The following is a 72,089-nucleotide window of genomic DNA, read 5'->3' on the forward strand; positions in this document are numbered from 1 at the left end:
TTGGTTCAATTTCATACTTTGTAGAATTCTTAGAATCAATCAATTGCAAATTCATCAAAATCACTAACCTCTATTTTGATCATCCCGGGGAAGACACCGGAGCTGGACATGACGGATGGCCGGAGAAGCTTACGCGCCAGTGTATGCTTGGCAGAAACAGTGACGACACTCCGGTGAATACTGGTCGGATACGGTAACTCGTGTAAAGCACGTGAATCGTCGGTAAAAACAGACCGACGGTGTTAAGGCAATGTGTTCTATTTTAGAAATGAGAGTAACATACCATGACATTTATCTCTTACAATATATTGATCTTTGTTGATTGAAAGTTTATAATTCATAAAGTTTCTTTATATATAAGTTGTTAGTACTATGGATCTCACAAACATAAATAGGCAGCAACTGACTACTTGATAACAAGTTAATACGTATGTAATAACTGTTGTTGAAGATGCATAATATATGAGTTTAGTCAACGCAGCATCGGTACATGACAAACCTCTCCATTAATCGGCCACATTCAACGCAAGCTACTCTATTGGGCCCGGTGGTTCCCGGCAATATCAAGCGGTTGCAATGATGTGGGGACGAGATTGACATAAGATAATCATTTAAAGCCGGTAGAAAGCCTTTCTCTTGTGCATTATCCTTCCAATCTTTGTAGTTTGTCAAACCAGTTAAAACAGTTTCGCCGTTAGCCCTGTGCATCCAATCGTTTGAGCCACGACAGATCACTGCCCAACCCTCATCATTGCCATCGTATGTAAGCATTGTATTGATCTCTTGTAAGATAGGGTCTACGTCGCTTGACTTGGTGTGTTTCGACTTTGAGTACAACATCTTCTCGAGTCGTACCCAGAAGTACCATATTTGTTCCGGGTAGTAGAGATTGTCGCTAAGGTTATCCCGCTCAATTATATCGATGATCCTTTGCAGCCTCTCCCTTCTATTGCTTTTCCCGACATACATCATCTCAAGTGGGATCTCTGCTGCACGGGCTACATCTTTTGCAATGAGTGTGAATTTACGTATCCACTCAATGTCGACTCCCCCATACAAACAAATGTACTTTCCATCTGCAATCTACACATACACGAGAGCTAACAAATGTAAATGTTTTAGATCCTCTGATATTGGCCATGTATATAGGTTGGTTGTTTTTTTAGGGGAAATAAAAGTGAGACTTTTAAGTTATATATATGTCGGAGAAACTTTTTCTCCAATTACAAAATAGTCTAACATGAGAGGATCTCGCGACTCATAACATCCACAAAACAAAACTCAGAAGCTATGGTAAATATTTGGGTTAGACGAGTGTACCCAATCGGAAATCCTTCTGTCAACATCACCAACAAGCAGCCCCATTCTCCAAGTTTCCTCTTTCCAGAGGGCTTCTTCCTTCTGACTAGTGAATGGGAACGCTTGAATTCCCCAAATCCATATCATATGTAGCGCGTTGGTGTTAACGATCCTCCCTTGAGGATCCATCACCACAAGTATTGGTTTGTGGTTGAAGTGCCAGTCCTCCTTTATGTACTTGATTACTGCTGGTTGAAGTAATAAAGGGTCACATACCGAATACCATGGCATCATGCTTCTTGACTCCTTAAACTGACGTTGGTGCACTTCGTCAAATGGTGTTTCTGTATCATCAGGCACCACCGGGAGCCAGACGACCTCATACTTGTTCTCAGTTTGCATTGTCATGCCAGACACATAATAATCAATGCTGCAATACTCTTCTATCGATAGGTCAAGGTCGGAAATGAGTAACAACACAATCTTCTTCTTTAGAGCTTCTATGCTAACCTAGTTATACACAAATATATATTTTCGAATGTTAGTCAATAACCATTATACAAACTATGTTTTGATGAAATGGTGCATATGAACACCTACTCGATTGTTTGTAAAACCCTGGTACAGTGGTAACTGATCATCCTTAGAGTAGATCAAATGCTTGAGAGGCGTCACATTATCACGGTGTGGAGTGTCCATGATGCGAACAATCGTTTGATATGCTTCATTCTGCCTCTTCTCCTCTAGTTAGCAATTTGAAAAATGCCATGAATTATTTATCTGAGTTGATATACATCTCTACATTGAACATGTGACTACATCTAATATTTTTTCTCTTACCAATGTGTTGATAGCAAAGTACTAACTGATTTTTGAGGTGATCCTGGAAGTTACTGATCTTATGGGCCAAACTTGATAGCTCCCACCCGTCTGTGGTCTTCACGATATGCCTATTACAATAGATGTTCAATCAGTTGTATATGGAAGAAATATGTTACGAGAATGCAAAAAGAAACAAGATGAATTGCTACCGTACTCTTGTCCCTTTCCGATGAGGTTAATGAGTATAGACGCACAAGCCACAATGCTTCGGATGATCCAATAAACTGCAGCTGGAATATGAGTTGTGGCTATCACTAGTTCTGGAGTCTCGGGGCTAATATACTGCTTCGGTAGAATCTTAAATTCAACAATGCAATGAGCGATCAGGTCAAGCATACTCTTGATCAGGTTGGTGATAGCTTGAAACTGCAGTTTAAGAGCGTCACCGCTCTCCTGCATATCAGGCAACTGCTTGAGGTGGATCACTGATTGGGCGAGTGCGTTGGAAATGTAAAGCTGAGCCACCAACAAAAACTCGGCATAGTTCAATGCAAAAGCTGATAGAGCAATAACAGCTTTTGCATCCCACGTGTAGTTGGAAAGCATGTTCAAAATCCCCATGGTGGTTGTGTGTGCGTCTCCACCTCCAATACACTTGCTGGAAATCTGCGATTTATAAATCAGACATATTGAAATTTGATAATACTATTATCATAAACAAATATCTTGTATTAAAAGTTATTAATAGGATATGTATGTTAATTATATTCTTTGTGACAGTATAAAGTTAAACATAGATATTACATGTTAAAATTTTTATATAATAGAGAAAATTTATTAACATGCTAAATTTATATACTCCGTATAAAACTTCAACAAAGATAGATAAATTATGTTGAAAAATGGTGATTTGCCATTTTTATAATTTTTATCTTTTTGATTATTTTAGGCATCGTATATATATAGTTAATATTTTTATCTAAATATTATAATATACTAACGATGTAAAACTAAATACTTATAATTAATATTAATTTATTGCGTTATTTGATAAAAATCCAATATAAACTCAAAATCGCTATGAGATTTTGCAAAATATCTACGAGATTCTGAAAATCGCTACGCGATTTGCAAAATAGCAATATGTTGGCTTTGACTTTTTATTTTTTTATAATTAATTATTTATTTATTTTTTTGCAAAATCGCAATGTGTTTTGTTGTGAATTTCCGGTTTTCCATGTGACCATGTTATAAAAGTGTTGCTCATCTAAACCAAGATGATTCAACTGTATACGCTATGGACTGCTACACTTCAGAAGTATATCGACAGACATATACCAAGATTGTCTATCCCATAGAACCCATACCACATCCTTCTAAATGGGAGATACCAAATGACTTACAAACAGTTCTACTACCAGTTATGGACAAAAGTCTACCTGGTCGACCCAAAAACCGCGACCGTATATCGTCTATGGGTGAAGAGGTGAAGACAACAACATGTAGTCGTTGTAAAGAACGTGGTCATACAAGGCTGAATTGTGGTGAACCCATGCCATCACAAACATCTTTTCCTCCATTAAGAGAGTATGGATTTTCATCAAGATCAAAATAAAAAGGGAAATCAAAATCGACTTCATACTCATCTCCTTTCGGGACTGTCAACTTAGGGGATTATTAGCATGTTTCTAGTATGTTTTCTTATGTATTTGAAGCTTGGTATTCATGTACTATTTAATAAATTAATATGCTTAAAAAAATAATTTAAATCACAATAACCGCAAGATCGCAATTGCGATTTTGCAAAAAAAAAAAGTCAAAGTCAACATATTGCGATTTTGCAAAATCTCGTAGCGGTTTTGAAGATCTCGTTGCGATTTTGCTGATCTCGTTGCGATTTTGCTGATCTCGTTGTGATTTTAAGGTTCTTTATGCGATTTTATCCGGTTATTGCGATTTATATTGCTATTTTGTGATAATTCGAAAAAACTTGGCTATTTTGGTACAATCGCAACGAAATTTGGCTATTGTCGCGATTAGCTCTTATAAAGAACATAATACAAAATTTAAGAATTATTTTCCATAACTATATCATTAAAATATTTACTTTCTATAATTATAAAATGTAATAATTACTTTTCATAATTAATAACCATCTAAATAAGAATTAAATTTTAAAAAGTTAAAAAAGGTATATGACATCATGTTTTGATCTAATGGTGGTTATTAAAACTTAAACTTCGTCTAAAAATCTAAACTACTTTATGTTGGATTAAGGTTTTTCATTTATATATATTTAGAGATGTTGTATAGCCAATTAATGGTCTCAAATATACTTGTCATGTGATCTAAGTAAACTTTTACCTCACAGCAAACCTTATTGATTGTGATCGCCATAACTTCAAGAATCTCATTGACGTCGTTAGAGATGAAACGACGTTCAATTGTTGAACCTGGTTCTGCTTGATTATCCTATATATATATACACCTCAAATCAAGATTTAGTATTAAAATTTTGATCAATAAATTAAATTAAATATCTAAGCGAATAACGTACTTGATTGGCCGTATGCACGATGTTCTCAATGATTTCAAGAAACGGTTTGACATCAAAATAGGTGTCATCGGGCGCATGGGTGGCGAGTATGTATTTCAACATGGCATTGTCATCAGATGACGAGAACATATGCGATTCATCTCTTGCATGACGACTACTTGAGGCATCCATAGAAGGAAGTAATGAGATTTTCACTTGTGATATAGATGAAGAATATGATGTTTTACATCTGATATAAACTAGTACATTTTTGAAATGAATTGAGAATGAATCTTGTACCTTGCTTGTAGATTTTGTTTATATATTTTCTCCTTTTTCCTATTCCAAAGAGTTTGATATGCTATATTCTGTGAGAACTATTGCTTAATTACAATTACGCGCTACGAATAACTAATTATTAATTCAAGGTCATAACCTTTGTTGCCACAACGTTAGGTATAAACTAAAGGGAAATATTTTGAAAAAAAATCAACATATTTACATACTTTGATGAATCTTTCTATATAGCTAGGCATTTTGCTTAGGTGACATTTTTTTTTGGTAATTTTAATGTTTTTTTAGACATACTGACATTTAAATCTATATCATTTGTCTATACCCAAAGCTAACTACGACTGCTAACGCCACAGAGAGTGCCGCCCAGCACTCCCCGAAACGATTCCGCCTCGCCACACGTGAGGAAGGTACAGCCCAACTAGGGGATGCGGATGTTACTACATCACGCAGAGACGTGTTGACCGGTACGACCAGCCGCCCTAGCATAGCCTTTCCCGCAGGGACGGACATTTTGTTTTTTTTTTCTTTTCTTAATATCAATTTTAAATAATAAATAAAAAAGCCAAATAAAAGATTAGAACTCATGACTTTTAACTTTTAATATTATGCATAAACCACTTGATCTAATTTAATATTTATTTATTTTTCACAAACCACGGTAGATATTAGGTGAATATTAATACTAATTAAAAGACATTGATAATATAATTGTTGATCTTTGTAACCTATCTCTCTCTATTTTCATTTGTATTTAATTATCATTGTAAGTGGAATATAATTTGCTTTAATCCTTATATAATATAAAAGTTGAGTTATGAAACAACTCTAAAACTTAGATAATCTCTCTTCATATTTGTTGTTATAGCTCTAATTGCATAGTTTATAAATATATATAGCATGAGTATTAAATTATTCATTTGTTATGTGGTTTATTAGTGATATGTGCTTTATTAGAATAGTAATAATTGATTATATGGATGATGATTAGGAAGTTGAAAGGGTGGAATGTGAAAGAGATATTGGAAGAGAAGTAATTGATTATATTGATGATGGTTAGGAAGTTAAAAGAGTGGAATGTGAAAGAGACTAAGCGATGTATATGTATATGCAAATAAACATGGGGTTTGTGATAAATAGATAGATGTTTAATAAGAGTTAATTGAGTTTGGGGGTTATAAAATTCGTTTGATTCTCGATGAGGGTCTATATATATGAGGAATCCATCCTTCACTTCCCACTTTGCATTCTTCCCTCCTAAAAACATTTAGTTTTCTTAAGTCTCTCTAAAGCCAAGAAAGTACATGTTCAAATTGGGAAGAGTAATGATATTGTTGCAAAATAACCTAAGAAAAGAGATGTTATTTTTTTGAATCAACTTCACAAAGAGTCTTCTGGCCTGATTGGTATCATGATTTGTAGGCGTTGGGATATTATCAACGTGAAGAACAAGTACATGAGTACCGACTTCATCATCTTTGATGAAAAGGTTTGTAGGCAGGATTGTTTTCTATATAGATGTTTGTAAAAGATATATTTTTCCAGTTTTTAATGTAATTATATTTTTCATTCCTCCTGGTTTCACTAAGATTGGTACTAGACATACTATTATTCCTGATGATCTCATTGTTAAACAAAGTGAGAAATGGTTGTTGACTTTGGTTGGTAGTTTTGTTGGCAAAAGACCTGCTTTTCCTTTTGTTCGCTTTCATGCATTTAGATTGTGGTAAAAGTATGGTCTTGTTGATGTGGTTTTGAATAATCAGGGTAGATTCTATTTTAAGTTTGATAAAGCTCAGGGTTTGGAATTTGTTATTAATACTAGACCTTGGTTGTTTAATGATATTCCTGTTTTGTTTTGTTGAAAAAGTGGGAAGTTGGTATTGAGAATGATAAGATTAGGCCTACATCTAGGGATGAGCACGGGTAAAAACCCGGCCCGAACCGAGTAGACCTGAAACCTGAAATTGCAGAAAACATGGACCGGAGACCCGACCCGTTACCTCTTCCTTCGGTTCGGTTCGGGTTCGGGTTTGACCGGGTCGAGCTCGGGTTTTAAGGGCTAAACCGAGAATGGAGTTTTTTGCTGGGCTAGGTTGCTGTAAATAGAGTATGTTGTGTCTCCAATGGCAACGTATGAGAGATTGTGGCTCTTCTAATTTGTCTCGCGTTCTTCCTTTCTCGTTTTATGTTTGACCCCTGCATAGTATGTGTGTATATATATATATATATTTATAATAAAAAAGTATGTGGTAAAGAGGGATGTTTGGGGAATAATGAATGTGTGTATGGAAACCTTCAAAACTAAAATGTGTACAGCAAGCGTGTGTGGGAAACTTAAATTCACTTTCCAACACAAATATAATAATAATAATAATATAGTACATCCTAACGTACTAGATATAGATAAAAGCCAAATATGACTATGACTTGACAATACATATCCAACGTAAATATCTATTTTTTTCCCCATCTTTTCTTTTACACATTGAGTTGAAGCAATCAAGCAATGTCTTATACCATCCATCCCCTTTTTCTCTCTCTTTCCGATTCACGTATATCATCATCATCAACATCATCCTTTTGAAAATGCAAGTAAATATATGTATGTATATATACACTCCATGTCCAACAATGAAAACACAAATTGTACAAAATGAAAATGGGTTTACGTTTTTCAAAGATATATATATAACTTACAAGTACATATGTATATATATTACAGGTTGAAACTCCATATTTTCTTTCTTTCCGTGCTCATTTTTCTTATATCATTACATATTACAGCAATACAGCCTACACTTTCGGGTTCTGTCGGGTTTGCCAGGTTTTGCCGGTTTTGGACCGACCCGACCCGAGAACCAAAAATCCAATAAAAGATGAACCGAAGCTTGGCCCATTACCTCTTCGGGCGGGTCGGGTTCGGGCGGGCTTATATCGGGTCACGGGTCTTCGGGTCGTTTGCTCATCCCTACCTACGTCTGTTCATATGTGGGTCAATGTTTATGATTTGGAGTCTACCATGTGGGATTATGAGATCTTGAGTCACATTACTAGTGTTATTGGGGTCTCAGTGGCTTTGGATAGATTTACTGTGGAAATGATTGAGAAAAAGTCGGGAAGGGCTATGTTTGCTAGAGTTTTGATTAAAGTGAAAGCAAATCATGATATTCCAGCTTTTGTTGAGGCACTTGTATTGGGAAAAATGCAAAAATTTAGATTACAGTATCTCTGGAAGCCGGATAGATGTTCTTATTGTGCTATTTTTGAGCAAGTTTCTTGATTGTGTTGACAGGCCTAAGTCTGCTGAGGAAATGGAAGCTGTGTCACCTAAAAACTGCTCCAACTTATGAAGCATGTCCTCCTGGCACTAAAACACATGATACACAGGTTCCACAGGATGAGCAGGGCTTCTAGCAGCCCAAGAAGAGAAGAAGAAGGGCCAAAAAGGCCCAAGTTGCAGCAGGCATCTAGATTCCTAAGCCCAAGGTTCGGTATGTTTCTCAGAGACCAAAGAGGCCTGCGACCCCAATGACTACTCCAGACACTTCAGCATCTACAGCTTCATCCCAGCCTATCAGGGTCACATTAGATATACATTAAGGTACACGTGTTGCACCTCAGCATGATATTCCCTCTACTTCAGCACCAGTTGTCAGTACAGGTAACTAGTATGAGGCATTATGTGCCTTAAATACTGATGATGCAACCATTCCATCAGTCCCCACTATGTCCCAATAGGACCCAGTTCCAGACATAGCAACATCTTCAGATCCAGCAGACATAGAGGAGGTTGAGTCAGATACAGGAGAGACTGCCCAGTTCATGAAGGATTTATCAGCTCCAGTCAGATTTCCTACTGCTCCAGCTTCAGTCACTCAGAGACCACTCCAGATTTACACTCCTACTTCTGTAGTTCATTTAGTTGAGCCTATTGTTCCCGCTGATGATGATTTTGAGGATGAGTCTAATAGCGATGAATTTGAATCCATTGAAGGTGACACTGATCCGTTCATGTAGATATTTGGTTCGTAAAGATTGACTACTAGCTTTGTTTTTCATTCTTATTGTTTATATTGCTAGTTTGATTGTTTTTGGGTGTTCTGGGCCTGTCCAGTCACTCACTTGATTAATTTTCTGCATCATGGGTCCCCTTTATTATTTGCAGAGGGCCCGTGAGGGCATTTACTATGTAAATGCTTAAGTCAATTGGCATTCAGCCATGTTGCCTGTTCTTATTTTGTGATTATGCAAGTTAACCAGGGGTGACGGCCTTTTACAAAAAAAAAGGCTTTCACGAGAAGCTTTAAACTTTTTTACAATCTTTTAACATGCATTAATACAATCATATTTTAACCATTTTGGTTCAATAGTAATTTTATCTTTTATTTATGTAGGAAGATATGAAAGGAATGCACAAACAAGTTTTTATAATGATTAAAAAGTTTTGACAAAAAAAGAGCTTAAAAAGTTAAATATAACGAATTCAATTGGCAAAGGAAATAGTTGTTGGGACTTAGCGAAATGCAACATATGACTTATCAATTTATAGTACAAAGCTACCATGAATTATTACATAAAATAAATAGAAAATGGTACATAAAATCTGTGATCATAAATTTTTTTTATTAGAAATGGTTCATAAATTCAGATTCATAGAAAATGATTTATTAAAAATGATTCACAAAAAATGAATTATAGAAAATGGTTTATAGCTCTAATCATTATAGCCTAAACTCTTTCAATTATCCATATTGGATCCTTATCATATGGTTCATAGATTATGCTTTATAAAAAATAGTTCATAGAATATGGGTTTATAGAAAATAATTTATAGAGGATAGTTTATAATGGTTCATGGATACGTCTTGGTTGATATATTCGATACATATAAAAGATATGGCAAGTAGTACATATGTTAGGTATTGCTATACTCACAGACTAATATGTACATTTAATAAACTTTAGGGAGCAAAATAGATTATTTATGCTTCACAATTCTACATTACGGATCATTTCCTATATATCTATATATACACTAGCTTTAAACCCGTGTAGAAACACGGTCAATTGATAAACATTGATATAAAATTTTGTTGACGCTACATATTTATCTAACGACGGAAAAAAAAATTCATTAATTACATGTATTGGTTATAACTTAAGAAATGATAAGGTACCTTATAACTTAAAATGTAAAAAAAATAATCAGATTGTAAAAGCTTAACAACTATAACCTTATCCTAAATCGTAAAGATATATAATAACTATGTTTTGTAACAATTATTCTTTTTATCTACATCGATCAACACATCTATATTTTTTTAAAAAATTATTTGTTATCTTTCTAATCAATCATCATTGAAAGTTTTTAGTGTTTTTTTGTTTGTTAGTTTTTTATTTTTATTTTGCTTATGAAGTTCTTTATTGCTATTTTCTTTGTCACATACTTACAAAGAATTATTCAAAATTTAGAGACATAGAAAAATACGATGTATACATGTTACTTAAAATTTATATGTTGTTGGATAAATTTAGTTTACAAAAGTTTTGGGAATCCTATTTATACTTATGTATATATATATATATATAGGGAAAATGATTTATACTTTAACTTTTTCCTTTGAGAAAGAAAAAAAAAACCTAATTAAAAAAGGTAGACATTTGACTGAAGGTACCAAACACTTTTACAATCACAAATTTATTTTCTTTGTTCTTCACGCCTTTCCCCCTACGCATCCAATCTTCAAAAAACTTATACAATATACAGTAACTTTTACAGCGATGACATTTAAGGTAAGTCATTATACATTTCGTTGTTTGTAAAATTCGAATCGGTATAATAAGTTTCAGTACAGTACAAGCTTTTAGTTTGTGTAATGTTATTGAATTTTTCCAAATGTGTAACCCTAGTTTTCCAAATTCTTGTTTCAGTACAGTACAAGCTTTTAGTTTGTCTAATAAAGATTTAATAATGTATAAATTCCAGGATTTAGATTTCCAAATTCTTGTTACTGCTGGTGATAATAAAGAGTTGCTAGAAGGATTGGTAAGAAATATGAGCTTTTTTTTCTGCAATTATTAATAAACACTCTTGTTGGAATAACTAAATGACATGACTACTCCATTGACCTTATGTTTAGATGTTACCTAAAAATTTCACGACCTTCTTACCACCAGACTGCACGTCATTAAAATTGGTTGATTATGATAAGAAGAAATACTATGTTTGTACTTATAAATTCGGAGGTTGGTGCTATAAGATTTATGGCGGTCAGTGGAGTACATTTGTGAAATCAAGATTTCATACTCACATTGCTAAGTTTTCTTTCACCTGGATAAAGAAGCGTACGTTTCTAGTAGCCACATTTACCCCTGATGGTCATGAGTTTTGCAAGTCCAGGGATTCCGCTTTTATCAATAGTAGTTTAATGGTGGCAACTGAAGCTACATTTGTGAAACAGGTTGGTTTTTTTTAGTTTATCACAAACTCTGACTTTAGATTTGTAAGCGACATGTTTTAAGATACATGTTACTAACATGATATTATTATATGACTAAAGTGTTGGATATCATGTTATATAGGCATTTTATAAATTGTTGTTGTCGGATTTAAACGAAAACAAAGATAGAGAAAGCCAATCCTCAACAACTGTATCAGGGAAAAGATGTGAAAAAACAGTTGATATCTTTCACGATTATATGGGAGATGGTGTTGGAAGACTGGCAGCTGGTTTTGAGGGTATTGGGTGGACCAATTTTTGCAGTAAAAACAACCTCCAAGTTGGCTACATTATGAGGTTGACAAAGTTGAAGAATCTGAGTTTCAAAGTTGACATTTTCAATAGCGATGGAATTGGTCTAGATGCAGTTGTGTTAAGTAAGTTTTTATATAGTTTTTAAATCTGTTTTTTGTTAGATATAATTAGTTAGGAACATCATAGCAACGTCATTCTCTACTGGCTGCAAATAATGAAGAAGAAAATGAACATGAAATGAACTTGTTGTCAAATGATGTAGACCGTGTGGACATAAAAAGTCATATATGCAGATATAAAAGTTATCATAAAAGTCATTTAGATCTGGGCAATTGCTTCTTTCAAAGAATACAATATCATGGTGTTGTGAAACCAAATTCTGGTAAACCCTAATGGAGTTTATCTATGCATATCAAGGTGTATATTGTTGCATCGTATATACTATGAGGATTAAAGAAATAATATCTGTTGCAGGTTGTGCCTAAGTCCTTTGTCTGTCTCTGCAAATTGTTCACTTATGAGAGGGCTATTATTCGGTATGGTGAAATGTTGTTCAGTGCATACCTGAACCTTTGTATTGAGAGGCGGATAGACGGTGATGAAAGCTACCTATTTGTGTCGATGGATTGGAGTGCTTTCATTGAACAAACTGGATTTAGTCCATGTGCTATGATCCGGTTTCAACTAATTGCTAATCACTGTGTACTTGGAGAAGTTATCGAGTTGGAAGTTTGTTGAACATGTATGTTCACATTAGTGTTATTAGACTTTATTCATTTATGTATGCTATTAAGCACTTTGTAATCGATTTTATGTTTTGTATTACGGTAAAAACTTCTGGTACTTGGTGTTTAATTTTATCGTTGTAAAAGTCGTCTGGTTCTATTTTATATGTTAAGCCCAATGTGGTGTTTCAACTTCTCGTGGGGTAATGTTGTGGATTTATATTCAGTAATTGAACCTAATTGTGTTTGTACCTTATATTGTAATCCATTTATGTTTAGTTGTAGTTTGGTTGGCTTATTTTTTGTACATCTTTTCTGATATATGTTTTATTCTTAAAAACATGTATAGTTGACCCAAATAAGTTACTATCCACAAAATAAGAAGTAATTGTCGATGCTTATTTAAACATAATAATGGTTTTCCAAGGTATTAGTAGTAAAACTTAACAAAAGTTAATTACAGAAAAAACATTTTGATTTGGGCTTTATGCGTTAGGAAGAATAGTTCGAGTGAATGTGCTTAAATGTAGACTAAATTGGGCTTAAAATTAACTTCAAGTAAAAACCTGTTTAAAAGTAACCTACCATATACTATACGTTTAGAATAGTTACAATTGGTAAGTTTTCTTTTTTCTTCTTTGCAGTATATATGTTTTGATTAGGATATTTCTGACCAATAAATCTATATGTATTAAAATAATATAGCATCTAGGGTTTCTGATATACATATAATTTTATATATGTTAGATTTAGGGGTTTTTTAGGTTAGGACCATGTGCTTTTATAAAGGTAATCAATTTTGATGTACTTGATCGGATTTTTTATTTAATAAGGGGACCATGGATTTTTCTTTAATTTGGACTCACACCATGTGTTTCAACCAATTTAGCCTTTTAGTGAGTTAATGAATATAGCTTGAAGTTTGTTGTCAGAATCCTTTTGTAATCATATATACTATGTCTTTGTTGTTGGGACCATCTTATCTTTGTGGTTGGGACCATGTTGGTAAAATTTATTAGTTTTTTCTGAATAGCACCATGTTGGTATTAATTGATTGTTTGTTTATTTGTTGGGAGCATATATATTTTATATTTCTATTTATTTAATAACGGATATATAAAAACAGATACCATTTCAATTTTTCATGGAGCTTTCTCTAAAACCAGAGTTAGCAAAAGGAATGGTAAGTTTAATTATTAGTATACTTTAATCAGTGTGCAACGAATTAGGTGATGACTGTTGTATACACTATAGGTCTTGCCAAGGAACGTTGGTAATGCAATACCAAGAACTGCCACCCATGTTGTTCTTGTGCATTACCAAACCAGGAAATACAGTCTTCAACTACAACGCCTTGGGAATGGTCTGATCAAAGTTGATGGAAAGGACTGGAAATATTTTCTTGCTTGTGCTGCTGTCCACCCACCTTGGCCTAAGATATGTCTAAAACAAATCCAACCAGAAAACTTGTTTGAAGTACAATTCTATGATGTCGACGGTCTGGAGTATACGCTGGGAGCAGATGGGGAAAGATACCTTAATAGTTGTTTGGTGGATGTGACAGTAGGCTACCCATTCTATGGCAATTTTGACCTTGTAGTCTAAAGCAATATGGACCTCTACCACTTTGAACACTTTTGTCAACCTTACCACCCATCGATGTGAAAGAGAACATCGTGTTATAAGCACAGATGTTATTCATAAAATTGGTGCTCCTTGTATGGGAACCTTTAAAAAGATTCCGTAACAAAGGTGGAGGTTCCATTGCGTCAGGAAGTTGAACTTGTCCATTCTTACAACAAAGGGAAAATGATCGCTTCTTACCATTTTTATTCCCTCTAAGCATTTCAGCTTCCCATAACATGGCATGACAATTGGCACAAACATGTATTTGATCGCCATGATCAATATATTCTTTGAAACATTAAAAAAGGATATGTAATTAAATTATTAAGTACATGTATCTAAGTTCTTCCGTTGAAGGATCATTAAACATCTCTAAATTGAATGCAGGTATGTCATTCGTGTTCAAATTGGAGGATTTGCGTCTAGAATTAGACTTTCTAGTAGGCTTATTGAACACTAAACCAGGCCTTGTAAATAGAAAACTATTTTCTTGATTACCAATAGTTACCTTTTGCTTTCCTTTGCGCAAATAATTCAGAGTTTCTATGCTATTTGAAACACCAAGTCTAGGTGCATCTCTTAATCCAATTGGAGGAGTATCAGGAATGGAATTTGATAGTGTCTGATTGGATGAGTCTTGGATAAAACAAATATAAAAGTTAAAACTATTTGAAGAAAACAATATTTTGCATAAATACATTCCATATTTAAATTAATCACATTAATTTACCATTAACTACATATGACAATGTAGGTGTGGGTTGCGGATCATGAGTACCAGTACCCACCATTCTGGATGCACTTTTTGTGGTTGTGGAACCTTTTTACAGCGTAAAAGAAGTCGATAAATGTTTACAATTAATTGTAATAAGTAATTAACATTAGCAAAAGTCAAATTAAAAATTACCATTAAAAAGAGCGCTCGCTGGCTTGGAACATAATGGAGAAGTAAAGTCCGGAATACTTGTACTTCTACTGCGATCAGTTGTGCATATAGATTCTGAAACATGACCAGCAATACTTAATATTAATTGTCGATAAATGGTTAACGTTAGCAAAAGTGATAAACAATTACCTTTGAGAACACAGGATGATGGTATGAAAGATGAAGGAGGAGTACAGTCTGGAATATTGGTGCTTCTAGAGCCATGTCTTGTCGCTATAGGTGTTCGAATAACTGATGATGAAGGAGTACACAGAATTGTAGGACTTTTTTGAAAAGTGGTATATCTAATTGATAAAAAGATTATTAGTGTTTATGGTACAGTTTGTAATGTTTGAAAGTGGAGATCTTGAAGGGTTGTTTTGTGATCGCAAGCTACGATTTGAACTAAGCTTATGACATTGTAAAATAGTTTTCCTCTTCTTACGGTTAGATGCACACGTTGATGGTGATAACGTACGCTCACCATCACTATCTTCTTCCATGAATTGGTGTTTATGTTTATCCATCAAATATTTTGGTGTAAAAGGTCAAGGGTGGAGGTGTGTTAAGTGATGATGATATGGTGTGTGTTTACAAACTTTCACCAAATTTTGAATAACTTAGAAGTAATATTTAGAAAAGTTCATTGAACATAATGTTGGTTCAATTTTTTAAGTCCCTATACAAATCATATCAAAATATTTGAAAACACTTTCTAAATTTTGGAGCTAAATTTTAAATTTTCACCAAATTTTTAATAATTTAGAAGTAGTTTTAAAAATTTTCATTCAACATAATGTTTGGTCAATTTTTAAAGTCCCTATACAAATCATTTCAAAATATTTGAAAACACTTTCTAAATTTTGGAGCTAAATTTTAAATATTCACCACCTTTTTACTAATTTAGAAGTATTTTTACAAATTTTCATTGAACATAATGTTTGGTCATTTGAAATGACTATTTAAAGTTGGGAAATAATTTCAAATTTTACACCAATTTTTGAATAATTTAGAAGTAACTTTTGCAAATTTTCATTGAACATAATGTTGTTTCACTTTTTTAAGTCCCTTTACAAATCTTAAACTTAGCCAAGAAATTTTAAAATATTTGTAATATAATCACTTTTTGGTTTAATTTGGTCTGAACTTTATAAACTTTAAGTAATTTTCAATTTAGTACCCAACATAATGGTTGTGATTTCAATTTCTCCTACCTAATATAAAGTTCAATTAAATATTGAAACTCAAAAATATAATTTGCAACTTGTAGTTGAGCAACTAATTAATCCACATCTGCAGTTACACTAAAATACATCATAACAAAAGATAGTACAATTAGAAGTTTAACTTCTACATGTCCATTGCATTTAGAAGGTTAACTTCTAAAGTTAGTTACAAAGCAGCATAGGTAAAGCATACATACTATTAATGTCCATACATAACAACTAAACACAATCTAAGATTTATCTAAGCTTGTACGACACAGTTTGGGAAACACCAAAAGAAACCAAAAGATTGACCAAAAGATTCAGCAAAAGTTGTTGAAGCTTGCTGCTTGTACTCAAAAGAAATTTAAATTTCAACCTTCTTACTCCTTTTAGAAGTGGAGACTTGATCAGCTACTTTTCCTTCGTGAAACTGTGGCACAGGCCTTTTCTCACCGGGACTTTTGGGGGATACATTTTCTGGGTGGGTATCCAAACATTCGGCGGAAGAGGATACACCATCCTTCACATACATCACAAAGAGTCTGTAAGTGCAATATACATTACATTCAGATTTCATGCAAAGCGATAATAACAGAATAAACAATACATTGTTTAAACCAAATTTTCACTATCAATTAACCTTAGATTTCACCATCAAATGAGATGAATCGACCACAACTTCAGCCGACTCCACAACACCCTGTGAGCTATCTCCAAACCTAGACTGGCAAGAGTCTCCGTGTAACAACCGCCTTATAAACATTCTAATTAAGTTTCTTAAATCGTACTTTCGCCACCTGAACGGCCAGACAGTTCAATTTGATTAAGTTCTTGATGTACTTTAGACGTAAAATATGTGCTTATTTGAAGGTCAATTTGATCTTAAATCTTGATTTATGTGACAGATTATGAATTAATTCGATAAAATATGAAGGTTCAGTTCATAAATGTCCATGTCCATAATTGTTCTAGTGCAAAATGTTCACAAATAGTCCCTTGGAAATACCTAGTGCATTCAATTGGGAAATGTATAAATAGAAAATTGTAGTGTGAGAGAATTCACTATTCATTCATCACCTCCAAACACCACTCTCTCACTAGAAACACATAGTCAGGCTCTCTACCACTATTTTCACACACTAAAAATCACCATTTTGATTTTGGGTTGGTTAAGTGAAATCATTTGTACTTTTGGGTTCCTTGTGATGATCAAAACACGTTTCTAGAATCAAATCGCAGGTAATAACAACATCCTTTGAGAATTTGATCAAATTAAATGTGTACTTTTTCATGTTCTTGTTCTTGATGATTTGGTCCGATTTTTTTTTTGTTAAGAAATCGTGTTAATAATCAATGGGTTTGTGTCTAAATATGTTTAACAACATTTTGGTGAACAAATTTGAGTCAAAACATGATTAAATTACAAAACCCATTTTTCGAATATGAGCATAACTTGTGCTTGAAACCACCAAGTGTTCATGTGTTAGTTTGATTCTGAAATCTGAAAATGGGATAAGAGAATAGTGTTATTATGATAATATATACTAATAAAATGTTCTAACTCGTTCCAAGATCGACTTAGACCTCTATAGATTTGATTTCTTGGTTGTTTAGGCTCGTGTTCATGTGCTTGAGCTGCCACTTTTGTTACTCGATGTTGTTTTGTGTGTGGTGTGGTCTGATGTTGATTCACATTCTGGGTAACTGATCATATGATCGGTTTCGCTCAATCTAATGATGAATTGAATCAGTCGCATTGGTGGTAGTGTTTGGAATGCTAAGACGATCTCCCTACTTGTCGATGGGACGATCTGATTGGCCTTCATAACCAGGACGATCTCTTTTGTCAAATGAAATGAAACGATCTAATACTCCTGCTTCCCAAAACGACCTAAACTGATGAAGTCTTGAAACGATCTGAATTGCAACACCTTGAGCCACCATGAATGAGAAACGATCTTGACCTTGTTAAATACTCTAAAACTCTAGGACGATCTGTTGCCCCAAACTCTAAAACAATCTAAATATTATACTATTGGGACGATCTGGTTGCGATAAACCTTAAGACGAATTGTGCATTAGAGCATTAGGACGACTTTGGCTATTGTCCTTAGAACTATCTTGAGCTACCATAAATATGGAACGGTCTGTTAAGTCAGACCCTAGGACGGTCTAAAATTCTATTGGACCCCAAGACGACCTAAATCTTAAACGCGACCTTATTTATAGGTGAAGACACTTGAAGTTGGATTGTGAGTCGACTAGACATGGTATATGACTATACTCCTAACATATTTCGGCATTATGGAACTCTAACTGGTGAAACGATCTTGTACTATGAAGCAGCTGAAACGATCTTGCCATGGAGTCACCTAGGACGATCCTGAGAGTCACCTAGGACGATCTTGAAGTGAAGCTAAAACGATCTTGACGTCTAAAAACCCTAGACGATCTTGTGTTCATCATATAACAACTTGTACTTGTTTATTAACACACCCCACTCGATCCTTAAACATCTAATCGGTTCGTAACAACATCATTACTTGATTAAATACATTAAAGGCTGTTCATTAACATTTAAGCTAGATCATGGTTCGATCTAAGACGACGTACAAAGCGCAAACCCTAATTACGTACAAATAAGACATGTTCTATCTTGGTTATCAAAGTATGAGTTCTATGATCAATTAAATTGAGTTCTAAAGATTAAAGGTTCATCATTAAAGACATGTTCAACTCATTAACACGATAAGTACTTATGTGTGAGTCCAGTTCATGTATTTAAAGTTCATTTAAAACTCTTTTGAGTCAAAACGTTTTAAGCTCTTCAAGGACCAAATCATCGGATCATCAAGGACATTTCTGTGATTAAATAATCACCAAGACTAATATATGTACATATTATGTGATCAACAACGTGTACTTAGGTTCCTGTCAAGGTGTGCTTGGATATTGATAGATAAAACCTATCTATCTCTGTGCTTGTTCTCTGTGCTCAATAACTGTGCGTGTACCAGATCACTGTGAGTTCACTTATCCCCTTTTCGTACATTTTGTTCAAAGTTCTTTATCGGGGACTGAAAAGCATGAAAACTATTTTTTTGGTATATATATATATGCATATATGTTCTTGAACTATTCTATGTACTATATTATGATCGTATGAAATACTTATGAAATGATTCTGAATTATCTTCTAAAGTGTATTTAGATCTTGAATGGGCAGGATCTTGAATGCATTTATATGGTTACAAATGTCTCTATTATGTACTTACTGATTTATGTATGAGCTCTATCTTTACTGCTATCAATTCGTATCCCACAGTTCAGGGATTGAACCGTAGGTAATTATGGACAGCGCTGTTAGGGTAGGCCCACCCTCATTCTCTACAGTTCTGGAGGATTCATATTATCTGTACTTGTTCTGATCTAGATCATATATTTAGCTTACTTGTTTACGTGAGCTTACTGGTATATTATTGTTCATCTTTGGCCAATCGGGTTAGCAGTAATTATATACATACATATAAAGTACATTAATTGTTCTTAAACTGATCTTGCTATTACGAAGTACTTTTGCTAAACGTACTGATCTTATGACTTGTTCTTATTATACATATTATTATTATTATGTATACCTATTAAGTACTTTATGTGAATCTCACCCACTACTTTCGTAGTTGACCCCTTTTGAACTTACATGCTTTTCAGGCTAGGCTATTAGATCCTTTAGCATAGGAGTCTTCCTTCTCTAAGCTCATCCCTTTGGCGATCGTTCGTACGTCCAAGATTAGTAGCTGTGAAGACTTCCTTTTGCTCAATTCAGTTCAAGACTTGGTTCTGTAAAGACAATTGTTCTGTCTTTCTTGATATTGACTATTCTGGGGTATATCCCATGTTCTGTAATAACTTATGATACTTCTTATCTTTTAATGTTATTGGCTGTGTTTGAACTTGTACTGTGCATGCTTGTGCTTATCTGTGCATCCCGTATATTCCGCTTTAGCGGGGTGTTACACTCCAAGCTTAGACTGGGAGGACTCTCCAAGCTTAGCAATCATCATTGCACCTTCACCACGGCTTCCCTATGAGACGATTATGAAAATTCTTAGATGTTTGCAAAGAAAGAAAATACTTTAAAGGTATGAAAATTTTCTTGAAAAAGTTAAGTACCTCATCATCTTCATCCTTTTTTTGTAGTTCCTCAATTATTTCAGGGTCTCGACAAACTTTGGCCACCGTGTACACCAAGTAATCCTTTTCAAAGTTGTACTTTGCAACAGAGATCTTGAAAGCATAGAGCTTGTTTAGCAAGACATTGAGCTCATGAGGGAAAGTGTCAACCTCACCTGATCGTATTAGTCTCTCTCGAATATCATTTGCAGACAAACCAATCAGTTTAGCAACATCTTTGTCGAACATCACCAAAGAAACAGAACCGGTGTGATCTTGGACTCTAAATTGAAGCTTGTACCTTAATATAATAGACAAAGTATTGTTTGGTAATTGAATAATTAGAGTCACATAATATTTGAGTGAAAATTAAATAAGGTTTGAGTGAATAAAAAAAATATACTTTGGGACAAAAGATGTGGCAATGTCGTTGCAAGCAAGACACCAAAGACTGTCTATTGGAGCTTCAAGAAAATGGTTTGGGATTTCAGTAGCTTGTTCCAGAAATTCATCCTTAGTCAATACCTTCTTACTATGTTGACGACAGGCAACGTAAAACCAACCAAAATCCTCTTCAATCATTCTTATTGTAGCAAGTACAACATAATTTGCCTCCTATGTCAATTATATTAAATTATTCTTAGGGATTATTTTTTAATAATCAATCAGGGTTATTTATTCACAAATAGACTAACGTATACCTCATGACATTCCCCAATCTCATCCACATTTTTCTTGACAGTGTTTACAACAAACTCTTTATGGAAAGGATAAACAGTCTGGGACTTAAGGATGGTTTGGGAGGCAGCACCAACACCATCTCTCAGTATGAGGCTGAAAAAAAAACACATGAATAATATAAATACATGAACTAATTATTATAATACAAAAGGTGGTTTCATACATTTCATTTACTTCCTGTAAAAAAATAAGCTACAGAGTAATGATCGTACCCCCTCCTCAAGTCATTTGCTTCTTGGATGTCTTCATTAAGGAATAGTCTAGTTCCATACATGTCATTCTGGACAATGAGCTCTCCTAAACAAAACGACATTATACAACAATATTGAGGTGCCTATATATGCTGCAGTTATATGTATGTGTAAGTGAAAAAGTAGGAGAACTTACTGTTAAATCTCTTCAATTTAGCATGTTGAAGGATAGCAATAACCATCTCGGTTGACTTATTGTTGCAAATGAACTTGTTCAATTGTTCAGCATACTTTCCCCATAGAGTACACTTGATAATTTGGCCACTAAAAGTGATTTGAAGTAATCTAATATGAATGACATAATTTCTAACAGTGGGATTGCTAGATATGTTTACATTAATTGTCTACACTTTGGAGTTTATGTTATATAAACCACCCATATGGTGTTGTACATGCAATATTAATCATCGATTAATCAAGATTTAAGGTCCACCTTTTTAAAAACCAACATATTAGGAGAAGAAAACTAACCTCAAGTCTTGCAACTCAAAGTTCATCCTTTTGCTTTCCTTTTCCTTATTCTTGAAGATGTCAAGGTCACCACACGAAGCAATCCTTCCCATTACATCTACAAAACAGAACATAAACACCGATTATGCAGCAAACGTATCAGCTCATAAATGTTTTAAAAAACTGATGTATAATTTCAATATAAACGACAAACTACTAACCAATAGTAAATCTGTCACGTGCCCTATTGTCATTGATTTCATCAAAAGGAACAAAATCAAAGCCATAGGGATGGCCTTGGAAAGAAGTGACTGTTTGGATGGAGGAACACTTGAATAAGTTTATCTTGTGATTCAGAGGTAGTACACGATACTTATCTCTTTGCTCAGCGACACCGAACCTTCGGATGACAATGGTGGAGTCTTCTTTAAGATACTGCCCAAAATCTGACAACAACATGTTCTTACATTGAGCTTGTATTTTGTTACCCTGAAAAAATAAATCATATATAAATTTTACTTTAGCCGTTAAGCAAAAAAGGGATTAAAAACGATACATGTTATAAAGAAACAAAATAACAACATATCCCTTTACCCTCTCATCGAGAAGCACCATGTCCACCTTGAAGGTTTGTTCCCATTTACGTATGATTCAGGCCTTCATGTTCCAGAAGTCGCTTGCCACACTAAGATCTTTCACAAAACTGAAACCATCATTTGCCATTATTAAAGAGAAAATTAAGATTGTCAAGAAATTAGGAAAAGAAGATGTGTTGTTAAACTTCTTGGTTATGGGCCAATTTATAGGGAAACAACAATGGAGTATCAGATAATCTTTTTTTCACAAGCTTTGTATTGGAAACCACCAGAAATTACAGTGCATTGTTTGACCTTATGATTTGATAGACCATCTTTTGAAGGTTAGTACAATTAAAAGTTTAAATTATGTATTGGTTTAAGGAAAAGAAGGTAAATTTTGAATTATTGGGAATACTAATTCGGGTTGCACAACTTTTGTGCACGGGAAAAGTGTATAAACCTCCTGCAAATTAGTATAAAGGTCCTGCAAATTTTGAAGGTTAGTACAATTAATAGATTAAATTATGTATTGGTTTAAGAAAATAAGCTAAATTTTGAATTATTGGGAATACTAATTTAGCTTGACCAACTTTTCTGCATGGGAAACGTGTATAATCCTCCTGCAATTAGTCATTCGATTATCAAGTCCTGCAAATTCAGCATGCAAAAAAGAAACTAAATGTTAACAACATAGTTAGATACAAACTAAGTCCTTAACTAAGATGCATAAGTAAAGCTGATGTCACAAAAGATTAACTTTAAGCTAAAAATCAATAACGTGGCATATCTAAAATCTTGGCAACACAATTTTCTTAGGTCATCATTGAATCTCCTTTAATAGTATTGTAAGATATATATATACACATATATATATATATATATATATATATATAACAATCTAATGAAAAGGTACCTTAAGGAGAAAATATTCGTTTTTTTAGCTTGTTTTTTTCAACTTTTTTTCTTTCTTTCACTTTTTTCATTCTTGTTTTTGAAATTTTTAATTTTTAATTTTTCAAAGGGCGTAGCCTTTAGGCTATAGGCGAAACCTCTTACTCTATGGCGGAGCCTTGATAGCTAAGGAAGCCCGTTAGGTAGATCACCCTACCACCTATTATCTTCTATGACCTATCACTCTCTATGACCTATCATTCCCACCAGCTACCTCTTATTAATATCCTTAAGGGCAAAGCCGCACTGTACCTTTACATGTATAACTCACTAGCTCAGATCGAAGTTTTTTATTTTTGTTTTCATTTTTAAATTTTTATGGATTTAATAAATTAAAAAAAATGAAAAAAGTGAAAAAAAAACAAACTAAAAAAATAAATAAAAAACATTCTTGTTGGATCTCTACCCTATATATATATATATATATATTTAAGATTTCAACAAATTGAATTATTTTATAATTTGGGTTCATAAAATATATTTCATAGAAAATGGTTCTTAAAATTTGGATACACGGAAAATTGTTTATGGTATTTGGGTTAAAAGTAAATGGTTCAACTTATAAAATTAATTGTTCATAAAATTTAGGTTAAAAGTAAATGGTTAATAAAAGAGTTAATGACATAAATCGTCCTTGTGGTTTACCTAAATAGTCACCTTTCGTCCTTTAAAATTAAAAATCTCAAGGACAATCCTTTATAGGAGGATAAGGTTCACGTTTGGTCATTTGACTTGTTGACCGTCATCTCAGCTCCGTTAACACCCCACATGCCTCCCACATGATGGGTATTTCAGTCTTTTCATTCCTAAAGGACCAAAGTTGATATTTACTTCTTTGCTTCTTTCTTCTTCATCCTTCTTCATATTAACTTACATCCATTTATACTTCTCCTTCTAAATCAATTTTCAGACTTCTAACAAAAGAATCCTATCAAAACCCAGAAGTAATAGTCCCTAAAACATATATATAATCATGAAACCCCAAATTCATGAAAAATGAACTCATTTACAGATTTGAGACATATCACAAAACAAAACCCAAATCCAAAAAAAAAATCTATAATAATAACTTAAATCTTAGATATAAAAATCTGACTGTCATCCATCCATCCATATATATATATATATAGAGGATAGAGATCAAATGAGAAAGTATCTTAAGGAGAGAAGGGTGAGAAGGTTAGTTTTTGATTTTTTTTAACTTGTTTTTTAAACTTTTTTCCTTTTTTTCACTTTTTTTATTCTCTCTTTAATTAACTTATTCCATATAAAAATTTTAAAAATTTTTTAAAAATATTTTTTTTCAAAGGGCGTAGCCCGTAAGCTATAGGCGAAGCCTCTCGGCTTATGGCGGAGCCATAATAGCTAAGGACAAAGCCCGTTAGGTAGATCACCCCATCACCGATCACCCCCTATGACCTATCACCCTCTATGACCAATCACTCCCACCGGCTATTCCTTTTTAATATCCTTAAGGGCGAAGCCCCTACCGTACCCTTACATATATAACTCACTAACTCGGGTTAGAAATTTTTATTTTTATAAATTTTTTTAAATTTTTATATGGATTGAATTAATTAAAAAAAAATAAAAAAAGTGAGAAAAATAAAAATAATCAAAGAAACAAGCTAAAAAAAAAAATAAAAAACGAACATTCGACATATATAACTCCCTTCTCTCCTTAAGAGTCTTCTCTCTGGATCTCTACCCTATATCTCTATGTATATATATGAGATATATCTACATTTATATTTATACATACATACATACATAGATCTCAACAAAAACCTCTGAAACCCGATCGATCTAAATACTCGTATGGAAACCACTGGTATGGCGATGGGATGAGAGACGATCGTAGTGATGGGAGGAGGGTCCGCGACGGATAGTGACCCACGAAACCCGATTGATCTAAACGCAATCCCCATCATCTTCTTCAAGTGATTATCGATCTAAAGAGATGGGCGGATCGGGTGATGGTGCCACCGATAGTGGCTGGATCTCGTTGTGATTATTCCCGTGGCGGCTGGTGGTGGCGGCTATGGTGTAGGTTTATTCCCGTCATGGGTATTTTCCGACCACCGTATCTAACCATGGCAGTTTTCTTGTGTGTGTATGTATATTTATGTCTTTGATTGAAGTTTATATATATATATATATCTCCGAAGTGTGTAATGTATATATCTTTATATATGTATTCAATATGATAGTATACATATATATATATATATATATCTTTTATTGGGTATGGTATGGACTATGGAGATATAGATATAGATGGATTGGTAGAGTTTATACATAAGTACCTGTATATATATTATGAAGAATGGATGGATTGACATATAAATGAAATGAAGATTATGTAGGTTGGTTTTTCATTTTGATTTGGGGATGGAGAGATCTTCTTTTCTTTTTTTCTTTTTTTTTTTTTTTTTAATTTGTAGATATTTTTTTTCCAATTTATTAAGGTTTTAAATTGAAGTTCATAAAGAAAATTGAGATAATTTAAAGTTTTATTTTATTAGAGTATAAAAAAAAAACACCGATGGTCCTTAATCTATGAAAAAGACACGAATACCCCTCACGTGAGAGGCATGTAGGGGTGTTAACGTAACTGAGATGACGGTCAAAAGGTCAAAGGACCAAACGTGAACCTTATCTTCCTATAAAGGACTGTCCTTGAGGTTTTTGATTTTAAAGGACGAAAGGTAATTATTTAGGTAAACTACAAGGACGATTTGTGTCATTAACTCTTAATAAAATCAATCCATGGAATGTTCAAAGTTAACAACATTATCTTTGTTTTGGTTGAACTTATAAATTTAATCTTAACCATTATTATCTGTTAGGTTTTATTTTTGGTCCAATTCCTTCATTTTAACAGTGTTAATTTATGTTTATGAAAATTCAGTTAACTACATAAAAGGCTAAACCATTAACAACAAAAATTACTTCAAAACAAATGAACACTAATTTAAACAAAACATTCCATGGATTGATTAAATACAGTGACTAATCAAATTTAATGATTAATATAACCGTTTTGTTTAAAATCTTTTATCTCAAAATCTTTTCTTAAAATTTCATTCTCTTTCATTAAAGAGCTCATTCGATATACTTTCGATGAATTTTTAAATCCGAGGGCGAAGCTGGTAAATTACCCCATCACTGCCACCGCCATTACATCACCTCCCCGCCATCACCTGATCCGTAACGTGTAGGTACCTTTATCTCGTAACTTATTAAAACTAATAGATATTTTATCCCTTTGACAAAGCCCAGAAATATATATCTACACTATACTATACGTCAAATGACATTGTGTGTATCTAATTATAGGCCAAATGTTTATAATGCTCAAACTATACGTCAAATGTCTAGCTATATATAGTGTGTATCGAACATCGCTTGTTATAGCAGGTCGGTTAGATCATTTATCAATTTAACAAATTATATACACTCAATAAACAGCCTTAAAGGTCGATACGATGGTCGTCATTGTTGAATAATTATCCATTTGATTATTCATTTGTCATATACACCAAATTTATGCAAATACTATTATACACGTCCTTTAAAATAGGTATATCACTTGTTAACATTATGTAAGGAAATTTAATCAGAAATGATTCGCTTAAAAAATTGTCTTAGGCCTTTAAAAGATTTGGCCCGCCGTGGATTCCCAGTGTTTCCTGGCAAGATCAATTGGCTACACCGAAGTGGTGGCCGATATGCCTCAAAATGATCATTTAAAGCTGGTAGAAAACCTTTCTCTTGTGCATCATCCTGCCACTCTTTGTAATTGGTCAAGCTTGTTAAAAGCGTGTCACAGTTAACTCTTCGCATCCAGCCACTTGAGCCACGACATACCACTGCCCAGCCTTGATCATCGCTGTCATAACTAAGCATCACATCGATTTCTCTCAAAATTGGGTCCTCATCAAAGGACTTGCCAAAATGCAACTTAGAGTGTAACATGCTCTCGAGTCGAACCCAAAAGTACCATATATGAGTCACATCTGGTAGCACGTAACTTAGCTTCTCATCCCGGATTATATCATTGTTCTTTTGCACTTTCTCTCTCGGGTTGCTCTTGCCAACATACAACAACTCGAGTGGGATCCCGGCAGCATGAGCCACATCTTTTATGGTTTGTGTGAACTTTCGTATCCATTTAATGTCCTCTCCTCCGTACAAACAAATGTACCTTTCTTTAGATATCTGCAAGAGCCAAAAAACATGTATTATATAAACTACATTATTAATATATAGAAACACTGAAACTAAATTACGTCACATGAGAGTGTAATGTACCCAATTGAAAATCATAGGTTCAATGGAATCGGTTAGCAACTCCATCCTCCAAGTTTCCTCTTGCCATAGGGATTCTTCCCTCTGGCTAGTGAAAGGAAAAGCCTGGAATCCCCAAATCCACATCATATTAAACGCATTAGTGTTCACAATCCTCCCTTGAGGATCCATTACCACTAGCAACGGTTTGGTGTTAAAGTGCCACACCTCCTTGATATATTTGATCCCTGCTGGTTCAATTAATGAGGGATGAGCCACACAATACCATGGCATCATGTTTCGTAATGCCTCAAATTTGATTTGGTCTGCGTCTTTCGACTGTGTTGTCTTAGAATTGGGTACCATAGCGAGCCATACGATCTCAAACTGGCTCTCAGCCCTTGTTGGGTTATGCCTTGCCTCCCTGTACTTCTGGTCAAGAACTGATAGCTCTTCTAGGGGTAGCTGAAGGTCGGAGATGAGTAGCAACACTGTCATCTTCTTTAATATGTCTATTTTAACCTAATACACGTATACAGTTAATTTAATAATTAGAAACTAATCATGATTAGTATGTCAATATTTTTTTTTTAATTTCCTTTGGCCTCTTTCAACTTGATTTGGTGATATACTGATATATGAGAAACTATCATGATTAGGTAGTAAGGCCTCTTCCTTAGAGCCCCTTGTACTCTTATTTACTTTGTTGGGTTAGTAATGAAATGTTGTTTCTTATAAAAAAAATAATATTATAATAAATCATGAAGAAAGCTTATTAAACACTGACCCTTTTTTTCGTAGAGTTCTTGTACAACGGTAGGAGATCATCCTTCAAGCTAATCAGATGCCTGAGAGGCGTCACATTATCAAGATGTGGAGTATCCATGATGCGGAGAATCGTTTGGTATGCTTCAATGTGCTTCTTCTTATCTGATTATCAGTTTCAGAAATTGTGAGTCAGTCATGGATTTATATAATTTCTAATTATGTCACACATGATGATATACAAATTTAACATTGTTGATCTTACTAATATGGTGATTGTAAAGATCAAACTGTTGCCAGAGGCGATCCTTAATATTGCTGATCTTATGGGCCAAACTTGATAACTCCGAAGCTTCATCAGTCATCGAGATACGCCTGGGTTGAATTAACTTTGTTATATGCATAAAATCCAACATAAGAATGCATAAGAAACAAGCTAAGAAACTGATAATACTTATGTCTCATTCCAATGAGGTTAAAGAGTGTGGATGCACATGCCACAATGCTCCGGATGGTCCAATAAACCCCTGTAGGAATTTCATTGGTGGCTATCCCTATATCTGGAGTGTCGGTGCTCAAATACTGATGATCAAGGTGCTCTTTAAATCCAACAATGTGGCGAGTCAGGTCAAGCATAGCCGTGATGAGAGTAGAGATTGCCTCAAAGCATTGACTGAGAGCTTCACCATGCTCCAGTACACTAGGCAGTTGCTTGAGGAGCAAAACTGATTCGGCGAATGGGTTTGCAGTGTAATGCTGAGCCACCAACCAAAACTCGGCATAGTTCACGGAAAAAGCTGCCAGAGTAATGACAGCTTTGGCATCCCACTTATATCTGGAAAGCATGTTAAGAATCCCCGTGGTGGTTCCATGTTGGTCTTCGACACACTTACAAGAAATCTGCAACATGTTTTTAAGATGTTAAAAGTTATAACCATCAATGTTGATCTCAAAAATATACTTGACCTGAGTTAATTACCTCGCATGAAACCTTGTTGATTGTAAGTGCCAGAAGTTCAAGCGTTGCATTGACTTCGTTAGACATACCATCCTCCACAATCACATCCAATTCCACTTGATGACCCTATAAACCAAAAATCAAAAGTCAGTATTCAAACCAATAAATAAATTAAGCACGTACTGACGCGATTAACGTACTTGACTGCTGGCATTGGGATTGGCCCTATGCATAATGTCCTCCATGATTTGAATAAGTGGCGTGATGTTGAAAAAGGTACCATCCGGAGCATGGGTAGAAAGAATATGTGTCATCATGGCACTGTCATCAGCCAAAGAGAATGTAAGCAGGTCAGCACTCGCATGTTGAGTTCTCGCCCGGGCAGCCATGGAAGGAAATAGCTAAATTGTGGCAAAAATAGGCTATGGCTTTTAAGTTGTGAGTTATGAAGAATTAAATCTGGCATAACGTATATAATTAATTGGAATAAAGTGGCAATGAATCTTGTTCTTTGCTTGTAAAATACCATTAATTAACTTGTAGAGAATCCGATATTCTCATGCCCACAGGACCGAAATTTGACATAACATTGAACAGGAATTTGATTCTATTATTTCCAACAATATAGTTGTAACGCCCCTAACTTACATAACGTACAAAATGATATCAAAAGGAACTTAAAGGACAAAAGGGAAATTAATCTTATTCAAAATCAAACCAAAGTCGAACCAAAGTCAAAGTAACAAAATATTCAAAAGTACTTATAATCCAACATAAAGAACTAAAACTTTGAAGAACTCTAAGGCCAAAGGTGCTAAGTCCAAATTATTCTACGCTCTTCGCTCGTTCCTAATGCCCCCTTGATCACCTGCCGTATAAGAAAGAAAAAGGAATACGGCTGGCAAAAAGCTCAGTGAACGGATATGACCAAAGCAGGAATATAGTATGAAAAGCGGAGACATATATATCAAACAAACTTATTACCTTAACAAACTTATTTCAAATCAAAGTTCAAATATGTATGATTCCACCATATATTATACATCAAATATATATATATATATATATATATATATATATATATATATATATATCAAATATAAAACCAAGTTTCATAAAATAGTGCATCTAAGAGTCAAACAAATAAGGGCCGAAAGAAATCATAGGGTAGCTACTCCACTAATAATTCATTATGGTGCGAAACGCCTCGTCTGACACTACGATAAGCGCCCACCGTCCAACAAATATTACCTAGGACGGATCCATACGCCTCCTATCAAAATATAGTATAATGAGCTCGAACCACACCGGGTTATCAAAAGGAGACGTCGTAGAACAAATCAAATACACCACTACGGCCGGTGCCACGTCATCAGTATCATAATAACGCGCCCATGGGACCTCCATGGATAGGTTACCCTTACATGCATATCTTAAAAAACCGTTTTGACCAACTTATATATATAGATATATTGAATAAGTTTTTAAGAGACAAATGAGTTTTTGAACAATTAGAATAAAAATATTGTAAGACATTTAAATATAAACATAAAATCACATCTCTATCACTCCATTATATGCGACGGTATTTATTTTCGTTAATCGAGGGACATATATGAGTGTCCGAATTGGAGAAACACTTGTACGAAACACCGTATCAAATGTAACACCCAAACGCAACTCTTTCGGGACTATTATCAAATAGGGTTTCAAGAGATGGTTTTGACACACTTAATATATAAATCAAAAATATTAAAATTTTCGAATCAATAAATATATTTAAAGGTTAGCAAACAAATGATTTTTCAAATAACCCATATCGAATCCATACAAATTTCACAAAATTCAAATGAAGTTTTGAGAGGAAAGATTTTACCGGGAGGATCCTAATACCACCTAGAATTTCCGTACCTTATTGCGGTCACAATGAATTCAAAAAGCAAGATCCACCAACGAAACGCGATCACCAAATCGAATCTAATCACATACAAGAGTATAAGCACAAAAATATATTCAAATAGAGAGTATGTAATATCCTTTATATTTAGTGAGTTTAATATATTGATTTTTTTTAAATATTATCGTTATACCAGTTTTGAGTTATTGGCGACGAAAGCTACAAAACTTAAGAATTTCATTTCGCTGCTTTACACATTGTTACCTATAAAATCACGTTCCATGCATGCAATTGCCATCACCAAAGTTATTTATTTTTCTTGTTAAATATGTTAAATCTTATTAATAATCAATAGTCTTGATATAGCCATTTCGCATTTGATTCTACCAATCCATTTTCAAAAAGAACAATTACATAAATGGCATGACAAAAAAAAATGTATACTATCTAGTTATTTTTCTATACATTAGTTGTAACAGAAACATGATACTACTTATATCATGACATATTCAAACTTTTCTAACATATCATTGAGATGTACTAAAACATAAATATATATTTTTATAAATAAAAGAAAACCCATATTACATCCAAGAAAGAATTGCTTTTGTGATTGTAATATAGATAAAAACAAAGTGTATATCTTCCGACAAAGAACGTACGGCAGGAGGCTAGAATAATAGTTTGGAGACTTTTAGATAATAAGTATATGGAGTGTTTCAGATTTCCTAGTTTACCTTTTACCTATTTCTCTCCCCCTAAACCGTAATATATGACTCCACTGATTCCATACAAAGAGTCATTCCATTAATTGAAATGTAATTTATTATTTGTTATTACCACACTTGTTACAGGTACATAAATATTGGTTAATTAACATGACAATTGCCTACATCTTTCCTAACCGATCATATATGTATATTAACCTCAAATGTTGTTTATTACTATCCTTAATTATTTTATTAACACAAACAATGACATTATTGAATTTATAAGTGTACGTCATTTTATCTATTATGACCCAAGTGACATAACAAGACCATCCTACAAATGGTTATTACTAATTAATTTATTATTATTTTTATATACATATTAGATAAGAGTCAAAGATAGGATTATATTAATCTCTATTTTACTTTTTATCAAATTTATATTGGTTTGAATTTTTAAGATATTACAACTCCACCTACTTAAAAAAATTTCGGCCTCGAAATTGAAAGGAATAGAAGGATAGAAATGCACCACTTATCGAACAAATGAGGGTGCTCGGCCTGCATGGTTTCCTCAAGTTCCCATGTGGCATCGCTATTAGAATGATTCTTCCAATGAACTTTAACAAAAGGAATAGTCTTTCTACGAAGAATTCGCTCCTTACGGTCAATAATAGCCTCGGGTTTCTCGACATAAGAAAGATCCGGTCGAATGTCAGAGAAAGGATATTGCACCACGTGCAATGGGTGATAACTATAACCCTGAAGTTGAGAAACATGGAAAACATTATGCACATGAGATAACTGCGGTGGTAACGCTAAACGATACGATATTTCACCAACTCGCTCCAAAATCTCAAAAGGTCCAATATATCGAGGACTGAGCTTCCCTTTCAAACCAAACCGTCTAATACCCTTCCATGGCGATACTTTCAGAAACACCTTCTCACCCACATTAAACTCCAACGGACGTCGGTGCTTATCGGTATGCACTTTTTGTCTTGACTGAGCCTCCTTTAATCGATTTTTAGCTATAGCAACCTTTTCATTAGTCACTCTAACCAACTCAGGTCCTTCAATCAACTTCTCCCCCGCTTCATTCCAATAGACAGACGCTCTACACTTTCTACCATAAAGCAACTCAAATGGAGCCATACCAATGCTAGATTGCCAACTATTATTATAAGCAAATTCAACCAAACACAAGTACTCATCCCAATTTCCCTTCATATCAAGGCACAAGCTCTGAGCATATCTTCCAAAGTTTGTATTGTACGCTCAGATTGCCCATCAGTCTGTGGATGAAATGTAGTACTCAACTTTATTCGCGTACCCCATGCTTTATGCAAACCTTTCCAAAATCTAGATGTAAATCGTGGGTCACGATCAGATACGATAGACGTAGGAACCCCATGCAATCTCACTATTTCCTGCTGGAAAAGCTCAGATAGCTTACTTACTGAATAATCCATACGAATAGGCAAGAAATGTGCTGACTTGGTCAATCTATCAACCACAACCCAAATAGCGTCATGTCTTTTAAACGTCTTCGGTAACCCACACACGAAATCCATAGAAATGTCTTCCCGCTTCCACAATGGAATATCCAACGGCTTCAACAAACCACTAGTCCGCTGATGCTCAATCTTTACTTGTTGACAGGTAAGGCACTTCCCAAAATACTTAGCCACATCCTTCTTCATGCCACTCCACCAAAAATGTTGCTTCAAATCTTGATACATTTTGGATGAGCCAGGATGTATAACAAAAGGGGAGCTATGAGCTTCAGACAACAACGCCTCACGAATATCTTCATCATTTGGGACACATAATCGATTCCCACACCAAATAACCCCGTCATCATCCTCTTTAAACTCTTTCAGTTTCCCCTCTTCCAAATTCTGAAACATTGCCCACAAATCACCATCCTCTAGTTGAGCCTTTTTTTATTCTTGAAATTAAGTCAGACTCGAATTTTAGATTTGCCAACATCCCAGATGCTCCTCTTTTACTCAACCCCATATCAAGTCTTTCAAATTCACGAATGTGAGTAACCAGACAAGAGATACTCCCAAATGTCTTTCGACTTAGTGCATCGGCTACTAAATTCGCTTTCCCCGGACGATATTGAATGTTCACATCATAATCTTTCAATAACTCAAGCCACCTTCGCTGCCTCATGTTTAATTCTTTTTGCATGAAAATGTACTTGAGACTCTTGTGATCGGTGAAAATGTCACAAGTCTCACCATAAAGATAATGCCTCCAAATCTTCAACGCAAAAATCACAGCTGCTAACTCTAAGTCATGAGTAGGGTAATTAACCTCATATTGTTTCAACTGTCTTGAGGCATAAGAGATCACCTTACCATGTTGCATCAGAACACATCCCAAACCATGCTTAGAAGCATCACTGTAGATCTGGAAACCCCCAGTTCCGGATGGTAATGCAAGAATAGGAGTTGATACAAGTCTTCTCTTTAATTCATCAAAGCTCTTTTGTCGTTCTTCAGTCCACTCAAACTTTACCGCTTTTCTCATCAATTGGGTCAGAGGCAAAGCAATCACCGAAAAACCTTCGACAAAGCGTCGATAATAAGCAGCTAAGCCAAGAAAACTTCGAATCTCAGTGACAGATGTAGGTCTTGGCCAATTCGTAATAGCCTCAGTTTTCATTGGATCCATCATTATACCCTCAGCTGATACAACATGACCCAGAAACGCAACTCTCTGCAACCAAAATTCACACTTGGAGTATTTCGCATACAACTTCTTACTTCGAAGGGTTTCAAGTACAATACGAAGATGATTCTCATGCTCTTCTTTGCTCTTTGAGAATACCAGAATATCATCAATGAATACGATCACAAATTTATCCAAATACTTATGAAATACTCGGTTCATCAAGTCCATGAATACCGCAGGAGCATTAGTTAGACCAAACAGCATCACCAAAAACTCATAGTGCCCATATCGAGTGCGAAAAGCAGTCTTCGGTATATCTTCTTCTTTAATGCGGAGTTGATGATATCCAGACCGAAGATTAATTTTAGAAAAATACTTCGAACCTTGTAGCTGATCAAACAAGTCATCAATGCGCGGAAGAGGATATCGATTTCGAATAGTAATACGATTCAACTCGCGATAATCAATGCAAAGTCTCATGCTACCATCCTTCTTCTGAACAAACAATACTGGTGCAACCCACGGTGATACACTCGGCCGAATAAATCCAAGATCTACTAATTCTTGTAATTGCTCTTTGAGTTTTTGCAACTGAAGTGGTGCCATACGATAAGGAGCTTTTGATATCGGTTGAGAACGAGGAATTAGATCAATTGAAAATTCAACTTCACGAACTGGAGGCAAACCTTGCAATTCATCAGGAAACACATCGACAAACTCACGAACAACATCGAGACTTTCAATCGGAGGACTTTCAACAGATAGATCTTGAATTGAAGCTAAATAACCCACACAACCATGTGATATGAGCGTTTGCGCCTTAAGTATTGAAATGACTTTAATGGATTTTACAGGAAGGTCGCCATTCAAAACACATTTAGGTCTAAGATAATTCCCAAACAATATCCGTCTAGAAGCACATTCGATGATCGCATTGTGACGAGATAACCAATCCATGCCAAGTATAATATCAAAGTCATGCATGGTCATAGGATAGAGATTTGCAGAGAAGATGTTGTCACCAATTTCCAAACGACATTTTCGAAAGACATGATCGATAACTTTGATGCTACCCATTGGCGTGGAAATAGAAAAAGAAGAAGGTAACAAAGTTGGCGAGACTTTCAAGTTTTTTGAGCTCTTAAGCGACACTATCGAGTGTGTAGAGCCAGAATCAAACAAGACAAAAAAGGCACGAAAGTCTATAAACACATGACCAATAATAGTACCTAACAATACAAAGAATGAATGACCAAATAGTTCAACTAAAACATTTCCAAAATGAGATAGGACTACCTGCTGTGTCAGCAGCCTGTGTATTAGTCAAGGCAAAACACGTCCACTAGTAGCTGTCGGAGGAGCCTTCTACACAAATCCAGGTCTAGGATTCTTGCAATCCTTGGCAATATGACCATTACCTCCACAAGCATAACATGAACCAGTAGCACGAAAACAAACTTTTCCAGGATGAATTTTTCCACAAGTCCCATAAGGTTGAACAGCATTAACACCACCATTTCTGTCATTCCTTTGCTGACCTTGGGGATGATATACTTGCAATTGGCCATGATTATTATTATTGTTATTTGGCCCATTGGCGATCCTCAACTGATTTCCCCCAATGTTACCACGATAACCTTGATTCCCAGAAGGTTGACCTTGCCTATTATTCACTGGAGGCACAGAACGGAGTGGCTGAACATTCTTAAATCTCTTGTTTTTACCTTCCTCATTCCTAGTGGCCAAAAACTCTGCTCGCTCCATCTCCAAATTTCGAGCATAATCGGCTGCCTCACCTACATCATAACACTTTAGATTAATCAGCTTGGAACGGTAACGCACATGAATAGCCCACTTGTACTTATGAGATTGATCCTCAGAAGACCCAGCAGCAACTCCAATTAACCCCACGAGTCTCAAAAATCTTTTCGTGAAGTCACCGACAGACTCGTCATCCCTCTGACGGATATTAGCATACTCCCGAATCATAGCCTCTTTTTCCGCCTCTGAAAAGTACTGACAGAAAAACAACTCCTTAAAAGAAGACCAATCTAACGAATCCTCATAGTCAATACCACCTTTTGCATCTCTCAAAGCAATCCACCAACGTTGAGCATCTCCCTCTAACTTGTACACAGCTAGTGGCACCCAGTGCCTCTCATCACAACCAAGGACCCTATAAATCTTCTCAATATGGGTGATCCAGTTCTTAGCTTCCACAGGAGTGCTAGTGGTGCTGAATGACAAAGGACGTTGTTTTTGGAACCGGCCTAGCCACACATGAATAGCCTCACCCACTATAGCTTTTTCTTCCTCGTACTCTTCCTCGTTTTCATGCGTCTTCATCTTACCAACAAAACCATCCTGATTACGCATAGCATCTACAGTTTGAGCCATAATATCTGGTAACAGGTTTGCGAGAGTTTCGTTGATCTTGCTGACTACATCATCCTCGGTCATGCCCTTCCTTTTCGGTGTCATATATCGAGCGAGACGAAGATACAATGGTTACGATTAGCATGACGAATAAATGAAAATAAACAAATAGATAGATCAATAAAGATTAAATCGAGAGATAGATTATCGAAGCAGAAAGAGAGTCCTAACCTAGAGTCTACCAAAATCTCACAGGCCATAACTTATGAATTAAGTTTCTACAGGAAAGAATCTATGCTCTGATACCATTCTGTAACGCCCCTAACTTACATAACGTACAAAATGATATCAAAAGGAACTTAAAGGACAAAAGGGGCATTAATCTTATTCAAAATCAAACCAAAGTCGAACCAAAGTCAAAGTAACAAAATATTCAAAAGTACTTATAATCCAACATAAAGAACTAAAACTTTGAAGAACTCTAAGGCCAAAGGTGCTAAGTCCAAATCATTCTACGCTCTTCGCTCGTTCCCAACGCCCCATTGATCACCTGTCGTATAAGAAAGAAAAAGGAATACGGCTGAGCGAAAAGCTCAGTGAACGGATATGACCAAAGCAGGAATATAGTATGAAAAGCGGAGACGTATATATCAAACAAACTTATTACCTTAACAAACTTATTTCAAATCAAAATTCAAATATGTATGATTCCACCATATATTATACATCAAATATATATATATATATATATAGGTTTTAGGTAAAATAAAACAAGTATTAAAGTAAAACAAATAAAACAATAGGTTTCTCTTCACTGAATATCACCGTGCATCATGAAAATCATCGTGTATCAATTGATTCGTGAATCTTCGTACATCAGTTTAACTATGATCTAAGGGTCAAGATCTTGTCTTATTTGTTTTACTTTAATACTTGTTTTACAATACCCAACCTATATATACATATATATATATATCAAATATAAAACCAAGTTTCATAAAATAGTGCATCTAAGAGTCAAACAAATAAAGGCCGAATGAAATCATAGGGTAGCTACTACACTAATCATTCATTATGGTGCGAAACACCTCGCCTGACACTACGATAAGCGCCCACCGTCCAACAAATATTACCTAGGACCGATCCATACGCCTCCTATCAAAATATAGTATAATGAGCTCGAACCGCACCGGGTTATCAAAAGGAGACGCCGTGGAACAAATCAAATACACCGCTACGGCCGGTGGCACATCATCGGTGTCACAATAACGCGCCCATGGGACCTCCAAGGATAGGTTACCCTTACATGCATATCTTAAGAAACCGTTTTGACCAACTTATATATAGATATATTGATAAAGTATTTAAGAGACAAATGAGTTTTTGAACAATTAGAATAAAAATATTGTAAGACATTTACATATAAACATAAAATCACATCTCTATCACTCCATTATATGCGACGGTATTTATTTTCGTTAATCGAGGGACATATATGAGTGTCTGAATTGGAGAAACACTTGTACGAATCACCGCATAAAATGTAACACCCAAACGCAACTCTTTCGGGACTATTATCGAATTGGGTTTCAAGAGATGGTTTTGACACACTTAATATATATCAAAAATTTTAAAATTTTCGAATCAACAAATATGTTTAAAGGCTAACAAAAAAATGATTTTTCAAATAACCCATATCGAATCCATACAAATTTCACAAAATTCAAATGAAGTATTGAGAGGAAAGATTTTACCGGAAGGATCCTAATACCACCTAGAATATCCGTACCTTATCGCCGATCACAATGAATTCAAAAAGCAAGATCCACCAACGAAACGCGATCACCAAACCGAATCTAGTCACATACAAGAGTGTAAGCATAAAAATATATTCAAATAGAGAGTATGTAATATCCTTTATATTTAGCGAGTTTAATATATTGATTATTTCTAAATATTATCGTTATACGAATGTTGAGTTACTGATGATGTAAGCTACAATACTTAAGAATTTCATTTCGCTGCTTTACACATTGTTACTGTTAGAACTAAAAATGGTGTTAAAATGTAAATGTTTTAGAAGTGGAAGGGGCATTAGTGAAACTTAGATTTATGATGTAAATAGCCCCCTTTCACACATTATATGTAAACCTTTTCCCACATTTATCCTAATCATTTCATTTCACTCTAATTATTCTCTCTCCATCTCCTTCAACCTCCATACACACACAAACACCTTTTCACACACTAACTCCATTATTTCACAAATCAAGCTCAAATTTAATTTTTACATTTGGTATCAGAGCAAAACAACAATCTGTTGAAGATCCATTGCTCAATTTTGTGCTAAATTCATTAAAAATCTCAATTTTCTCTCAAGACCGTCCTACAAACATTCCGTGGGATTTTGATTCAGTTAATCTCAAGCTAAATTTTGTTTACCGCTCGATCAGGAATTTGATTACGAGTCTATTGATATATCATTTGTGAAAATTCATACAGATTTCAGAGAATTTCGATCAAATTATCAGTTTTTGTGTTCATCACCAAAACCATCTCTGTTTTTTCACCAATTCACCATCAATTATCACTCAATTGTTCTGTTTTTGATCACAGATACATTCCAAATCATCTCAAAAATCATCCTGTCAAGTTTTAGAATCCAATTCATTGTTTTGATCATAATCCAAAATTTTTGGAAAGTTGATGAGATTTTGAATTTTCAGTTTGAGTTGATTTGAGCTATAATTTTGTTGCTAGGGTTGTGCGCAGTTGAAATCTGAGCATTTATGTGTTTGGATCGAGTTCTAACTCTCAAAATTGAGTGAGATACAAGCATATTAGTGATTTGTTCGACTATTTTGTCTTTTTCTGGTGTTCTTGCAGAAATTTCATCGAGACGATCTTCGAAAATCCATTTTTACCCCAAGACGATCTCCAAAAGATCGTTTCCCAAAGTTGACTCTAAGACGATCTCGTTTCATGATCGTCCTAGTATTTTTCTGACATTGTTGTTAAGACGATCTTCCTCAAGATCGTCTTAGCTTTTGCGGTTTTGTGTGAACTGTGTGTGGTGAATTGATCATTTTAAGTTGTTGTGATTGGGAATCACACACTTCCTTGGGTAACTAATCTCTTTGAGATTGGTTTTGCTCTACAATTCTGAATTCATAACATCATTCTGCCCAAAATTCGAAAATTACCTATACTTAGAAAATTTTTCATACCAATTCCTAAGACGATCTTCAACAAGATCGTCCTACCAACAAGTTTTCCAAGACGATCTTCATCAAGACCGTCTTAACTTTCTTCAACCAATTTCTAAGACGATTGTTGATGCACGTTGATGTGACAACAGCAACTTAGATTTGATATGTCGTTTAGATTAAGACATTATGTTAATTTATGTCGTATCTATATATGTAATTGATAGATTATGGACTTTATGTTTTGGTAATGATCGATTACATGTTTTGGTGTTATATATATGTTATGTATGGTGTTTGTTGTGTGTTATACAAGTACAAACATAATATGTGTTAGGATTCCTTGTTGATGAAACACTAAGGAATATAACTAAGTCTTATATCTAACGAAGATAAGGTATATCTTCGTTAGAGGCAAACGAAGATAAACTTCTTTTGGTACAAACGAAGATTAACTTCGTTACATGGGCTGGGCAGCTAAGTTCGTAAGAACAAAGCCCAGCAAGCCCAGTTCGATCTGAAACATATATATACGAATGAATACCCTAAAATGAGTTATCACATTCGACATTACGTACTCCAGACCACTAAGTTCGTTCTATAGCTTATAGAAACGAATATAGCATCATACGGCTGATTATCTACTTGATAATTAAGCGATATACACGTTAACTAATCAAACTAGTTATCTCGTGAGGATTCCGCACTCACGACATAATGATAGACGATCTCGAGAGCGATCTGTAGCTATCGAGGGACTCACAACGATCTTCCCCCAAGACCGTCCCATTTTTTCCCAGGACGATCTCCTTTCAAGACCGTCCTACCTTCCTATTTTCATACTTAGAAATTTCATACCAATTTCTAAGACGATCTTCACAAGATCGTTCCAAATCCAAAAATCCAAAAAAAAAATAAATATATAAAAAATAAAAATAATAAGTTTTGCCCAGGGTCTTAACAAGGGATAATCCATGAAGATTTGAAATTTGATAGCATTAAAAAAAAATTTAGGCCAATTTTCATTCGTTATCGACGCGGTTTTGGCGAAAATTTTTTAGAAATTATCAAATTTTTTCTTTCACTTCAATTTCAATCACAATTACCTTTCATTTCATTCCACTTTTGCTCAACAAAATGTCAATCGAAATTACAAAAGATTTTATTCATTTCTTGTCAGAAGATTTAACAGGCTTAGAACCAAATTGGAAAGAGATTCATCATTATGTTTCTAAAACTTGCTCATGTGGTGCTCAATATGTTTCTACAAATTGTATTGTGGCTGAATATGAAAGAATAGAAGCTAACTTGAAAAAGCTTCTTGATATTTTGGAACAACACCACAATTTCCAATTTGAAGTTTAACATCTCAAAGAAGAAAACAAAGAGCTCAAACATGCAAATGATCTAAAATTGTCCAACATGGAAAGTGTTAAAAAACAACAAGATCTTTTGCAGTCCAAGATTTCAAGTCTATCAAAGGAATTGGAAACTTCCAACAAGAAGCTGAATGATACAATCTTGGAGAGCAAATCAAGAGAACTTATTTTGCAAGAAAAGATTTCAAGTATTCAACTTCAGTTGCAAAATGAGTCCTCCATTTTCTTAACCATGGAGAGAAAGTTTATTGCTAAGATGAACAACGTTGAGAAGGAGAGACAAGATGTTTGCAACAAAATCAAGACTCTTGAAGAAAAATGTTTGCAATCTCAATCAAATGAAACATCTTTACAAAAGAGAATCTCTGAACTTGAGATTGAATTGCAAACACAATCAACATCTTGTGACACTCAAAGTGATGATGGCTCAGTTTATCATGATGCAAGTCCAATATTTCCAACTGAACTAGATGCTCCAAAGAAAGTTTGCACTAAGTCCATCCCAAAGAGCTCAAAGATCAAAGTTTCATCTCCTGCTGAACGTAATGCTTCTCAATTTACTAACTATGCCTTATTCAAGGATAGAAAGTATTCTTCGAAGCCTACTATTGATGGAACACAGACTCTCATTCCATTCTTATCATTTGAAGACAATACCAAGTTCATCTCTCAAGCAAAATCTCAGTTAAAGAAGCAAAAAAGTCAGAAAGTTTACAAACCCAAGTCAACTAAGTAAAAGACATTCAAATATTCACTTTGGAAGTTATTTGATCTTGCACCAAAACCATTTGCAGTGCAAAAAGTGAATGTATTTTCATCTCCAATGCGTCCACGAAAACTCAACTTTTCAACGTCTTCGAGTTTTCACTCTCCGTGGACTTCAGACTCAATTCGCTGGATTGATGATACTTACATTTGGAATGTGAAGACAAAAACTATTGGGCCTCAGCAAAAATGGGTTCCAAAGGTTGTTGTTAAGTGATCTGGTGAATATGGCTTATACACATGTCAGTGTATAACCCGGGCTAAAGATGTGGTTTATTGGACTACTACTTCATAATGGTTGATTGTTAGGTCGAAAATTGACCAAGTATGATTTGTTCAAAATAGTTGAAGTTCAGTGAAGAAAGCTTGCTTAGGATTCTGAAGACATTCAGAATAAAGCTCACTGAAGCTTCACTTCAGAATCAGAATCAACCAACACTGAAGACGTTCAGACTGAAGACTGAAGAAGAAGATCATCTCAGAAGCAGAGCTTAGAAAAGATCTTACCTGGTTGAAGAATCTGAAAAGGCTCAGTGAAAAAGTATTTACAACACTTTTTAACTGATTACGAGGAAAGTCTTTTTGCAGCTTTAACTACCTTTACCCGGTTAATTACTTTGTACCTGGGATTGGGAAAGTTTTAGCAAAAGGTTGGGAATAAAGTATGTCAAGTCACATCAAAGAAACTTACATACTTTACCTTGAACAAGCATGTTATGGATTTGTCCTACAAATCCATAAATGCATCCAATCATATTTGTACGGCATATTGCCATGTCATCAAGACATGTTTGCTTATAAATATAAGACTTCTCACACTTGCTAAAATGCTTGGAACTTTCGCAATTGCAACGTGTGATATTAATCTAAGTATTCTTACGAGTAATTCCTTGTCGCATAGATCATTTGTATTTCTAGGGTAAAGTTGAGTGATCACTCTGACTCAGTATGGTGCCTTTAGATACACTGAGGAGAATAAAGTTGAAAGAGCCGTGGCTGAGCAAGATGCCAAAAATCATTCCTCTACCAGTTCTGCTCTGGTTCATTATACTGAACCTCAAGATACTGCCTTATTATCTTCTGAGAGTGATCACTCTGACTCAGTGAAGAAGATGGTAGCTGAATTGATGAAAGCTGGTATTTCTGATTATGCATCACATGAATGTGATGAGAATGATGATGATGATCTTGTTGTAATGATTGCCAAAACTTTTAACCGTTTTAAATTTAAATCAAAAAGAAATGGCAAACAATTTTCTTCAAACAATTCTCTAGACAAGTCCAATGTAGAATGTTTTAAATGTGGAAAGAAAGGACATTTTATAAAGGAATGCTGTTAGAGCACATAAAGTGCACAATTTGTTGTCCGATGCAATAATTCTAAGAGGCTGAGAAATTCGTACAATTATGCTTACGAAGTTTAAGTTCGTAAGAACTATTAAGTTAGTAAGGCCCAACCCGTTTGTACGAATTTGACAGCCCAGTCCGTTTGTTCAGCCTATAAATATAAGTCTTACGTCGCGAATTTAGGTTGATGATTTAGTTGCAACATAGAGTCATTCACTAGGTTCTGGAGGTAGAGATCTATACCTCGAGATACCGCCCAAACTATCACGATTCGTCTCAATGATTGTAATCCGTAATCATTGTAGATGTTTTTCATACGGATTCACCTTGTAATCATATGATTAATGGTAGTATTTTCGTGTTTACCTCCTGTTCTTATTATCTTTGTGTGTGTTTATCATGATAATCATTAATTAACCCTAAAGACGATCATAGACGGATTCCGCACATCTATGATTGTATAGATCTCGTGTTAATCGATCCGGGAACGTGCTAAAACAAGTTTTCCAACAAACGCAAATCATCTCAACCCTCCTCATCACAAACTGTCCCTAAGCATTCTATGTTTTAGAAGCCAGATGATGGGTACAAAGCTAAATACAAAAAGCTGAAAGCTCACATGGCGATGATGGCTCAGGAAGAATCCAATAAGAATAGCTGCATGGTGGCAGACACTGAAAAATGGGAGGATTCAGACGTGTCATCTGATGATGAAGAAGAAGTAAGGGACATGTGTTTCATGGCTCGTGATGATCAAGGTCATGTTGTCAAGTCTGATGTGGAATTTGGTCGATGGGTGGATATTATCATGAAGAAGGTTAGTGCATTTGGTTTTGAATATAATGAAGAACAAAAATTGGATCTCTTGGTTTTGATTGAGGCTGACATTGCATATGTTGAGACTGTGCGTTCAGAGAGCAAAAAAATATTTAAAATTAACTCTTCTGAACTGCACGCTAGTCTGGCCAGATTAAAAGAACTAAAAGATGTTCAGTTGGCCTTGAAAAGTTATCAATCAATGGTCTCAAAATTAGAATTGGAAAAGGAAGAACTAAGAATCAATTTGGAAAAAGAACAGAAAATAATCAAATCATGGATGAAATCACCTTTTCCAAAAGCTGCCATAAAGAAAACTTTTGAAAATCAAAGAATTGCTTATGGCACTGGTGATCTTCATCTTTCATCCGTAATAACTGATTTGGATGCTCTTCAGACAAGAAAGTGAGACCAGAAACTGTTTTTAAAGATCTTGGAAAATCAAAATTGATAACTGATCAAGCCCAGGAACAACCTGAGGGCAAATCTGAAGCATGTCAGACCAGTGCTTCAGACAAGAAAGCTAAATCCAAGAAGCCTTCACCTCAGTCTTCAAACAAGGTTCCTAAGAACCTTCAGAAGAAGAAAAATGTCATCCCTGCTAAGCCTTCTACCTCAGATTCTGGTAGAGCTCAGGTGTCTAATTCAGAGTCTATTTTGTTAAGGATTGAAAGTCAATTTCAAAATTTGGCTAGGCAAGTGCAGAGTTGTAATGCACGTTTAAAAAATGTTGAAAGCACTCCCCAAAATCCTAATCAAAACCCAAAACCTTTTTCAAAGAAAATCAAGCAAGAAAAGCAAAAATCTGAGAAGAAAAAGGTTGTTGAAATCGTCAAACCAACTGTTTTTGTGTCAACTAAAATTATGACTGACATTCCCTTTGATCCTTCTGTTCCTTACATACCAAAGAAATCTGAGGCTGCTCAGGGAGAGCCCAGTAGACCCATCAAGAGATGGGTTCCCAAAAAGAACTAATCTTTGTGTATGTGCAGGGTGACCGCAAAAAGAATACTTGGTTTCTGGACAGTGCTGCTGGCAGAACCATGACAGGTCACCAGACCCTGCTAAAGGAATATAGGCTGCAAGAGGGGCCCTCAATAACATTTGGTAATGACGATCATGGACATACTGAAGGATATGGTGTTGTGAATAATGGTCAGGTCAAATTCACAAAAGTTGCATATGTGAATGGTTTGAAATATAACCTGATCAGTGTCAGCCAACTTTGTGATGATGGCTTCAAGGTTTTATTTGATATTTCACAAGGCACCATATTCAACAGAGATTGGAAGGTAGTAATGATTGCTCCAAGAAAGGGAAACATTTATGTTGTAGACATGAAGAGTGCTACTTCTGAACAATGTTTCTACACAAAGGCAGATGAGGACACCAACTGGTTATGGCACAAAAGGTTATCCAATCTTAATTTCAAAAATATAAATAAGTTGTCCAGAAAACAACTTGCTGATGGGATACCAGCCATGTCTTTCAATAAAGACAAGCCATGTCCAGGGTGTGAAATGGGTAAGAAGGAGAGAGCATCTTTCAAGACAAAGCAAAATTTCAGCATCACTGAACCACTTCATATGCTTCATATGGATCTTTTTGGTCCTGTGAACGTTCAGACAAGAGCTGGGAAGAAGTACACTCTGGTTGTAGTTGATGAATATTCAAGATATTGTTGGGTGATCTTCCTCAGAAACAAAAGTGAAACTGCTGCTGAAATTATTGCCCTCATCAAACAAATTGAACTCAAGCACAAGCGAAAAGTTCGTCAGCTCAGAAGTGACAATGGCACTGAATTCAGAAATTCCACTCTGGAAACCTTCTGCACTGACACTGGCATATCTCAGAACTTCTCCTCAGCAGACACACCAGAGCAAAATGGTGTTGTAGAAAGAAAGAATCGTACGCTGATAGAAGCTGCCAGAAGTATGTTGAATGAATCAGGTCTTCCAAAATGTTTTTGGGCTGAAGCTGTTGCAACTGCTTGCTACACCCAGAATCGTTCAATTTATGTCAAAAGACATAAGAAGACTACCTATGAAGTGCTCAGAAATAGAAAACCTAATATTGGATATTTCCATGTTTTTGGATGTCCAGTATATATTCTGAATGATTCCAGCAAATTGGGCAAATTTGATGCCAAAGCTGATGAAGGTTACTTCCTAGGTTATTCAACAATTCGCAAGGCCTTTAGAGTTTATAACAAAAGACTTGAAAAGGTTGATGAGTCAATTCATGTTACCTTTGACAAATCAAATTCTGCATCTTTAATAAACCAGTCTCTGAACCATCCTCAGAAGGTCCTATCAGTTTTGGTGAATCTGATCACAATGACAAATCTGATCAGTTACCTGAACATGTTTCTGATCATTCCAGTTCAGAACCAGCTACAAGTCAGCAAAGTAACATTCTATTTTATCCTTCAGTCACATTCAAACTACCCTCTGAATTGACTATTGGATCAGATGTGCATGCTACTCCTCAGATATCAGTATCCCCTGAAATACCTTAGAATGAAGAATTTCATGATGCAAATTGTGATTTGCAAGATGATGAAGATGATGAAACAGAAATAGTTCATTCAGATCCATCTCTTGAAGTAAGCCAGAGGAGTTCTTACACTGATATCATTGTTCATCCTAGTCATTACTCTAAATGGACTCGTTCACATCCAATTGAACAAGTGATTGGCGATCCAAGTAGAGGGGTTCAGACCAGAAGTGCCACAAGCGATCAATGCTTATATGTCAGCTTCCAATCACTGATAGAACCGAAGAAAATTGATGAGGCAATGAAAGATTCAAGTTGGGTTGAAGCCATGCAAGAAGAGCTTAACCAATTTGAAAGGAACAATGTTTGGGAGCTTGTTCCATGTCCCCCCAATCTGAAGAAAGAACCAATTGGGACAAGATGGGTCTTTTGAAACAAAGTTGATGAAGATGGTCATGTAATCAGAAACAAGGCCAGACTTGTTGCAAAGGGTTATGCACAAGAAGAAGGAGTTGATTTCGATGAGACTTTTGCACCAGTGGCCAGACTTGAAGCTATCAGAATTTTCTTAGCATTCGCAGCTCATCATGAGTTCAAAGTCTACCAAATGGATGTCAAAAGTGCTTTTCTGAATGGAGAGCTAGAAGAAGTTGTGTATGTGTATCAACCACCAGGGTTCAAAAGCAAAGAAAAACCTCACTGGGTGTATAGACTGAACAAAGCATTATATGGTCTGAGACAAGCACCTAGAGCCTGGTATGATACTCTAACTCGACATCTTTTAGATAATGGTTTTCATAGAGGTGCAATAGATAACACTTTATTCATCTTGCATGAGAAAAGTGATATCTTGCTTGTACAAGTATATGTTGATGATATTGTGTTTGGTTCTATAAATGAAAATTTGTGTGACAAGTTTTCAAAAATAATGTCTTCTGAGTATGAAATGAGTATGATGGGTGAATTGACATATTTCTTGGGTCTTCAAGTGAAACAAACCAGTGATGGTATTTTTATAAATCAAGAAAAATATGTCAGAGATTTGTTAAAGAAATATCAATTTGATTCTGTTTCATCTAAAGATACTCCTATTTCTGCACCATTAACTTTGGACTCAGATCCTAATGGAAAACCTGTCGATCCCACAAAATATCATGGTATGGTGGGATCATTAATGTACTTAACTGCAAGTAGACCAGACATAATGTTTGCAACATGTCTTTGTGCACGATTTCAATCTGATCCCAGAGAAGCACACCAGAATGCAGTAAAAAGGATTTTTCGATACCTGAAAGGTGTCCCCAGACTAGGTCTTTGGTATCCCAAAGGCTTAAGTCTAGATCTCATGGGCTATTCAGATTCTGATCATGTAGGTTGTAAGATAGATAGGAAAAGTACCACAGGTGGGTGTCATTTGCTTGGTGGCAAATTGGTTAGTTGGACAAGCAAGAAGCAGACTGTAGTATCATTATCCACTGCTGAAGCTGAGTACATTTCTGCAGCAAGTTGTTGTGCTCAGATCTTATGGATGAAGAACCAACTAACTGATTATGGTGTTAAGTATACCAGAACGCCAATATTTTGTGATAACACAAGTGCCATCGCAATATCTCACAATCCTGTTATGCACTCTAAAACCAAGCATATTGATCTCAAGTACCATTTCATTCGTGATCATATTTTAAAAGCTGATATTGAAATTCATTTCATTCCCACTGACAAACAACTAGCTGATGTGTTTACAAAACCTTTAGATGTCAAAACTTTTAAACATCTCATCAGCGAGTTAGGAATGCTAAATCCTGTGTAGCATTTCACGGGGAATAGACAAAAATATTTTTACAAGTAAAGGAAATTTTTCTCTGAGGGGGAATTTTTGCCTCAGAAAATATTTTGTCTGAAATGTTTCAGAATCTGAGGGACTTATGAATTTCAGTAAATGAGAAGGTTCAGATTGCACTTCCTTAACCTTACTCAGAATTTTAAATTATTTAATCTGAAGACCATCAAAACCTTTTATTATACAATGGATATCTAGTTGGCAAGTGGACACATGATTTTTACTGTTCCAGGATACCTTTTTGCTTACGTGTCATATCACTTGCGCCGTAAAGAAAAATGATCATTGCTTTTGCATTAAAAACGGTTGAATATTTTTCGAAAAAGTGGGGTCATGGCTGTTGTTGCATTAAATGCCGACGTGTAATCAAAAATTATTTCGGATTTCAAACCCGATCAAAATCACTTTTAATAAAATATCATTATATTTTATTGGGTTTGAATTTCAAAATCATTTTATTTATTTTCTTTGGAAAATCTTTTCGTATTCCTTTGAAAATATAAAACCTTTTTCCAAAATCATTCTATCATTTATTTCATTTTTCATTTACTCCCAATCATATTTCTCTCTCAACATTCATTCATCTTTCCTTCAAACTATCAAACCCTAAATTCCTTAATACACTTTCATCTCCTTTTTCATTTCATCAAATCATATTCAAATGGCTTCCTCATCCATTAAAGAACCTAAAACCATAATAGCCTTTGAATATTCTCCCCCAAAATCGACAGTGAAACCCAGTTCTCAATGGCCCAAGGATTTTGAATCCAAAACAATACGGTTCAACATGAACAATTATAAGGCGGCATTGAACGTCAAAACCGACGGGTTGATGGGCAGATTAAACACATTCCTTCAACGTTGCCCTATTTCTTATGCCATCACTGTCGATCCAGAGCAGTTGTACCATAGATACCTGTTAGAATTTTGGTACACTGCTGAAGTTGCCAAAGATGATAAGTCAATAACATTCACATTGAAATAAGGGATAGTGAAGTGCGTATTGCCACTTGATGGTTTCCGGGAGGCACTTCGGTTGAATTATTTGCCTCCCAACACTCCCTACGAGAAAAGAAGAAAGGGAGTGAATTTAAGAGAAGTATTGTTGGTTACTTGCCATAACCAAATTTTGGATGATGATGGCAACTTGAAGACATCCAGCCACATTTTTATTGTCGGATTCAAAAACTGTTGGAGATATTTTTAGACACAAATTGTAGAGTGTCTTGGTGGCAATAGTGGCGGATTGGATCAGATTTCATTGATCCAAGTTGAGATGGGTTATTATTTGTGGCATGGTGTAAAGGTGGATTTTGCCAAGATGCTTTTTGCTCAGTTGTTGACAAAGCTGAAGGGGAAGAGGAGCATTCATATTGCCTTCCCAAGGTTTTTGAGTTTGTGTTTTCTGGCAATTCTGGGAGAAGGATATTCTGACATCCTTCAGGAGAGCTCTCAGACTGAATTCTGCAAGGATCTCTCCAAACTGTCTGAGTCTGAGGATGAACCTGAACTCTCCCCTGCAATGCTTCAGGTACTTGGTAATAATGTTAAAACTGACGCAGCACGACCAGCTGGCTCAGAAAGATCACGGGGCGGGTCACAAAAGAATGTGAGACCCACCAGTCGATCTAGTGGCAAAATGTTACACTTGTTTAAACACAAAACAAGTTCTACCGAGCCACCTTCATCTTCCACTGACCAACCTGAGGATCTCCCAAAAGATCCCTTAGGCTCTCCAAAAGGGTTATTAAAACTGCGTCCTTTTAGGCCATCCTTACAACCCAAGGATATTAGTACCCAAGCTCAGCCTTCTGAGACCTCAAAACAGGTTTCAGAAGAAGGTCAAATGGGAAACTTGCAAGCAACCATCTCCAAGACTTCTTTAGGAGGAGATGGTGAAGATATTAGTGTGTCCGCCGAACACACATTAGAAGTTGAGTCTGCACATGCACCCCCTGAAACTTCACAAATCTTACACTCTGTACATGCACAAACTTTTGATGTTTCTCAGGTGATACCCAAAGGAACTGAGGTTTCAACTTCTACGACCCATGAAGGGACTCTTGGATCCAGCACAAGGGTTACTGAGGCAAAACCGGTATCGACTGAAGCAGTTCCAATTCTGACCAGTGCCGATGCAACTGCTGAAGCAGCTGCTGAACTGGGTGCTGGCTTGGATTCTGGGAATCAAGACTAGAGCATATCTGACCAGACAGTTAATATCTGGGATGAAGATGAGCTTCCTGAGGGAAACCTCGAGGACTTTGAGTTCGATGAGGATTTATTGAGGGAGAATCAATCGGATTCTGAGCCAACCCTCAACCTTGTTGACGAACCAATGCCACCACCTCTTTTGGAACAACAACAACAACAAAACATCCCCATCATTCCACAAAACATCATTGATCTTGATCCACCTTACCAAAGACCACCAATTTCACACCAACACCCTTTATTTCCTGAAGGATCAACCCCTGCCTATGTCACCTCAGTCGTTTTTCAACCACCACTTCAACACCTTCACCCTCAAATTCATCAAATCCCACCAAGGAGAAATTATGACCTGCCTGAGGATCAAGAAAAAGAGTTGGACTCTGATACAGAATCTAAGGGTCCTTCTGATGCACTTCTGGAGAAGGCTCTGGCAGGGATTCGAACTTCTCCCTTTGTTGCTTCAGCTTCTACTTCATTTGCTCCACCTCTCAGTATGGAAGCTCAGCTAGAGAGATCACAAACCGAAGTCCACAACCTACTTATTCAGGTTGAGGGCTTATCTAAATCTCTGGCTGCCAACACCACGTCTCTGACCGATCTGAAGGGTGCCCAGGTTGTTATGGGCACTGAAGTGACTAAAGTTGCAGTTAATGAGGGCTTGGTGGTTGGGAAGTTACAAGAATTCGTTTTGGCATGCAATGGATTGAGTAAGCCAATTGGTGACACCTTCAAGCTGACCAAGAGGGATGTGCAGACTTCAGTTGTTGCGAATCTGCAATCCTGGGTACTTATGATTCAAAACTCTTTCTTGGCAGTTGAAAAACAAGTTGGTGAGTTGGGGAAGAAGCCAAGTGTTGATGAGAAGTCCCTTGGTGATTATGTTGGTGAGAAGGTTTCTGAGACACTGAAGTCTATATTCTCTGAAGATCTTATTTCTCAGATTTCAGTGTCAGTGGCAGAAAAGGTTGAAGAGAAGGTCAGGTCGATGGTTTCTGAAGTCTCCGAGGCAACAAATGACAAGGTTGACAAAGCTGTTACTGATATGAAAAATTATGTGTCAACTCTTGATCAACAAGTTCAGAACCATTCGAAGCAACTTGATGAAATCCTGGCCTTGCTCAAAAAGCAGTCAGAAGTTGTTGCTCCTCCCCCTCTGGTGCATTATCTGAGGAGGAAAGGGAATTACTGAAGGGAGTCCTTGAGCATGAAAAGCTAAATCTGAAATCCTCTTTCAGATTGAGATCACAGTTTGCTTCGATGGCAAAGGGATTTTCTGATAGTGTTTTGCAGCAGAGTTGGGAACCTCTTAAAGGCATGCAGAAGGCCATTGAATTGTATGCACAACTGCCTGTCGAGGTCCCCAAAGGGGGAAGTGAATTGCCTATTGGTTTGCTGTCCAGGTCTCAAGAATTGAAGGAAGCAACCATGAAACAATCTGAGGGGGAACAACAACTGAAGGAACAATCTGAACAAGCTAGAAAAGACAAAGGTAAAGCTCAGATGGTTGAGGAATCAAAGAAGAAAAATGCAAAGGATTCTGGTTTTGTGGTAGGTGAGAACGTTGATGAGCATGGTTATCCATTGCCAGATTTGGATGCTGATCAGAAAAAGTTGGAAGCCCTTCAAAACAAGTCTCCAACCAGTTTATTATGTGGAGAGAAACAAAAGAAAAGGAAAGGGCCCAACACTTGGCAATGGGTACCATTGATATGATGGATGTTGCAGCTCTTGGTCTTACTGTGGAACGATATCAGAAGATCAAACATGATGCAAGAGTGCAGAAGGCCTTGGAAGAAATGGCCGAGTATGATTATGGGGTGAAGTATTCTCCCTTAGAACAAAAGCTGGACCATCTCACCTTCAAATTATCTATTGAAGATCTGGTGAAGAATAGGAAGAAGGAGATGGAGATCAAAAGAAAAGAAATTATGGCTGGCGTTCTGAAGGTTGAGAAGGAGATTTGTAGGCCACCTTACATGCCCAAACAAACTGGCCCAAGAACCACAAGGAAACATGCTCGAGATTCTAACCTCTCTACATTCAAGCCAATTTTCTGATGAAGCTGCTCAGATCAAGGATAAGCATGAGAAAGACCAATATGACCACTATGTGAAGTTCAGGTGCAATCCTGCGAAGATCCTCGATGTAAAGATTCTGAAAGAAGATGGTTTGAAGTTGTTTGATTTGCTTGTGAAAAGAGAAGGTAGAGTTGAGGAGGAATATGAGCAGGTTTCAGTGCATAAGTTTGGGTATTGTGAGCATAAGGAGATGATCACTGTTCTGAAAGAAAAACCAAAGTCTCGTCTGAATGGCGCTTGGATGCTGAAGATCCAACAGAAAATGAAGGCCAAAGTTGAGATGGAGGAAAGATTATTTGGGAAGATCAGTTCTCCGAAAAGAAAGGCTACTGGCGCACCTTCTGGCTCAAGGCCTGCGAAGAAGTAGTCATATCATTTTGTAAATATTTGTACTTGTAAATATTTTCCATTTTTATTTCTGTACTTGTAACTGAACAATCATCTCGGTATCTTTTATATAGTTGCAAGTTACATCATATTATTAGGAAATAGTTTAAGTTAGAAAACAAACAAGAAAATTTTCTTAAGGCATCATGATCTATGAGATGTCCTTAGAAATATTTTTACAACTTAAACAAAAACTTGTATTTTTAGACTTACAAACTTGTATAGATAGAAGTCTAAAATACATGCACTATTTTAGAACAAATAGGGGGAATTTGTTAGGTCAAAAATCGACCAAGTATGATTTGTTCAAAATAGTTGAAGTTCAGTGAAGAAAGCTTGCTCAGGATTCTGAAGACATTCAGAATAAAGCTCACTGAAGCTTCACTTCAGATTCAGAATCAACCAACACTGAAGACGTTCAGACTGAAGTCAAAGACTGAATACTAAAGAAGAAGATCATCTCAGAAGCAGAGCTCAGAAAAGATCTTACCCGATTGAAGAATCTGAAGAAGCTCAGTGAAAAAGTATTTACAACATTTTTCACTGATTACGAGGAAAGTCTGTTTGCCGCTTTAACTACCTTTACCCGGTTAATTACTTTGTACCTGGGATTGGGAAAGTTTTAGCAAAAGGTTGGGAATAAAGTATGTTAAGTCACATCAAAGAAACTTACATACTTTACCTTTAACAAGCATGTTATGGATTTGTCCTACAAATCCATAAATGCATCCAACCATATTTGTACGGCATATTGCCATGTCATCAAGACATGTTTGCCTATAAATATAAGACTTCTCACACTTGCTAAAATGCTTGGAACTTTGGCAATTGCAACGTGTGATATTAATCTAAGTATTCTTACGAGTAATTCCTTGTTGCATAGATCATTTGTATTTCTAGGGTTGTTTAGATATCTTCACAAGTGTGATTATCTTTGTTCCGCAACAACTCTCGTATTTTGTTTATAGCAATAAATAAAAAACATTGAAAAATACATCTCGACTCATTGCCATAATACTTGAATATAATTAGTATTTATATAGTTTCAAGCACTCGTTCTTTATTGTTCATATCCATATCTGGATCGTGGTTCATAACTAGTCTTTGTCTAGATTCGAACCACTTGCCAGTCGGGTTACTTGATATACTTGTGATTATTGTTAACCTATCTTATATCTTGTTATATCTTATTCTCGTGTTACATCTTGTGTAGCTGGACTCACATTGATTCCCCAGTTTCGACCTCAAAGAGACATGATGAACATGTAGCCACAAATTCATCATGAGGGGAAGAAAGAGGATAATGAAGTCAAACAAGTCTTTATGATTTCTTGAAATTTGATGGGGAAAAAGAAGAATTCATCAGTTGAGGGGAAGAAAGATAAATTGTTGACTAAAGTGATCCCCAAATTATTATTTGAAGATAGTTATCGCCAACTTGGTGGGTATGTCGCGGGTACACCCTATACATAAGCGTTGGTGGTACGCAAATATGATTGTTTGATTGAGGGGAAGTTTGTGATGAAAATGATGTTTGTCCAAATGCTTCAAGAGAGAGATTCATTAATTAAGGGGAAGTGTGACAAAGTTAAGTTTGTCAAGAAGAGGCTTTCATGTACAAATCTAAAGAGCCAAGATCAAGTTTCCGCAATGCTTATACTCTGAGAAGTTCAAGACTTAAAGATACATCTTTAAGGTAAGTGTGAAGATTAAAGACGTAAAGTCAAGTTTGATGGAAGATCTTGAAGACAATGAGAAAGCTTCGAAGACCTTCATCAACAAATTCGTATATAAAGATGATGTCATGCATATATTACATTTCAACACCAAGGGGAAGAATGTTAGAACTAAAAATGGTGTTAAAATGTAAATGTTTTAGAGGTGGAAAGGGCATTAGCGAAACTTAGATTTATGATATAAATAGCCCCCTTCCACATTAAGAGCAAATTACATTTTTGGTACCTCAACTTGGCAACTTTTGCATTTTTAGTCTCTAACTCAAAAAATTGCAACTTTCATACCTAAAGTTTTGTGTTTTTTTCAGTTTTGGTACCAGGTTCATACGGCGTTAAATTTTGCGGTTAACCCCCTCACGTGACAAATACGTGAGGGGTATTTTAGTCTTTTGGCCCCCCTTTTTTTTGATAAAATTACAGTTTCGATACCTCAAGTTGTCAAATTTTTCACTTTTGGTACCTCAAGTAGACAATATTTTTTTTATTACACTTTATAATTTTCATCTCACACATTAACATCTATCAAACAACACACACTTAAAAATCAACACACATTCATATGAATCCATGTATACCTATATATTTTTATACCATACCAAATCTAATACATAAACATGCATAAATAGATTCAGATCTCTTATATGAATAATACACCACCAGAAAAGGTTGCCGACTATCTCCCTCCCCACCATGCACCAGATTCCGATCTAGTCTCGCCTGTAGCAAATATATTCATCTGTAGCAGATTCCGTTATGATCTCGTTTGTAGCAGATTCCGATCAACTGTCGTTTGTAGCATATTCCAATAGAAAAATAGGGTAATTTAGGGGTGAGAGGATTCAAATCTCTTATATCAATCATACACCACCAGAGAGGATTTTCCCGTGACATGAGTTTTTTTCGGCCATCGATCCACCAATGCATTCAGTTCCTCCACCATCACCCGTAATTACACCAACAACATATAATATTTCAAGAATAGATACACACCATTGGGAGTTTTTTTAGGAGTCGTTAAAAAAATAAAAAATCATGTGTTTTGATTTTTGAGTGTGTTTTCTTTGATAGGTGCTAATGTGTTAGATGAATTTGGAGAGCGTAATAAAAATATGTTGTCTACTTGAGGTACCAAAAGTGAAAAAATTGACAACTTGAGGTATCAAAACTGTAATTTTCTCAAAAAAAAGGGGGTCAAAGACTAATACCCCTCACGTGTTTGTCACGTGAGGGCGTTAACGGCAAGATTTAACGCCGTGTGAACATGGTACCAAAATTGAAAAAACACAAAACTTTAGGTATGAAAGCTGCAATTTTTTGAGTTGGAGACTAAAAGTGCAAAAGTTGCCAAATTGAGGTACCAAAAATGTAATTTTCTCACACATTAATTGTAAGCATTTTCCCACATTTATCCTAATCATTCCATTTCACTTTAATTATTCTCTCTCCATCTCCTTCTTCAACCTCCATACACACACAAACACCTTTTCACACACTAACTCCATTATTGCACAAATCAAGCTCAAATTTAGTTTTTACAATTACCTATAAAATCACGTTCCATGAATGCAACTGCCATCACCAAAGTTATTTATTTTTCTTGTTAAATATGTTAAATCTTATTAATAATCGATAGTCTTGATATAGCCATTTCGCATTTGATTCTACCAATCTGTTTTCAAAAAGAACAGTTACATAAATGGCATGACAAAAAAAAATTGTATACTATCTAGTTATTTTTCTATAAATTAGTTTTAACAGAAACATGATACCACTTATATCATGACATATTCAAACTTTTCTAAAATATCATTCAGATGTACTAAAACATTAAAATATATTTTTATACATAAAAGAAAACCCATATTACATCTAAGTTTCGAAAAAATAATTGATTATTCTATATATATATTTATAAACATGATATTATACGTAATTATATTTTTCTTGAAAGTTTGAAAATATAATCTTATCAAGTAATCTATTAACAAACATAGATGTAGTTTCTTCAATATACATATATAAAAAATGGCTATCATGTATGAAAATATGATACGGTTTATTACATAAAATATATAAAGGCTTAGGAAATTACCAACAAAATGATACTAGATGATACTGGAGGAACCTTGTATTATGTAGATTACTTGACCAAACTCTTCACCCTATATTTTTTTTTATGTGTTCCTTTTCCACCTTCATAAACCCAACCTTAAATCATCATATTCTATTTCTTCCGACAACCCAAATTATATACCGAATTGCTTTTGTGATTGTAATATAGATAAAAACAAAGTGTATATCTTCCGACAAAGAACGTACGGCAGGAGGCTAGAATAATAGTTTGGAGACTTTTAGATAATAAGTATATGGAGTGTTTCAGATTTCCTAGTTTACCTTTTATCTATTTCTCTCCCCCTAAACCGTAATATATGACTCCACTGATTCCATACAAAGAGTCATTCCATTAATTGAAATGTAATTTATTATTTGTTATTACCTCACTTGTTACAGGTACATAAATATTGGTTAATTAACATGACAATTGCCTACATCTTTCTTATCCTAACCGATCATATATGTATACTAACCTCAAATAGTTTATTACTATCCTTAATTATTTTATTAGCACAAACAATGACATTATTGAATTTATAATTGTACGTCATTTTATCTATTATGACCCAAGTAACATAACAAGACCATCCTACAAATGGTTATTACTAATTAATTTATTATTATTTTTATATACATATTAGATAAGAATCAAAGATAGGATTATATTAATCTCTATTTTACTTTTTATCAAATTTATATTGGTTTGAATTTTTAGGATATTACAATAGTTTACATTGTTGTGTTGACACACTTTACAAATGAAACAGAATAATCTATTTATAGTGTCTAATCATGAATGTCAAGAAAAGTCATGTCTATTTGTTAACAGGAGTAACTGCTTATAACTTCCTATAACTGCCTAATAACCAACTATATATTTCGGTTATTAACTTTATTTCTAACTCATTAAGCCCTTTATGTACGTATTTACATAAGACACAAAAATACTTGTGCAACAAGACTTATACAATTAAAAGTCCAGCATAACTTAACCTGAGCTCCCCTTTTATTATTATTATTATTATTATTATTTATTATTATTATTATTATTATTATTATTATTATTATTATTATTATTATTATTTTCATCCCTTTTCCTTCAAAAATATAATAGCAAAGGAAATGTGAAGTAATAGATGCTTACTTGTGATATTTGCAGTTTTCTTAGAATATAATGATTGGTTAGAGCTGGTGAAAACGGGTTGTCAAAACAATATCAAGCGGCTGCCATGATGTGACGACCTTATTGACACAAGATGTTCATTTAAAGCGGGTAGGGTAGAAAGTTGTACGTTCTCCTGTGCATTATCCTTGTGATTTTGTCAAGCTCAGCTCGTTAAACTGTTTCACCATCAGCCATTTGCATACATCATTTGATCCACAACATATCACTGCCCAGCCTTGATCATTCCCATCATAGGTCTATGTCGATTGACTCAATGTCCCCCCTCCGTACAAACAAATGTCCTTTCCATGATCTGCAGAGAGATGATGAATTGCAAATTTATCAACTAAATTTGCAAGAATTGTGACAGCATGCATGATTCAATATGTTCTGACTGACTCTCAGCTAGGCATTTCCTCGAACAACTTTCACCTATTCGATTCTATAAGCACGTGACGTGGCTTAATGATAGAATGAAACTGGAAATTAATACACACTCGAGGACAAGTGTTTAAATAAATAATGGAGGAAAAGTGAACGACCTAAATTAGGGTTTAAATTCAATTTAATTAGTACTTTTTTATTATTCTTAGAATTAATCACCTACCTCTATTTTGATCATCCCGAGGGAAGACTGTTGAGTCTTGGATTCGCTGACAAGACTTGCTCGCTGAGGTATGTCGTCAGCAAGTGTTCAGCGAGTCCAGTGACTCTCTTCAGCGGGTTGGATGCTGCTCAAATGTTTGTCATGGCTGGAAGTTTTTCAAATCATATGAAGACTAGAGTCACATGGTGGTTCTTCCAACTGTAACATACCTCATATGGCTAAGGTACAGTTGGGACCAATTCAAGGGTTCTCTCTCATACCCGATTTGAGTCTTGGATTCGCTGACAAGACTTGCTCGCTGAGGTATGTTGTCAGCAAGTGTTCAGCGAGTCCAGTGACTCTCTTCAGCGGGTTGGATGCTGCCCAAATGTTTGTCATGGCGGGAAGTTTTTCAAACCATATAAAGACAAGAGTCACATGGTGGTTCTTTCAACTGTAACATACCTCATATGGCTAAAGTAAAGTTGGGACCAATTCAAGGGTTCTCTCTCATACCCGATTTGGTAAAGAAGACAAGGGCTTCTGCATGGAAGTACAAGGAGCCAATGGGATGTCGACAACCACCATCTATCACCATCAAAGGAAGGCTGTGTTGCCCTAACTCTTTATCTATATAAAGCAACACAACCGCATTGTATAAAGGGTGTTAGTCACCTTGAAAGTGTGTGTCACTTGTATTTTCTCTTGTAAAATTGTTCAAGTTTTTAGTATGTCTAGACTTAGCAATTTACATTGTTCATTTGTATTTCTTATAAGTCAAGTTTGTAAGATCGACCATGTATTCATCATTGAATCAATGATACATATGATTATACTTGCATTGATTTATTACAATTGAACATGTCATTGTTCTTGTTTATCTTCTTATTTGCTTTCTTGTCTAGCTTAACTATAACATAAGTTGTGCATTCATGGACTGTCAAGTGGTATCAGAGCCACCGTTCCTAAATCATTGGAACAAGATTTGTTTGCCTCCTTGTGTTTACTTTAAAATTATGTTCTTTTTACTTTTATTGAAAATTTTCTTTTCTTTTAAACAAAAACATGTCTTCTGTTTTTAGCCTTGTGAACACACGTGACTTTGGTTATGTGTCGACACCTCCTAAATTCGAGCCCAAAGATTTTGGGTCTTGGAAGGAGAGAATGCTTCTTCACATCTCTGGTGTGGAACCCTATTTAATGACAATATTAACTGAGGGTCCAAACGTGCCGATGTATGTCCAAAGAACTCCAGGAGCTACACCTGAAGCTCCTGAGATAGTCACTGACCTGGTAAAACCAGAGGTCCAATGGACGGATGAAGAAAGGAAGCTGGTAAATCTTGATGCTAGGCTCAAAAACATGATTGTTGTCACTCTTCCTACTGAAATCATGAAGCTAGTCATCAAGTATCCCTCTTCAAAAGAAGTATGGGATAGACTGGTCAGCACCTATGAAGGATCTGCTGACCTTATTAAAATCAAGAAAATTGATTTAAAACGTGCTTATGAAAACTTCTTCTCTCTTCCTGATGAAAGTCTTGAGGGCACCTATACTCGCTTTAAAGGGTTGCTCAATGATATGACTAATGTTGGCATTACTCATGATAATTCTGAAGTATGCCACAAATTCATCGACTCTCTTCCTCTTAAGTGGCAAAACTTAAGACAAACTCTTCGTACAACGAAGAAAATTCAAGATTTTGATCTTGAAGAACTCTTTGGTACTCTTCAATTTGAAGAGAGAGCATTGGCTCAAAACATTTGAGCCTCTCCTAACGCCAGAAGACATGCTGGCACATCTTCTTCTGTCAGCATGTCCTCCCATTCTAATTCTGACCCTCTCACTCTTGTTTCTACTGAGACCATCGATCTCTATGATGGCACCAGTATTTCAAATCTTCCAGCACCCATTCAAACTCTCGTTGATGAGCTGGATGACGAAGAGAAACAAGATATGTTTAATGATTTTATGGGCTTTGCCCTAGTTGCTGGTAGAAAATACTCCAGAAGGTGGAACAACCGTAAAACGGTTGCTCCCTTCAAACCTCCTGTTGATAAATCACAGGAAGAACGCTGGAGGTGTGGCAGAAAAGGCCACTACCAAAAGGAGCGCAGGGTTTCTATTCCCATTCCAGCAGCTCCTAAACCTAATTCTTCTAAATCTGCTGATGAATATAGGAATAAATACTATCAGCTAAAGGCAAAGGTGACTGAAATAGAAGAGGCCAAAATTCCAGCATAAGGACTAGTTGCTGAAGAACATGATTGGGCTGACTCAGATGAGTCAGATGATGATGACTATGTTGATACCATGTGCCTTATGGCACTTGTGACGGTGATGCTCTGACAAAGGATTAAGTCTCCTCTAGTCAGTGGGTAAACATCACTGTTAAAAAGGTACACTCTCTTCTTTCCTCTTCTTCTGAAAATGACAAGACCAAAGTTATTGAGTCTTTGTCCTGTGATCTTCAGTTCGTAGAAAGTCTACGTGCTGAACTTCAATCTAAACTTAACTCTGCTGGAGTAGAGTTAAGTGAAAAATCTGAAAAACTCTTGAAATTGAAAAATGTTCATGTCGAACTTCAATCTCATGAGTTAATGACTCAAAAACTTCAACTTGAAAATGAAAATCTCCAGGCTAAAGTTTCTAATCTGAAGAAGATTGTGACCTCCTGGTCAAAGGCTTCCAAGTTTCATCATCAATGCTTGAGTGAGCAAGTTCCTGCTCAAGTACAAACAGTGATTGGTGGCAATTTTGATGCTGCTGCCTCACTTGCTGACTCATTTAAAGATGATGTAAAACCTGAAATCTTTATTCCTCCACCTTCTTCGGCTTCCATCTTTCCTGAGGAGATGAAAAAGTGGTACTTTGTCAAGGGACAAAATGACTACCATGCTGAGATGGATGCTGGTGCTACTACTTCCACCAGTGTGCCATCTTCCTCTACTGATGTTAAAAGTACTAGTCCTACAACCAGTACTCATAACATGTTTTCTCATCTTCCCATTGTTGACATGATGCCACATGAAGGGAGAATTCAATATTCTCCACCTAGAACTTTTAAAGTGGATATTTCAAGTGATGGATATGTACCCATTGCTCCTCAGCAACTATCTGTAAAAGGTGCTTAGCCCTTTAAAAGAAGCCCTATTATTGCTCCCTACGACTATGGTACTCCTCAGCGAGTTAAACATGTCGTTCAGCAACATTCTAGTGACAATCGCAACATAGATTTGATTATCGTTTATGTTTTTAGGAACTTGTTTGTAATCATTTAAATAAGAACTTGTGTTGATATTTAATGATTACATTTGGACTTCTATATTATATCTGTTTATGTTTTGTATTGTGTTTGTGTGTTATATATTATTTTGCAGGTACAAGAACATAGAATCAAGGTTTATAAGTGTTGTAGAACACTTAAACGGTGATTGGATGTTATGTACGAGTTAAACAAAGTCAAAACAAAGAACTAAAGGTCGTCCCTCGTGCTGACGTCATCAGTGTGAAGGATGAACCTCGTGCTGACGTCAGCACGAGGCAGAACAATTAGTTGTTGTTCGGGCCTAATTACGCAATTAAGGACTAAGCCCACACGAACCCAATATCAATTAGTATAAATACAAGACCTAATCTACGAAATTAGGTTAATGATTTACGAATTCTTGAGAGTTATTCATGAATTAACGATCTAAGGTTATTTGTTCCTTCGTGTGATCTCCTACATGAACCACAAGCCTTGTGCATCTCCTTGGGTTGGTTAATTGCTCATTAATCAACAAAAGGCAATAGTAATCTAGTTATCTCAAGAGGATTCCGCACTCTTGACATAACAAATCACGTCTTATTACGATCCACGCAACAATAGCGCACCTTACAAGTGGTATTAGAGCCCTAAGGTTGATTACCAAAAGGTTTAAGATCGTTTGATTTGCTATTGATTGCAAATTCGTTCGAAATTCGTGTTTTTCTTTGTGTTCGTGTCTAACTTCGCGCGACCTCGTGCTTAAGTCAGCACGAGGTGATCCTTGCTTAGTGCCTACGTCAGCACTAACTTGACTTCGTGTCAGCTTCGCGCCACGTCTGCACGAACTGATCTTCGTGCTCAGGTGTGTGACCTCGTGTTCTTCGTGTCACGTGCTTCTCGTGTGACTTCGTGTTCTTCGTGTCACGTGCTTCTCGCGTGACTTCGTGTTCTTCGTGTCACGTGCTTCTCGCGTGACCTCGTGTTCTTCGTGTCATGTACTCCTCGTGTGACTTCGTGCCACACGATCTACGTTGTTATTTCGTTTAATTTGTCACCAAAAGATTCGAAAATGACAACTTTACCAGTTGCCGCAAAGTCACCCAATGCCTTACTTATCAGCCAGATGATCATGCATGATCATGAGGTTGGTCGGGGTAATACTCCTCCAAAGCTTTTCCGTATGGAAAATTATTGGATGTGGAAGAGACGTTTTGAAGACTACATTCGTCTCACTGACATGGAAATGTGGCTAGTAATAACTCAAGGTTTTGATTGGCCTTTATATGAGAAGAACGGAGTAATCAGTAGGTATATTTATGCTGATATGCCTATTGAAGAACGTAAAAGATACACTGTTGAGGGAAAAGCATTGTCTACTCTAACTATGGCCTTGCCTCAAGATAGTGTACATCTGTTTAAAAAGTACACTACTTCAAAAGATTTGTGGGATGCTCTCGAAAGATATTGTGAGGGCGATGTAACTTTGAAGAAAAACCGTATCAAGCTTCTCAAGCGTCAATATGAAGCCTTTAATGGACTGAAAGGGGAATCTCCTGATGAGATTATTATTCGATTCAGTCATCTGACCACTGAGCTAGTTTATCCTCAAATGCATTATGTTCATCAACTTCAAGATGATCAGGAATACAGTACATGGGATTTTGAGAAGGTAGTCTCCAAGCTAAAGAACAGAGATATGAAGAGAAGGATTAAGGATACTCACTCAGATTTTACACATGATCCATCCTTATATCATGCTAAGTCTGTTCATTTAGCAAGTTCCAGCTCAGGAAATAATGCATTTCTAAGTGGTGCAGAAGCTACACCAATAGTAGATGCTGATGGTATTGCCGGATATGTTGCTTATGACAATACAAAATCAAATGTTAAGAGCAATGCACAATCTTTCCAGTCTATGCCAATGAGTATGAGTTCTGCAGAAGGAAGAATGAGTATTTACTCAGCCTTTTGTAATGCTCATGAAGCATTTATTGGGGGAAAGGTTACTGATCCTGCAGTAATTGACGAGGATTATAATCAAATAGATCCTGATGATTTGGAAGAAATGGATCTACAATGGCAGCTTGCTATGCTTACTATTAAGGTCAGAAGATTCACTCAGAGAACTGGTAGACCTACAGGTAATGGCACTAAAGGTTTTTACAAATCCAAGGTGAAATGTTATAATTGCGATGGATTTGGTCATTTTGCAAGAGAGTGTCAAAGGCCTAAGGGGATTGATAATACTGTTGCTGGTCGTCAAAATTATAATCAAGGCGGTGTTACACCAAATAATCATAAGACGCAAGCAATGATTACATATCCTGTTACTCCACAGCAGCCAGTTTCATCACCATTTTCGGAGTCAAAGGCTGTTGTTGTTCAAAATCCAGATGGTACTTATCAATGGGATACACAATCCGATGATACCTCGAATCATGCCTATATGGTAGAATTATATGATGAGGTAGCCGCAACGATTGATTATGCTGTGTACTAAAGTGAAGAAAGTGTAGCTGAGACAGTACAGAAGAATATGTGTAATGTTGCTGAGACAGTAAGATCTGTGAGTGAACAAATGACTGCAGTAAAAGCATCTGAAGAAAAGAAAGAGTCATCAAATCCTGTTGATGACATTTCTATGCAGAGCATTGAAGAACAGATGAAGAACTTTGAGATACCTGAAGGTATGACAACTGAAGACTTCGTTGCATACATGGCAGATTGCAAGGCTGCAGGTCAGACGGTATCATGTTCTTTATCTTCTATAACTGATGTATGTAGAATGGTGTCGGACTTAAAACTTGAGGTGTTTATTTTGAATAAGTCAGTTATTAACTTAACTAGTCAGAACAACATGTTTAAAAAGGAAAACGACTCTTTGTTTGCTAAAAATTCTGGTTTGGTAAAACAGGAAAGTCTTTATCAAGATAAGATTCGTGCATTTGATAAGGATATTCTTGCATTAAAAGAAAAACTAAAGGAGTCAGTTCTGATGGAAAAGGTAGGAAATGAACAATATGCTCAACTAACTGAAGATTTTTCTAAAAAGGAGAAAGAATTAGTTGACGCAAAATTGGAGATAGTTAAGCTTAATACAAGACTAGATCAAATTAGGGGATCTGATTTAATACGATCAATGCAAATGCAAAAACCTGTACCACAGGATTCAAAAGATAAAAGTGGTTTGGGTATGAGTTATAATGAAGTTAGAGGTCCGTTCAATGATAATTATACAGAATCTCTAACACAGCTTACTGAAAAGATTGACAGTGGTGAAGTTGATCCAATAATTTCAGAAAAACAAAATGTTGATCAAAAGACCCCTAAAAGCTCTAAAAGCTCAATTGATAAAATTAAAGAGCTTAATAAGAAACATAAGTTTGAAAGTTCATTTGTTAAACCAGTAGATCCTAAGAATGGAGAGTATGATGCTAGTACTTCTAAAGGATCTAATCAAGTAAAATCAACTTGTCCAGTTGATAAGAACATTAAATGTTTTACAATGAAAGGATGTGATACTGTTTTTACATCAAATGAAATTGATTTTGAAAAGATCGATCATGACAAGATTGATAAAGTATGGAATAAGGATGAATCTACGTCTAGTGAAGTCCCCTTAACTCCATACAAGACTCATAAAAATTCTTAAAAGAAAGTACATTTTTCGGGTAAAAATGAGTCAACTGGTTTGTCAAAAGAGGAGTCAGCCACAATTGAACTTAAGGAATGTTTGGGTATGACTTCAGCTGAGTTTGATGTTAAAGCTAAGAAAGCAAGAGCTAAAAAATCGTGTTTCTATTGTTATGAAGTAGGACATGTTTATAGTTGTTGTCCAAATAGGAAACGGAGATGTCCTGATAAGGGTATGTCTTCTAGTGGATCTAGTGACTCAGATATTGTTGCTCATAATAATAGGTCTAAAACTCCAAAACGACAGGAACCTTCACAGAATACTACTTTTAGTAGTGTAAGTTCGAGTCGTTCTCGTACACCTCAAAGGAGTAATTCACCTAGGAAGATGACTCAACAAAATCGATCCCCTCTTGTTAGAATTAATAGTTCGTCTAAATTCTATGATCGATTAGGGAGTCAACCTAGATTTGGTACCCACTCACCAAGGAATTCTCCTCCTAAGACTCGTTTCACCTCACCTAAGAAACAGTCTATGACACCATCTTCATCTGGGCTCCATTAAAGAGCGATGGATATTGGACCGAATTAATCATTAGAGATGAATTCGGCAAACCTAAACCTCAAAAGGTTTGGGTTCCCTTCAGAAACTAACCATCTGATCATCTAATGTGCAGGGAGAACCAAGTAAGCCTATTAGTCTTTGGTATGTTGACAGTGGATGCTCTCGGCACATGACAGGGGACAAGAATGTTTTGTCCAATTATGAAGATATAAATGGTTCGTACGTTAGTTTCGCTGGTCCCAAGGGCAGCAACATTTCGGGCCAAGGTGATGTTGTCAATGGGAAGATTACGCTGGAGAAAGTCAATTATGTGGAACACTTATCACATAATTTATTAAGTGTTTCTCAGATTTGTGACAAGGGTAACACTGTCCATTTTAATGAGAAAGAAGCACTTGTATTGAAACCGGGATATGTTATTCCTGAAGACTGGATCCTGCTGAAAGCTCCTAGGAAGAGAGACATCTATGGCCTTGTGTTAGGTGTTGATAATCCAGAGGAGTCTGTTTGCTTGTTATCAAAAGCAAACGAATCTGAATCGCTACTATGGCATAGAAGAATGGGACATAACAATTTCCGAAAGATGAATGACATTGTCAAACATGGTTTGGTTGAAGGCGTTCCCATGAAACGTTTTGGAATGGAAGACAAATGTGTACCTTGTCTGAAAGGTAAACAGCAAAAGTCTGCACATAAACCGAAACAAGAAAATTCTATTACTAATCCTTTAGAGTTACTTCACATGGATTTATTTGGTCCAGTAAACGTAAGAAGTATTGGTGGGATGTATTACTATTTGGTGATTACTGATAATTACTCAAGATTCTCATGGGTATTCTTTCTTAAATCGAAAGATGAAACTCCGCAGATTTTGATAAATTTCTTTGTTGAAACTGAAAACATTTATGGAGTTCGTGTTAAGAGAATCAGGAGTGATAACGGAACTGAATTCAAGAATAATGTGATGGACGTGTTTTGTTTGTCAAAGAGAATTCAACATCAATACAGTTCTCCGTACGAACCACAACAGAATGGAGTTGCTGAAAGGAAGAATAGGACTCTAATCGAGACAGCCAGAACTATGCTTGCAGATTCAGGGCTTCCTACTATGTTTTGGGCGGAAGCGGTGAATACAGCTTGTCATATTTTAAATAGGGTTACAGTAGTTAAGCGTCATAATAAGACTTGTTATGAGCTTCTACATAAGAAGAAACCGAATTTACAGAATGTTGAACCATTTGGTGTACCATGTACTTTCTTGAAGTATCTACCTCAGTCAAAGTTTGATTCAAAGGTTGAAAAGGGAATTCTCCTGGGTTATAAACCGGGAACATCAATTCGGCGGGTTTACAACAAACAAACCGGCAAAGTTGATTTAGGAACAAATGTCAAGATTGTCAGTCATAAGCCCGCTATACATTCTGGAAGTGGCAAAAACTTCGATTATGATAGTGTGTTTAGTTCACTACATGGTCCTGATTCTTATTCAGATCCTAAGACAGTTGACGATGTGATTATTTTAAGAGATCACATGGATAATACTCCTATATCTCCGCCTACTCGGAATGTCGATACTACTCCAATCAACATTCAGTCTACTACCGATGTTGATGAAAGTGGTAAGGACAAGGATAAGTCACCAGATTCAGACAATAATGAACCCGCAAACTCTACACCACCTACTCCATCGAAGGTTACACTGCCTGATGATGATCCTACTTCTGAAGAATCGGAAGATGAATTCAACTCTCCTGAGTTTTAGATTAGAAAAAATTTAGGAGACAGTTTGAATGTCGATTCGCTTCCTCAATATCGAATTAGAAATCAATTGAATAAGGATCTAACTAGTTTGTTATGTGAAGTGCAAGACACTTGATTGATAACTGAGTGTTTATATTCTGGTTTCATTTCACAAGTAGAACCTAAGAACGTTAAGGCAGCACTTCAAGATCCATGTTGGGTTGACGCTATGCAAGAAGAATTAGCTCAATTTGAAAAACTTGGAGTTTGGGAGTTAGTAGATGTGCCTAGAGGTAAAGAACCAATTGGAACTCGTTGGGTATATCAATGCAAACGAGATGACAAAGGGATCGTTACTAGAAATAAAGCACGTTTGGTTGTTCAGGGGTTTGCACAACGAGAAGGATATGACTATAACGAAACTTTTGCACCAGTTGCTAGGATTGAAGCTATAAGGTTATTTTTAGCTTTTGCAAGTTTCAAAGGTATAAAGGTGTATCAGTTAGACGTTAAGAGTGCCTTCTCGTATGGAGAAGTTAAAGAAGAAGTGTATGTTTACCAACCACCGGGGTTTGAAGATCCGAATTATCCAAGAAGAGTATATCGTTTGGATAAGGCTCTTTATGGATTGCATCAAGCACCCAGAGTGTGGTATGAAAAGTTGTCAACGCACTTGTTGACAAATGGCTTTACAAGAGGATCGATAGAAAGCACATTGTTTATCAAGTGGAAGAAGCGAGATTATCTGATTGTACAAGTTTACGTTGATGATATCATTTTTGGTTCATCTAATATAAAGATGTGCAAAGAGTTTGAAATGAGCATGAAAGATGTTTTTGAAATGAGTGCTATGGGGGAATTGCAATTTTTCCTCGAAATACAAGTAGATCAAAGGAAAGATGGATTGTTTATTCACCAGTCTAAGTATGTCGATGACATCTTGGAGAGGTTTCAAATGCTAGGGTCCAAGACATATGGTACTCCTATTCAGCAAAATCATGGTTTAGGAGTTCTTGATCCGAAAGATGAACTTGTGGATGCAACTTATTATCGTGCTATTATTGGCTCATTGATGTATCTGACTGCTTCGCGTCCAGATATCATGTTCGCTGTTTGTCTTTGCGCTAGATTTCAAGCTAGTCCGAAAGAGTCACATTTGACTGCAGCAAAGCGTAATCTACGTTATCTTAAGGGAAACCAAGGGCTTGGTCTATGGTATCCAATGGGAGGAACGTTTGATTTTGTTGCATATACTGATTCGGACTTTGGCGGCTGTAACAATGACAGAAAGTCTACGACTGGAGGTTGTCAGTTGTTAGGAGGAAGATTAGTATCATGGCAATGCAAGAAGCAGACATGTGTTGCTCAGTCTTCATGTGAGGCAGAGTATATGGCTGCTGGTAGTTGTTGTTCCCAGGTATTATGGATTCAGCAACAACTTCGTGACTACGGTATGGATTTTCTTGATACTCCTATTAGAATAGACAATAAGTCAGCAATAGACATTACAAATAACCCTGTCATGCATAAGGTCACCAAGCATATTGATATTAGACATCATTTCTTGCGTCATTGTGCCCAAAAGAAGTTAATTCATTTGGAAAAGGTTATAACCGATGATAATTTAGCTGATCTGTATACCAAAGCATTTGATAAGACTCGATTTGAGAAGTTAATTCTTCTCAATGGGATAAAAAATGCTGATTCATATTAAATCTCTCAAAGAACTAATTTTGTAAGTTTGTGTCTGTAAATAGCTAGAGTCATAAAAATACAAATAGAGTTCTTAGTGTCATAAATACCATAAAAATGTGAAAAATGAGAAAATGACAAAAAAAAATATGGAGAGATTTAAGTTAATGCTGTAAGATGATTAGAAGTGAGGATACTTAGCTTTTAAGTCTGCTTAATCGTAATATAACTGTTTAGTTCAGTGATTACAATTTGGGATATATTGGTAGACACAAAGTAGCAAGGTTTCCTTAATCTGAACTTAATTTATACAATGTTCTTGTGAGAAATGTATTTAGATATATGGCTGAGAATGCTTGCTTTTTTAGTAATGAATTGATCTGGTCCTTAAATTTTGTGAAAGATCTAGCATTACTATAAAATTTGTTCGATATATAGGCAAAAACCTCTACCAATCATGAGCATGAAAGCTAAATGTGATATTGTTATGCAAATGAAATGAATGAAAATTAAGGGGCTAATGTGGTCTTTGAGATTCGGACAAGTATGTCCTCGGGGTGTCTTTGTATACCTAGCCTACTTAAAGCTTCCAACTTGGGATAGGTTGTCAGAAAGTTCGCTACATGGGTCTCATAGAAAATCACGGGTTCCTTATAAATAATGAAATGCAAAAGCAAATAAGTTAAATCACAATTTAATTAAATTCTGTTATCTAAAAAGTGTCTCATGATTTGTTAAGGATGTTTTGGATATATATTGAATATTTGTTATCTTAGTGCTTGTATCGATTACGGAAGTATATCTGAATGTGGGTCACATAAGTTCGCAAACTATTCAATGGCATATTAGGCTACTCGGGTTACATGGTGACTGTCCTTGGCCAGGGTATGTCAAAAGTGTCATAACTCAAAGGAAACTGGAAGTACCGAGTGTTTAAGAGGAAAAATATACCGGTAATCGTGGTTGAATCACTGTTCATAACTAATAATAAGAGAGTTATTTCTCACTTGCAGACTTATGTAAATGCTAATCTGATCTAATTTGCAGAAACTTAGAATTTCTTGTAAATAAATAAAGTAGATTAGTTATTTTTATTTTTATTTTTATTTTTATTTTGTTTCTTTTTATTTTTATTCTTGTAATAAGTGTCAGTTTGTGTGTCAAACTAGTTCTTATTGCACGAGAGATTTGATAAGCATTTAAAAGTTATAATTCTTAGCGAATTATATGAGTCTTGTTGCTTACGGTATAAATGTTTAAAAGATGGATTTTCTAATTAATACATAAGTAGTTTAATTTAGAAAATGAAATATTTTGGAAATTGAAAAGTCAAAATATTTTGAATATGTTTCAAGTAAATTTTTGAAATTTCAATTGTTTGTGGTTGATAAGTATGCTTGACAAGGATTGGACTTGCCTTAGATCTTGTAATGATTATTAGGTTAAGTTATTTGGTTGTTTTGCATATTTATGATCTTTTTATTATTGTTTTTGATGCATTGATGAAGTTTGTTAAGTGTGCAGGTTACAGATAATAAACTCATTTTTAGATGTAGTTGGCATCAAACATTTCAGATTGTGATCGAAGGCAACATTGTTTTCGCTTGCTTATTGGGATGGCATTGCGACGGACAATAAAAGCCTATCAGAAATCGCTTCTATAGACTGTGTTACAAGGATGGATTGCCTTGTAATTAACCTAAGACTTAGTGTAATAGGTTATAGTTTTATTATCAAGATCACAACCTAAGATGTAATGTGATAGGTTGTTGATATGATATTTTGTAATGCATTATTCATTAGAATGCTTTGCATTGTTGAGTTGAACATCAATGAAGAAATGATCGATTTTATGTCAAGATAATAATGTAAGATTTATTTGATACATTATTGTGATGACAAGTTAGTACGGATGATTTTTGATAGCATATTCGAGTAGATATAGGTTTTTAGTAACGAGTATCTACAGGTTTATGTTTCTGTAATTTCTGGAATTTTTCCTTGTTTAAATTTCTGGAAAATTCGTGAAATTTGGCTAAGGAATGAAGTTTATGTGGTTTA

General features: G+C 35.5%; 3 protein-coding genes across 3 annotated transcripts; all 3 read right to left on the reverse strand.

The window, feature by feature from the left end:
* Positions 1-319: 319 nt before the first annotated feature.
* Positions 320-4,849, reverse strand: LOC122598565 (protein SIEVE ELEMENT OCCLUSION B-like). The gene is made up of 7 exons (XM_043771159.1): positions 4,679-4,849; positions 4,486-4,593; positions 2,336-2,787; positions 2,140-2,249; positions 1,900-2,042; positions 1,321-1,809; positions 320-1,083 (listed from the first exon to the last, which is right to left on the reverse strand). Exons 1-7 carry the CDS (start codon positions 4,847-4,849, stop codon positions 469-471), a joined length of 2,088 nt encoding a protein of 695 aa, XP_043627094.1. The 3' UTR covers positions 320-468.
* Positions 4,850-20,206: 15,357 nt separating this feature from the next.
* On the reverse strand, positions 20,207-22,267 carry LOC122595333 (replication protein A 70 kDa DNA-binding subunit A-like). Its single transcript, XM_043767676.1, has 8 exons — positions 22,030-22,267; positions 21,830-21,926; positions 21,495-21,622; positions 21,320-21,404; positions 21,068-21,200; positions 20,770-20,981; positions 20,367-20,667; positions 20,207-20,278 (listed from the first exon to the last, which is right to left on the reverse strand). The coding sequence occupies exons 1-8, from the start codon at positions 22,265-22,267 to the stop codon at positions 20,207-20,209; spliced, it is 1,266 nt and encodes a 421-aa protein (XP_043623611.1).
* Positions 22,268-26,835: 4,568 nt separating this feature from the next.
* On the reverse strand, positions 26,836-29,766 carry LOC122598291 (protein SIEVE ELEMENT OCCLUSION B-like). Its single transcript, XM_043770886.1, has 7 exons — positions 29,551-29,766; positions 29,372-29,476; positions 28,847-29,292; positions 28,658-28,767; positions 28,415-28,557; positions 27,652-28,149; positions 26,836-27,558 (listed from the first exon to the last, which is right to left on the reverse strand). Exons 1-7 carry the CDS (start codon positions 29,737-29,739, stop codon positions 26,953-26,955), a joined length of 2,097 nt encoding a protein of 698 aa, XP_043626821.1. The 5' UTR covers positions 29,740-29,766; the 3' UTR covers positions 26,836-26,952.
* Positions 29,767-72,089: the final 42,323 nt, after the last annotated feature.

The sequence above is a fragment of the Erigeron canadensis genome, chromosome 4, assembly GCF_010389155.1.
Source record: "Erigeron canadensis isolate Cc75 chromosome 4, C_canadensis_v1, whole genome shotgun sequence".
Classification (NCBI taxonomy): Eukaryota; Viridiplantae; Streptophyta; class Magnoliopsida; order Asterales; family Asteraceae; genus Erigeron; species Erigeron canadensis.

Bases quoted from the DNA above. Each gene is read 5' to 3' on its own strand.
- LOC122595333 (XM_043767676.1), bottom strand. From the start codon at position 22,267: ATGTTGTTGTCAGATTTTGGGCAGTATCTTAAAGAAGACTCCACCATT. The intron at 21,927-22,029 runs GTTAGTAGTTTG...TCTGTTTTGTAG, and splicing joins ACGTGACAGATTTACTATTG to ATGTAATGGGAAGGATTGCT. The intron at 20,668-20,769 runs GTATATTTTTTT...TATTATATTAAG, and splicing joins GCCACATCTTTTGTCCCAAA to GTACAAGCTTCAATTTAGAG.
- LOC122598291 (XM_043770886.1), bottom strand. From the start codon at position 29,739: ATGGCTGCCCGGGCGAGAACTCAACATGCGAGTGCTGACCTGCTTACA. The intron at 28,558-28,657 runs GTAAGATCAACA...ACTGATAATCAG, and splicing joins TCTTTACAATCACCATATTA to ATAAGAAGAAGCACATTGAA. The intron at 27,559-27,651 runs GTACATTACACT...TGGCTCTTGCAG, and splicing joins AACCTATGATTTTCAATTGG to ATATCTAAAGAAAGGTACAT.
- LOC122598565 (XM_043771159.1), bottom strand. From the start codon at position 4,849: ATGGATGCCTCAAGTAGTCGTCATGCAAGAGATGAATCGCATATGTTC. The intron at 2,043-2,139 runs GTAAGAGAAAAA...ATTGCTAACTAG, and splicing joins ACTTTGCTATCAACACATTG to AGGAGAAGAGGCAGAATGAA. The intron at 1,810-1,899 runs GTAGGTGTTCAT...GTGTATAACTAG, and splicing joins AGGGTTTTACAAACAATCGA to GTTAGCATAGAAGCTCTAAA.